This window comes from Trichogramma pretiosum, unplaced genomic scaffold, assembly GCF_000599845.2.
Source record: "Trichogramma pretiosum strain Unisexual culture from Peru unplaced genomic scaffold, Tpre_2.0 scaffold56, whole genome shotgun sequence".
NCBI lineage: Eukaryota > Metazoa > Arthropoda > Insecta > Hymenoptera > Trichogrammatidae > Trichogramma > Trichogramma pretiosum.
The window spans coordinates 265,288-336,828 of NW_019641680.1; the positions used below are offsets into that span (position 1 = coordinate 265,288).

Genomic DNA, 71,541 nt, shown 5'->3' on the forward strand with positions numbered 1-71,541 from the left:
TTAGCAAATACGTTATTCGAGATCGGCGACGATATCGATCAGCCGTTGCGGGTCAACGTTCGAGACAAGTTGGGCAGCACGCCGTCGCACTCGCTGCTACAAAGCGAAGGCAACAACGCGCTCGGGATAGCTGAAGTACTAGTGAGAAGAAACGCGGATCCAAATCTAGCCGACGCCGAGGGATAGACTGCTCTGCATCTGATTTGCAAAATGCGCATACGATGTTCGCGAATATGGAATCATTCTTAGAGATCTGCGAGAAAAAAAATCAGCCGGTGCGGATCGATACCTTGGACCAATTGGGTCGGACGCCGTTGCAATGGGTGGTAGCGCTTCTTGACCCGGATAACGTCGATTTGTTCTTGGATCGTGGCGCCGATCTGTCCAGCTTCGTTTTTCCCTCCGGGAGTCACTTTACCGAGGCACGGAACATTTATCGTCGATGTAATTTTCCATTGAGACTAGTTATTTGCTGTCTGGATATCATCGAGTGTTTGGCGAAAAGAGGATACGAATTGGAACAAAGCGACGCCTTGACGATCATGAAAACATTCCACGAGTGCGAATCGTTCATAAAGTCGGCGGATTACGACGAATTTCGGTATGACGACAAGGAGTTCGCGAGCAGAGCGAAATTGATAATCATACGCCCGGGCCTGTCGTTTTACGATCTGATTCGGTCGCGACCCAAAGAAGTTGAAAAATCATTCACATATACAGACTATTTGAAATTCGCGGACGCGAATCAAGATCGGGACCTTCCTCAGCGGGAAGCTTGTCAATTGTATCTGTGCGAAAAGCTGACAAGAGGATTTTTCCGGCGATGGGCACCCGATCCTTTCATGATGTTGACGCATTATCGGCTGCCAATTCTTTGCTGTGAAATGATTATCGAGAACATGGGGAACAAAGACTTGTATAATATTTGCTTGGCCGCTGCAAGCTAAAGTTCGTGATAACGATGTTCATAATTGCTGTATTTTTAATTTCTGGTATTATTAAACGTTGTAGCTTTTCCATATCGTTCAAATGAATATATTTAAAAAAAAACTTCTCAAGGTCAAAATTATTAATGTACACACATCAAAAATTTATATATTACAATAAAACATTTATACTGTACCACAATTTAGTTACCCGTAACGTACCGTTATAAGAACTTGAATTAATTATTTTTGATGTGAAAAAATTAGCCAAAAATTGAATTCGTCGTGTGAACTTAATTAATTATTATTTCGCCCAACTAATTATCAGCTTACATAAGTAAAAGATAAATTAATTTTCGAGCTAAATTAAAAATAGTAAACTTTAGTTATTAGCTTTCGTAACGAGTATCACAGGCGCGATTGAAAACGCAGCCAGAAGAGCTTCATTGCAATAATATGCGGTGCATTCATAAAAGCTCATTTCCAGAGCAAAGAAAAAGTCGTGTCCGAGTCGGTTTTGTGGATGTAGTACGCGGGCATCGCAAGCCCATAAGCCGAAGGTAAAGACAAAAATAAGACTCGTTCGCTTATTTCTCTCTACGTATGGATTGTCTTGGTGTGTGTCTGTTATAGGCACTGTATATGTCGTGTAGATATATATACAGAGACCCGACACATCTTCTCTTCAACCGATGCTATATAGGCGGATTTAAAGACGTGTTTTATCTCACGCGCTTTTGCTAACCATCGGGGACTCTTCGGGTGACGGGGGCATGCGTTGTTTTCTTATGGCCAAAATTCTAACTTTTGTATTTTGATTGGTCGTGAGCTTATTTTGCACTGGCTAGCTCTGTTGAGATCATACCAGAGAGAGAGAGAATGGTGACGATATATTAATATAGAATTCTTAAAATACACATTCTCTTGGGCATACTCGGGATTTATTTTAACTTATGTGTCTCTTGTAAAATATACAAATTGTTTCATCTATGCATAATTGAAACGTCAAAAATCTATAAACTATCCTCATTTGAGGATTTGTTAAAGGTACAGACGAGTTTGGACAAAAATAATGAATTAGTCTCTATTATCTGATCCAGTTACCGTGATTTCTTCCTAATTAGCAAAAATATTTGATATCTTCAGAACTGGAAACATGTATAATAGGACATCAGGTCAAACGATTTGTAAAGCTCAATTATTTTTGTGTTAAAGATCAATCGTACACCTGAAATATAAGCTGAACTAATCTAATAAAATTTAACTATTAACATTGAAATATTTTTAGTTACGAAAAAGTCGAAACAACGCGTAAAAATAGTTTAGCTACGGCATTATTGAAGAGCAATAAATTGCCCTCGTTAAAGCAACTGTAAGCAATCGTGCAATTGAAAGACGCATCCAAGCTTTTTATTTACTTTTTCGCGTGGAAAACAATAGTTCATCCTATTGCTCTTTACTTTTTTATAGAACACGTAACTTCAGCAAATGATTATTTCATAGTTCGAAACAATATCAAGATCTAGTTCTCCAGTTACAAAAGCCGACGATATCTAAAACTTTCGGATTGCCGAAATATAGATCATTTAAAAGGAATGTGACCTACTCCGTGGGCGATCGCACGGTTGAGAAATAAAAATAAAACGTAGTTCAAATACGTTCGAAACGAAAAGCTTTTCTCAAATTTTCCTCGTGGCGCAGCGCGATTTTACTCGACGCAATTTCAAAAGCCGGCGTGAGTTCGGAAAAATTGCAGAAACATACGAGCTTTCCGAAAAAGGCTTTTACAACGGAGATAAAGTTTAAACGATCCAATTGCCGCGACAGTGGCGAGAGCACATGAAAATACTTCGCAATAGGCCCGTCCGTTAAAATTAGAAGCCATCGGAAATACTAGAAATATAGAAAAACGACGCTGCCTGCCGCGTGTTTTGTAAACAGACGCGCGCGCAGTTTTATTTTAAAGCCACGCACGGGGATTCGCTCGACGCGTCGATCGCGAACGTCAGCGCGGATCAATCACATGATGATTTTTCCCCCCTCGTTTTCGTGCATAATGCGGCCCAATTGCGTCAAATTTTTTTTTGAACAGAATTATCAGCCCCGGAGAGAAGCAGAAGATAGCGCGCGAGCACGCGTACACGAGAGAGCAGCTTTGTGCAAACATTCTACCGAGGCGAGAAAGCAGCCCAGGGCGTCGCGCTATTTCGGGGGCAGCGCAAACTAAATATGGTCTCGGAGCTTGCGGGCCGCCCCGGCTTTCTCGCGGCATTACAGTACGCTATATACGCGCCTCGTCGGCCCGTTCTTTCCCCCTTAAGAGCTTCGTATAGAGACTTTGGTGAGGCCGTCCGTTGTTTCGGCGGCTCGCGCATTGTGCTATATACGCAATTGTCGTCGCCCTACCCTCGATTAGAATAATACAATATCTATATCCCACCCTCGCCCAAGCCAGACGTACTACACACGTACGAGAGAGTGAGACGGAGAGAGAATAAGTAGTGGGGACTAGGCTCGCCGAAAGCTTACTTAGTCAAGTTCACAGCTATCTTTCGGGCAGTTGGTTCTCAGTAACCATCTCGAGAGTGTTTAAATACGAGGCCTCCTCTAATCCGAGAGTGTTTTAGTGTGTCTTTTTTCCTCACAACACCCAGCAAAAATGGTAAGTCCTATTAAAGCACTATGGTTTTTACCTCGACAACAACTACGGCAGCCAGTGATTGCGTTACGAGCAGAACGTTAATCTCTCTTTGCTCTCTCTATCTTTCTCTATATCTTTGTGCTCGCAAGCTGCGAAAGTGTAGCAAAAAGAAAAAAAAAAAAAAGAAAACAGTGATAATAACAGTGCAGAAAAATTCGGTCAGTGATAACGACTTGCGTGACGACTTGTCCGATCGTCGCGAGCGAAAAGCTTGCGGCAAACAGGCGAGGATGATGAAGTGTGCACAATGTTTTATCGCGCGACGCCTCGGCGATTTTCGCTTTGGCGTGACGACGGGAGGCCGCGTGCAATTTTCCATGATCGCGATCGCGACGCCAAATCCGTGACCAAGTGTGACCGCGGCGCACGATGCATAATAATCTGCATTTAATAAACGCGCTCGCCGCCATGGGGGAGAGCTGCTTCGGTTCGCCTAATGATATGTGCTCTCGCAGCCGCGCGCGTTCTTAATGAAGGATTTAGACTTAATTATAAATACACGAGAAAATTTGACTCCAATTAAAATGTCGCCTGTCGAGACTAATTGGCCAGCATCTTGTTCAAGAGGTAAACTTCTTGTCTAGATTATGCTTGCTTGTTACATCGAAAGACGAAAGTTATCTACATTTTTTTTAGCTTTTTTTTTTTAAATTTGTGTGAATGATTTCATCACGAGCTTTTCGTTAAAAAGTTTGAAAAAAAGTATCGATTTTTAAAAAATTGCCTAAATTTTAACGACGAAAGCTCGCGATATGTCCAACTTCATTTTGTTCAATTTTAATTTTTTTATTCGCGTGAAATATTGCAAGTCAAAGTACATATCAACGGATATTATTTAACCCAAATTATTTATAATTAGATACCGAATTGTAAGAAAATATTACAATTTTAATTTCTTTTCGAAGCAATTCAGTAATTAATTAAACAAAATTTGTCATTTAAAGTAATAGTACAAGCATTTAAACGTGACAATTTAAATTTTAAAGCGCACTTCCAGTAAAGATGCTTAAAAATAACGTTAAAGAGATTCGAGCTTGCAAATTATTACGAATACAACATTCCTTTAAATGTAGCATTCGATACGCCTCCGCTACGAAAATAGCAAAGCGTTGCGAGCGTAAACACTCTTAGAATGTCTTCATCGAGTCCGTAATAATCTATGCCTAATTTTTGCAAAGAAGCAAACAAAAACTGTCGGCTTCCTCAGACACGTAATACAACATCGCGGAGTTTAAAAATAAGAAAAGGTGGCGCAATAGCGAAAAATGCGAAACGAAAATACACTCGAAAAGTCGGCTCGGCGCAAAAATGGGCAGCTTTAAAGCTCCCCCGTGTCATACGTATGTGTGTGTGTGTGTGTGTGTGTGTGTGTGTGTGTGTGTGTGTGTGTGTGTGTGGGATATATTACGTAAGAAGAAAATTTTGCACCAGCAGCGGCACGGCGACGCGAGCGAGAGACCTGCTCTCTCTTCCTATACGCGTATTGTGTATATACACATCTACATATATAAATATAGGCTTTCGTGCGCAAAATATATAGGCGGGTCGGGGGCAAACGCGTAACTAATAATAGCCCGAGAGAGCTCGGAAGCTTGCGCACATACACAGAGGCGACGTTTTCATTTCCTCTCGTTCTCGTTCGTTCGTTGCTTTGAGCTTTTTCTCGTCCCCTTTTCTTTTTTCGGCCCGTCTATATACATATACGGCACACGCACACGTATATAAACATACCCATACGTACACATATATATAAGCAGCCGAATGCCGCGCGCTATATAGAGCTTGATCGGTGCCCGCGCAGTCGTAAGCTCCGCTGCTCATTCGAATCGTGGAAGCTGCTTCGGAACGTTCCCTATATATCGTCTAGTTAATTTTCAAATAAAATAAAACATGGTTAGTCGTTTGCACTTTTTCTCATCGATTTAATTTATTTAAATATTATTGATTCGTATACGAGTTGTAGTGAGTGATTTTTTTTTTAATTCATAACGTTTGAAAGGTCTTTAAAAAATAAAAGCACGCAATCGTCTTCGGAGCTTGCGAGTGACTATTGAAAAACGATATGTGCATTGATAAAAAGTTTCGATTGTGCTCGTGGTACTTTTTACGCGTAACAAACGATTATTTCATAACGATTGGAAAGCATATTACGAAATGCTGAAAGTGCCGATATACGCTCACGCCGCATCTTTTCGAGCTGATTCTATTTTTGGCTCGTTATTATTGCGGTGCATCGGATGGCCGGGGGCTGCTGTTTACGCGTCGGGAGTATTTCGCGAATTCGAACAATTTCGCGCAAAATAATAACGAAACCGGGGGAATGGAATTAATTTTTTTTTTTTTTTTTATATCCACTCGAATCGCAAACTCAAGGGTTTTTTTTTCTGAATTTGAATCACTTAGGCGGATAAAGAAAAGAAGAAGAAGACCACCAAAAAGAAGGACGATGGCAAGAAGGAGGAGGCGACCCCCGACGCGGAGCCAACCCCGGAGAAGCAGCCAACGCCGCCCAAGTCGGAGACGCCCAAGTCCCCTTCGGGCTCGTCCAGGGCCAGCCGCGGCAGCCGCAAGGCCAAGCGCACCGGCTCCAGCGTCTTCTCCATGTTCACCCAGAAACAGGTCGCCGAGTTCAAGGAGGCCTTCCAGCTGATGGACCACGACAAAGACGGCATCCTCGGCCGGGAGGATCTGCGCTTCATCTTCGACCAGGTCGGCCGTCTCGTCACCGACAAAGAGCTCGACGAGATGCTCGGCGAGGCGCCCGGACCCATCAACTTCACCCAGCTGCTGCAGCTCTTCGCCTCGCGCATGCAGGGAGGAGGTCAGTATACAGTGGCGGTTGCGCAATGCCGTGCAAAAAATTCCCCCGCGTTACGTCAGTTTACTTGATCTTTTATTTTTTTTCGTGCCACTACAACAGGCGCTGACGACGACGACGTCGTGGCCAAGGCCTTCAACACCTTCGACAACGGACAGGGCAAGATCGACGGCGAGAGACTGAGGCACGCGCTCATGACCTGGTGCGAGAAATTCACCGCGAGAGAGGTCAACGACGCGTACGATCACTTCTACATCGACGACAAAGGCATGATCGACATCGAGTCGCTCATCAACATGTTGACCGGCAAGGGCGACGACGAAGACGATTAGATCAACAACTCGCCGCGATTCAAACAAACACACACAAAAAAACACACACAGCCGTCACCGTATATCATAAATAAATAAATAAATTTTATTATTATATAATATAAAGAGAAAAAAAAAAGCCAAAAATATACAAAAATGACGTACAGTGCGCGCGCGCGTGCCACCACCATCGCCAGCATGTATATCTATATATATATATACCACCGCCGTCGACGCGTATATGTGGCAAAGAGAAACGGAATATATAAAAAGCAGAAGAAGAACCGATTCGCGTGATTGTTTTATAATGCGCGACGCGCGTCTTACAACTGCCGCGTAGAATGCATAAAAAATGTTTATATAAGTTTATATAAGTATATTAAAAAAAAAGAAAAGAATCATTGTAACATCGTAATGTCCAACGAACAATAATTAATAAGCAAGCAATAACAGCTCATGAAAACAGAAAAAAAAGTAAAACAAGCAATAATAAAGGAAAATAAAAAGGAATGAACAGCACCAAGGAAAGTGAAAAAGAACACACACTCTGTCTCGCTCTCTCTCTCTCTCTCACACTCTCTCTTCATCCTTGGATCGTCGTTACACAGTGGCAGACCCGTCGCTATTCCGTGCATCTTAATTAATTAATTAATTTTTTTTTTTAATAACTGTTTCCTTATTACAAATCGCATCGCACATTGCACATTGTTTTATTATTAATTTCGTCCGTTTAGTTGTGTCTCATTCGTTCCATACATATGTATCAGAAAGCAGCGTCGCTCGATCTCACTCTTGTTGTCAGGGGGCGGGGGAGGCAAGGAGAAAAATAAGCAAAGCACCTGACACGATTGTCGGAAAATGAACAGAGTATGAGAGCTTTTTTCTTTGAGTGTACCAATTCGTAGAGCTATTTATAAACGATGTCGACAAAAATGTAAGCGTCGTGAACTTTTTTAGCTCGAGCTTTGTGTTACATTACTTTTTTGTTTCTCGTTTATGTAACTCGTGTCTTTGTTACTTTTCATGGGAGAAATAATATATTGTGAGGATCGAAATCGACGGGTCTGCCGAGGTGGGCGAGGATTGCTCTCCTCGACTCCATATGATATATTACTATGATAATTTATTGTTCATATTATAATAAAGATATTTTGAAAAAATTCAAAGCAATCATGTTCATTTCGCAATTGCCTCGCAGCTCGTAGCACCACGGCGCGCGTTCCGCTCTATTTTCGGGTGGATTCTCGTGCGTACGTAAATATTTGACACGGCGAAACCGCGATCAAAAGGCTAAATATAAGGCCGGTCTAGAGCTTCGGTACAATTTCAAAAATACCCCGCACCAACACACAACGGGGAAGAGGAAAAAATGAAATTTGTCACGTGGCAAATGGAGCCTACCTTGCGGCGAATTTATGTGTCCCCTCGATTATTTCGCCCCGAGGTGAAACGAGGCCTTCGCGCGCTTAGAATATACACCGCGAATACACGGCTTTCGAGAAAGAGAGATGCACGTAGGTATCTTGATTTAAAATTGGACCCGAGCCAATTTTTCATTCGCTCGGATATGACGTATCGCCCGTTGCATAATCCAAATAAAGCTTACGAAATAAAATAAACGTTCGCTATAGAACACGCCGACGCGTCTAAATATTGGCTGCTCTCTACGGAGCAGATGCGAGCACACGCGCCTTCGTGAATTTTCCATTTGCTGTTTACAGCCAGCTATTTTGGCAACAATTTAACCCGCGCACGAATTATGCGTCGAAAAAAATGTATGAGAAACAAAAGTGTGTCATCGTTTTATCGAGTATTTCACATTTACTGCAAATAAGCATAATTGTTTAAATTTGAACTTTGATTCGACTTCAAAGAAACTTGAGATCCAATTCTCTTCGTAAATTCGGTAAATCAAGAGAATTCTAATTCTATATCAACAACAAACAGTTGAACATTCCATATAGTAAGCTAATGAATAAGGATAATTTTTAAAAATAAAAAAAAACTAAGGACGTTAGTGAAGTTAACGTAATTCTACATTCGTTGAGAAATATGCATTTCTCTTAATATTTGATGCACGTTAAGGATATCCAATAATTAAAATTGATTTATTCTACAAAAAATTAATGGTTTTAAGTAAGTTCGAAGCCTTCATCTCTAAAGTCAAGAGTCAAGAAAATACAATACCGTGCAGGTATTCGGAAAACAAAGCGTTGACCTACCGTCGTTAATGAAGAGTCGACGATCGCTCACGAAATCGGTTTCGTACCGCAACTGCCTCAAATCGAGATCTCGTATTTTTACGAATGAAATTAGACGCTTTCGCTTAGATTTAATCAATGGGCAGACCAGATGTAGGTGCACACGGTGTGTATATTAATTTATACCCTGTGACACGAACTCGAGCAAATGAAGGCAGCCTCGGAAGCCAAGTAAGTATCCGCGAGGCGCGGAGCGGAAATTAACGGCATGACCGAATAACTTGGACTTCTTCGCGCTGTGCTCTCTTCGCTTTTTGGAGTTATTTACATATTTAATTTGCTGTGCTAAGGAAGTTAAGACCGACTTATCTTGCCCTAATAGCACCTGTTCTTATTAATGGAGAGATTTGCTTGGGGGAGGCTGCGTATACGCCGGTGTATACCGATCCTATATAAAATCAAACGGCCCAGCTACGTTTTCCGCCAGTCCAGTTCGGCTTTCATCGCTGATACTTACTTCACGTTTGCCTTTTACAAAAGTTCGAATTTCTTTCTCGATTTTCGAGCGATGTCGACTTCCGAAGAGTCCGGTAACAAAAGTGACAGTAAAAAAGATCGAGTAAGCGTGATAAAAAAAATGAAAAATAAGTGTTAACGTTTACGATTCTAGCAGATAATTACATTTTTGATAATTCAATTGAAAAATACACAAACACAAATTTATTCAATTTCGAAGGTAAAAGAATCGTCGGAACAAAAATCTGCCAGCAATGGAAAAACAGATCCGAGCAATTTGCCCAGAAAAAGCATAGCGGAAATCAGTTCGGGACGATCGAGTAAAAAGCGAGCATCGATCAAGGACAAAAACAAGCCGCCAGCCGATAGTGACGAATATCTGTCCTTCGCCGAAATACTCAAGCGGAAACTATTTCAACAATTTTTAACTCAAGTGCAGAAAAAATCCGAGGAGCACAGAGCGAAGCTCGTTTCTCAACTGAGCGAGGTGATTAATTAAAATAAAAGTTTTATGGATGTGCGCGATCGGTGAAAAGTTTTTCAAATTAAATTTTGATCATTTTTGTTAAAATTTATGCAAAAGGTCCCATTTCGGTCAATAAAAAAAAGTTAATAAAATGGGAATCACGCTAAATATTTAAAAAAATATTTCATGGGTATTTCGAAACTATGTTCAAAAATATTTTTACTCACCTTGGCTATGGCAGATTTAAAACATTAAAAGATTAAACTATCAGTAGTTGTACCAATTAGTTTTGGATTTTACTTTTTTTTCTTTGCTTACAACAACTAGACACGACTTTGCAGGTTTTCAAAATCTTTGACATTAATCGTGATGGAATTATTGATGAATCTGATTTGAAGTTCACCTTTACATCACTGGGGGAAATGAACGTTTCTGAAGATAAAATAAAAAAAATGATTTCAGAAAGTCCAAAGCCAATTGATTTTGATGCATTTGTCAGCTTATTTGAGTAAGCAATATTTACCTGTAACATCATTCCGATAATAAATTAAGAATTACAACTCTTATTCATTTTCCAATTTTTAGAGATAAAGAAATGGAGTTTGATTCTGAAATGGACTTGATAAAAGCTTTTTCTAAATGGGATAAAAAAAATAGTGGCTTTTTGGATGAAGAAGAGTAAGTCTAATATTATAAGTATATAATATATGAATATGATAATAAAGGCTAGTTATTATTATTGTCGATAGGCTTAGAACAGATATTACATCATACGGTGATAGATTCACAGAAAAAGATACTGATCGGGCTTTGGAAGAAGCACCGGTATGTGATCAGAATGGAAAACCAACTATTGATTACATAGAGTTCTGTTCTAATTTATGTGGATTACAAAATATCACAAAAACTGATGTGTTTCATGAAAGATGTACAAGAGACTCCAGAAAACAATAAATAAGTAATAACAAAAATATATTATTGAAAATACAAATTCAATGTTTACAATATAAAAATAATATTTACAGCTTGAATGTAACTCATGTAGTTTTGAAATAAAATTCAATAAATAAATACAATTTTTGATCAACAGATATATATCTGTTGTTATACTTTACATTACTTCTTTGGTCTTTCGCCAAAAATTGCAGTTCCAACTCGAACATATGAGCTGCCAAGTTCAATCTAAAACAGAACATGAAAATTAAATAATCAGAAGTTCAAAGTGAAACAAACAGTTAAATAACTTACTGCATGTTCAAAGTCTGTAGACATGCCCATAGACAATTCAACTTCCTTAATGTCCAAGTCAAGTTCTTTACAAACTTTTTCTTTGCATTCTTTCAATTTAACAAAATCTGGATTAGGTCCCCTTGACATATCATAACCATATTCCCCTATTGTCATTAGCCCTTTGAATTCTAAATTGGGGCATTGATCAAGAATATACTTTACCATTGTTGATGTATTTTCAAGTTCACATCCACTCTTAGCTATTAACATCATAAATGTTTTGCATTAAAATGGCCATATTTTGATATAGTTTGAAATAAGAAAACAAAATGTACCTTCTTCCCTACTCGTATTAACTTGTACCATTATTTTAAGTTTCGTATCGACATCACCTCTAAACTTTGGCCAGCTATTATTGAGAGCTGTTGCAATTTTTTCAGAATCAACAGTTTCTACCATATACAGATTTGGAATTTTCAAGAGTTTGTTTACTTTGTTTTGTTGTAAGTGTCCAATGAAGTGCCAGTGTATCTCTTTGCATTGTTCTAGTATTTCAGGATTATTTGCTTTTTCCTCGAGTTCATTGACATAATTTTCACCAAAATGCTTTTGTCCAGCTTCGTAAGCACGAATGATGCTCTGAGCAGGATGAATTTTACCAACAGCTACAAGGCAAGGTTCAAAGTGCTTGTATTCCTGTAAATAATTGAAACATCATGAAACTGAACAGTGACACAACTTGTCTCAATAATTAGCAATTGTTTATGCACAATCATTTATTATATAATATGGTGAAATATTATTTTACCGCAGCTCGTTTGACCGACGCGGCCGCAATTTTGTCCCGTATAACTTGGAGATTGCTTGCAATGTCTACCATTTTCATTTATTAAATGTTTAAATAAAAACAGAACAATAAAACAAATTCACGCTATACGATTTACGTAACGATGTACGTTAATTTCAATGTCAAAAAGAGTAATGCCGGTAATTGTGAATTGTCACTGTGACTGAACCATTATATATCATGGGGCAATGTTTTGCTTTTGATAACGCCGTCAGCAGACAGCCGACTTTTTTTCTGCTCGCGCATGCGTATTGCGTGGTGAACGCAAATGTTTACAAGTCAAATTCTTTTCTTTTCAGAGCAAATTAAGTACTTTGCTCATTATCTGGAGCGAAATCCTATGATCGCTTTTATTTATTTTGAAATTATTCGAACGATAAACCGATAACTACTTTCTTAAGTTGCTTTTAATTAATTTTATCCATTGTACTTATCAAAAATCAGCTCAATTGAATCGAGTTTTTTCAAGTACTACAAACGTAGCTCTTCATACACTCATTTTTTTTTCGACAGGATTTTCACTCGAGTGTTCAACAAAATTTTGCACGTCTTCTTTTATTTTACAATCTATCGTACCTTTTCACAATATTTATTTTTATATAATTAACATCAACAGACCAATAATCCTTTGAATCAACGAATGACAACATATTTCTATACAAATTTAAATTATCAAGAATTTTAAACGAACACGTTGATAAAATGTATCATCAAATTACTACATTGCACAATGCTACGTTTGATTTTTAATAAAATCTAAGGTGGAGGACACATCGGATGAACTCCAAGCCTGCAATAAAAACATATTACAATCTTAAAATTAATATCTAGAGTTGCACTCTTGAAATGTAAAAATATTATACCCTTCGAACATCTTCCTGAACGCGATCATCCTGCCGTCTTCGCCGCAATCGAGCTCGTCCAATCGCCTCAGCTCGTCCTCGTCGAGCTCGAAATCGTAGAGCTCGAAATTTTCCCTCACCCGCTCGGGCTTGACGCTCTTCGGCACGACCGCCACGCCCTCCTGGATCAGGTGGCGCAGCAGCACCTGGGCCGGCGTCTTGCGGTGGGCCTCGGCGATGCCCAGCACCACGGGATGCTCGAGCGGCGGGGCGGGTTGCGCGAGGAAGGCCTCGCGCTTGTAACGCGCGTCGAGGCCCGGCGAGCCGAGGCTGCCGTAAGCCGTCACGGCCACGTCATGCCTCGCGCACAGCTCGCGCAGCTCCCGCCGCTGCGTGTAGACGTGCGCCTCGATCTGCAATCACACGCGGAGGGAATATATCATCGATCGTCGCAAGTTGCGGGGGCTGCTTCGTCAATGAACTCGTATACTTGAAGGTTGCTCGGCTTGATGTCGGCCTCGTCGATCAGATTCTGCAGCAGTTCGGTGCTGAAATTGCTCACTCCGATCGATCTGACTCGACCCTCTCTGACTTCTTCTTCCATCACCTGTTCGACGCGCGTACAGCCGTAATTAATGAGGTTTAAATTATCTGGTATGTACATAATCTTTAAAATTTACCTTCCAAGTAGCCAAGTGATCGGTATCGCAGTCGATGACCGGCATCCCGCTCTCATCCATGGCGATTTCGTAATCGTCGTTCCTGCCGATCGTGAACGGCGTGTGGATCAAGTACATGTCGACGTAATCCAGTGCCAAATTCTCCAACGACTGGCTGAGAAACAGCTTCACGTCCGATGCGCGATTCGCTTGAGGTGGCAACTTTTTCCAGAAAAATTCGAACGAAAGAAAAGTAATAATATTTTGTGTGTAATATTTGTACCTTCGTCGTGATGAAGAGGTCTTCTCGTTTGCCACCGGCGTCGAACCATTTCTTCAAACTGCCGCCGATTTCTTTTTCGTTGTAATAGAGCCAAGCGCAGTCGATGTGCCTGTAGCCACATTCCAGGGCCGCGGTGACTGCCTCTTCGACTTCACCGGGTCGGGACTGTAACAGTGATAACGAAGCGTAATTAATCGCCGAGTCTGAAAGTGATAAGCATAAAACTCATGCTAATTCGAGTCTATAATTACATTCCAAGTTCCCAAACCGACCATGGGCATTTCGTATCCCGTTGAGAGAGTGATTGTTTTCGCCATCAAGAGGCGGTGATGCAATTATTATCCTGTACTCCTAAAAACAATGTACTCGTTAATTAAATGCAATTGTATTGAAATATTTCAATGTGTAAAGACATGATTAATATTTTATTCATCACCCGAATCAATTTAAAAAAAGACATGATTGATCATACTTATGACCAAGGTTTGCAGTTTAGCTCGTAAAATGGCTTATAAGATAATGGCGTAGCTCTTTTTAGATTCGGCCTGCAAGCAGCATGAAAATACCTTTTACTATACCTGTGATCGATGATATGACAAGTGCTTGCGTGCCAATTATACTCATATGTATTGGTTTTTGGTAAATATTTTTACTATTTATCTCGATCAAAAGGTTGATTTTTCTTTCAACTTACTGATTTTATTAATTGAAGTATTCGATGAATTTATTTAATAAAATTTTTCTTTATAATTAAATTTCATTTAAGTTGATTCGAAAATTTTTTGTTAAAATCTTCATCTTATACAATTTTTTTACTTCGTCACTTGCAGATTTACACAGAAACGTACTCGTCACCTCGCGGTGGAAGTTTAACTTATCGTATTTAAAGCGGTCGAGATCTTAAAACATTGAAAGAGATTTTCACCAGAATTAGATACAATGATTTGCGAATCTATTGTCTTAAAGAAAAAAATTATACCATCGATGTACATTACCAATGAAAGTAAAAAAAATTGTTCTTTTTTACGACCGAAGTGCACGTCGCTTACGCCTACCAGCTGCAACTGCTCGTACTCGACTGGCGAAGCGTTATTTCAGGCGCACGTGTTTACGTATCAGATTCGAGGGGTCTCCAAGCAACAAAGTGACCAACATTCGTTTGAAGTTCATTTGGAACGACTCATAATTGGTCACTCCAGGTATCATCGCAAGGTCTCTTTGTCATTGTAATGGACAACATGAATTCAAATACAATAATATTCAGAATCTGTGCCGAAACAAATTTATCGAGGATCTTTTACGATCAACGATCGTATTAAATTGTTTGTGGTATAAAACCACATAATGCATCTATTCATTAGTGGGGTTCGCGCTCACGTGGATTGATGGTATACCGATCATGATTATAAGCGTATACACGCCACGCAAACGATTACACGCATTCGTTCATGCGTGCATATGTGTGTATGTGTGCAGCAATCTAGCAAATAGCCCAAAGTGCATTGCTAAGGAGAGAAGCGATCGGGACGAGAGAGAGAGTGAATGAGTGCAGAGGAGAGCGAGAGAAAAGGAGCAGAGCTCGAGCCGTTTGCAATTAAAATAAAGTGCTGGCAAGAATGTATGAAGTGCACATATATATAGGGGATGCTCGCGCGCGAACTGTGCCAGGCTATGCAACGCTCGCAGTATAGATACACGTGTATGTATACATAGGAAGAAATCGCGAGTGGCCAGGCTCGACGCTCTACGGCTTGAGTTTTTGTGCCTTTGGCTCGAGAGAGAGAGAGCTGCTATAATCGAGTTGCGCGCACGTCCAAGAGAGAGAGAGATAGAGAGGAGAAACCCCTCATCATCACCATCATCATTATCCATCTCGACGTATATATGGCGTGTTTGCTCTGCGTATATCTGTATACACATCCCAACCAGACGGATTCACGCTCTTTTCTGCGTCGTTTGTTTTTTCCTCTTTGCCGTCTTGGTTTTTTTTTTCACCGATGCTTTTTACGAACAAACAAAATGTGTGTGCGAGAGAGAGAGAGAGAGTCGGAACGGAGCCCATCATTACGCCGGGTTATTACCTAAGTATCGGCCCGGAGCAATGGCGAACTGCAGCAGCGGCGGCGGCGGGGCGGACGCGACGACGAGGCCCCAGTGCAGCACAGATATCGGCGCTGGATAAAAAATTCATTCCTCGCTCTCGCGCGCGCGCAGTACACGAGGAAAGCCTCTTCATTATCTCTTCACTTGCAGTTCGCTGCTCCCGCAGCGACTCCCTTTCTCCCGATCTTTGTGTGTGTGCGTGTATACATAACTGCACAACGCAAAGTGCCAACGATCCGCCGCAGTGTTAGTTGTTCGGATGCATCTCCGAGCTAATGTGCACGCCAAGTCCTCCACCGATTCAAGAAAGAGAGAGAGAGAGAGAGAAAATCGAAGGGAAGGGAGTAATTGGTGCTGAAAGGCATTATAAGCGCGGGCTTGTTTTCTCTCGTTTAATTCTCATAGTCGCTGGCACCGAATTTAATGATGATGTACGGCAGTACGTAATCTGTGTATGCACCGTGTGGCTCGTGCGTATTAAATTTTTGCCGAATTTCGCCAGCTCGCTGTATTTTATACGAGAGGAGAGCTTACCAGCCCTTTCAAAGTTTAGTAAATTTTTGCTTTCGTTAATAACTTATGTCGAATAACACATGCGATTGTTAACTTATATAATTATTTTTATACCTTATCACTTGCAGATTTACAGATGAAGGTATTCGCCATCTAGTGGCGAAAAATTTATAATTTCTCATTTTTAGGTAATTTAAAAATATTTGTATCACAATTCACTCTTCGCAGCAGAAAATTTACCAAAAAGAAGTCAAGCAGTACTCATACATTATAAAACATTTCAAATGGTTAGTTTTTGGTAATAAGGCCGCTAATAATATTGAGTATTTCTACCGGGGATACATGGCAAGTTCCGTCATCTGTAAGCATATGCGTGAAGATTTCAAGATAATAATAATGAAAAAAAAAAAATTAAAATCTTAACTAGATTCTTTAATTCGCTATAAATCATCCTAATTGATTTCATGTTGATACTAATATCCACTTGAGCGAAGAAGTATCGATTTTTGAAACGAAACCATTTAGCTAAAAAAAAAAAAAAAAACAAATTGAACGAGCGAGCTTAGTCGACGCCGGAGTGCAGAAACGAACTAATACGGATACAAAAAGATGAAAGAAAAAAGAAAGAAAGGCACGGCTCCCCATTAAGGCCTGCGAAAAACGCATGTGCATAGGTAAGAATAGACAGATACGAACTGGGCGAGAGAAAAGAGAAGGCGCGAGCGAGCGAGCGAATTAGTGCAGTTAATGTGAAATATTGGCCCAGCGCAGGCTCGAGCTTTTTTTCATCTATTTCGCTCCTCCACGACCGAAAACGAAACAACGCGCGGGCTTTGGGCGAGCGAGCGAGCGAGTAACGCCCAGCGCGCTTCTAAACTGTCGGCGCAATAGCGTGCGGCACACAGCACAATGTGTGTATGCAAAATAGCGGTTTGTTTAGACGATACATATATAGCTGATTTACGTATTATATATATGCTATACGCTCGGATGGATCGAGGCACACATCTAATGTATCGCTCGGCGCAACCCGCAACCTGTAATTACCACGTCGAAACACACACACGGGGAGGGCAGTTATACATGCCCTCCGTCGCTTAGGAATGGATATTTGCCCGAGCCGAGGAGATAAAGCCGGCGAGAGGAGAATTTATATTTATTTCATTCGTTTTGCTCACGACAGGTATTATACGTGTGCACTGTGCACACGGGATGTAGGTTGCACAGAGAGAGACGAAAATCGGCCGATACGTCTCGGATGCAACACACATCTACCGGGCGACCGGCGAATTTTTATTTACATATACGTAATAAAATATATCCTCGTCGATATTTTCTGCCCGCGCGAGTGTGCACTTTGTTGGACTGTAAAACAAACAAACGAACGAAGCGAGAGAGAGAGAAAAACCCGGGGGGAGGCCGCGCGTGAAATTCCTCGTCTCGAGTCGCGAGACTCAGCTCCGAAACGGTACGTGTTGCATTAAACACGCTGCAGGAATTGCAGTGGCGCGGCCGCGGCAAAAAACCCCGCGTATATTATAACGCGCAGAGAGTGGTCGTGGACGTATGTGTCCGTGTAGGTATATACACTCTGTGTATGTATATACCTGAGATTCTCGCGTGATAATCGCCGTAACAAATGACATCGTCGAACTGGCACGTCTTGTCCGCTCGCGCGAAAACAGAGAGAGAGAGAGAGCCCACGATATGTGCTATTCTCGCGACTCGCGCAGCTGGTAATATCTCTCAATCTCGAGTGTGCACTGCCTTGTACTGCCTATACATATATATAATATGTGTGTCTGTGTATGCAAGTGTCCGTTGCCGCGGCACACAACAACACCTCGAGCGCCCGAGAGACATCGTAAAACAAACGGTCTATACTCGCCTCGGATCTAGTGGCGCGAGTGCAGTCACAGCAGCAGCAGCAGAGAAGGGTTGCGCGGCTGAGCACTTCCTCGAGGCACTAAAAGCCGTCTTATATGTATATACGCGCGATCGCGAGGAAGAGGAGGTGTGGAGAAGGACGAGAGGGTGCAAGAACTCGGAAGGTGCACCAGATCCGCGCATCAAGATGTCTACGATATAATTGGATGAGCCTCGAGCACACGAGAGCGTATATAGCGCTATACGGGGCTCGGACGTGTGTCGGTTAACACCTCGTGTGCCGTTGCCACTGCTGTCGCCCCCCAAACTTTAACCGGCCCCGGCATTTCGAGCCGCTTAAGTCTAATGCGCTTTCGTGTATACGATACCTGAATAATAAAACGCTGGGACGTTTAGAGGGCTTCCTCGGACTCGACTAGCTTTTCATAGCTTGTAAAACGCGCGAGCGCCTCTTTAACCGGTTTTTCCCCCTGGTGCGCGCGCGCATGGTACACTACGTACTCTGCCTGCAAAGTACAGTCCTGCGCGCACTCATTGAAAGGATGAATGCGAGCGTGCGCAGTTGTATAGATATAATTTTCGAGATAAAGTATTTTTAGTCATTTTTTGAGAAAAATTACTGGAAAACTGGAATGGTTGTAACTAGAGTTGTTTACGTACGCTCAACGCGTCGACTGAAAAATCTAATAATATAACGATTCGACTGCAGTCAGCTTATGATCCATTTTATATCTGCTGCAGTGGCGATTGTGGAGCACACCGTGGCGTGGGGCAGCATATTTTGGAACGATTTCAAATTTTTTTATTATAAATTTGCAGAAGGGCTTATGTTAAAGATGTTTTTTTTTGCAAACTCGATGTTTTATGTCGGGAGTTAATTTGGGAGTGTTTAGTTTTAAACGCACGAAAAATTCCTCGAAGGAATCGTTGTCAAGTTAAAATTTCTAAGATGTTTTGAATATTGTGAGAACAATTTATACACAGATAAATCGGTAACTTAATTGTAAACAATATGATAATCAACGATTTTGACATAATTCCTTAATACACTGATCATGTTTAGAGAGAAAATAAATTAGTTTGAATGTTGTCGTTTCCGATTAAACAAGTCGTAATACCGAATATAAATTTTACTCATTTAATTTCCGTGATATCAAATTAGACGAGGACATAAAGCACATAAAACGGCCAAATTTCCGATTTTTTGAACAGTATTTTCAAGTACAAGGGCGGTTAAATGACTTCATTGAGGACCCGTAGCTATGGGGTTTTTCATTTTTAGGCCAAAACTAACTTTTAAAGCATGCATTAAGATTTCGCATGCGACAAGATCAGATTCATTGATTCACCAAACAACACTCCATGAAGGTCGCAAAGACTATTAATGCGACAAGTGCGAACAAAAATTTGAAAAACTAATCAATTTGACAAGACACCAAAAAAGTGTCCATGAAAGTCGCAAAGATTTTGCATGCAAAAATTTCGAGCAGAAATTTGGAGAAAAATCGACATTGATCAAACACCAAAGAATAATACACGAATGTCACAAAGATTTTGCGTGCGTCAATTGCGAGAAAAAATTTGGATACAAATGGATTATGATTCGGCACCAAAAGATTCGAGAAAAAGAAAGAAAGCAATCGTTTACGTTATAGTTGACATAATAACGATTTCTGTTAAAAAATTTCCATGTCCTGAGAACAAAAATCTTTATACTTTAATTTTCGATACTTTAAGTATTATACATTTTTTAATTTTAATTTTAGCGATGAAAATCTTTCACAGAATACAGACAAATAATTTCTATTTCTTTTACATTACTTGACGATAAATGATAATTTTTAAATAAACATTTCTTTCACGTTTAAAAGTCTTGTTTGATATATGGTTGTCGAATATGGGATTTATGACTTTTTATTAGAATCAACAAATAAAAGGAAGAAAAAGCTTATGTTGAAAGGAAGCCTTTTGGTCAGAAATTAGCCGCATTTTTTTCTTTCTCGTGATGTAATATAATATTAAAAAATAACTATTTACTTGGTACATTTTTTTCTAATTTTTCAAGTATTTGACAACTTTATCAAGTCATTATTTAAAACTTTTGTAGACATTATATGAAAAGATAAAATTAACTCACAAGAAACTTAATATTAAGATAAGTTCATTTATTTGAATAACATGGAAAATCTAGAAAATTTAATACACCAAACATAAAAATTATGATAAATATAATTAACACTATTACATGCTTTGGCTTATAGTCGCCAAGACAATAAGCAAAAAATCATCATCTTTTTTGCTTCTTTTATGAATTTCATAACAAGAATAAAAGCAAACCTTCATAATCTTATCGTTTTTATTTCTAGTCATTGCAGAGCATTTCTAGCCTCTACAGGTCTTTTGTCTTTTTGTATTACTTATTTTCGCATTTTTTTCTGTAATTTTCTTAATTTTGTTTTCAAGACTTTGTGCCGCCAAGCAAATATTATATAAGTCTTTGTTCCCAAGGTTCTCGATGATCATATCACAGCAAAGAATTGGCAGCCTATAATGCGTCAACTCCAAGAAAGGATCCAGTGCCCATCGCCGAAAAAATTTTCTCGATAGTTTTTCGCACAAATGCAAACTACAAGCCTCTTTATGCATTTCGAGGAGACTATCCATTTTTTCCGAGCACGCAAACTCGTAGTAGTTTTTTAATGTCAGCTGTTTCGCTGCTTGTCTTGGTTGCAACAGAACCAGGTCGTAGAGCGACAGACTCGGATTTACCTCAATCTCTTTCGCTGTGCTCGTGAACTTTTCGTCATCGTACCAATATTTTTCTGAATGCAAAGTTTGATCAAGACTCGCTGATTTTTCGAGCAATTCGTGATCAGCAAAAAATTTCATGATCCTTAGGGCGTCGCTTCGGTTCAAATTGTATCCTCTGCTCTCCAGACTTTCAGCGATGACCAAAATGCTAGACGGGAGTATCTTTTTATAATGATATGATGTTTCATCAAAAAGAATATATCTAAAAAGTGTACCAAAAGGAGAAACCAAATTGGACAGATCAGAACCACGATCCAAGAATTTGTCGACCGCATCAGGAAAAAGACGGTCCACCGCCAATTGAAGAGGTGTTCGTCCCTTATTGTCCACGGCGTTGACTTGCACCGTCCGCTGGAACTTGTCGTTGATCTCGAAGAATAGCTTCAGCAAGGAAACATCGTCGTTTAAGAAGCAAAAAGTGTGTAGAGGTGTATATCCATAATTATCGACCGTATTTGGATCGGCGCCATTTTTCAGCAGCAGTTCGATCGCCTTCTTGTTTTTGCTGAACAGAGCAATGTGAAATGGCGTCCAACCATCCTTGTTCGTGGCATTGACCCGCACCGGTCGATATTTGTCTTGGCAGAACTCGAAAATCATCTTCACCATGTGTTTCCCCGTACGTTGAGTAGGAATTCGCCTGCTTATATGGTGCAGGGGTGTCATTCCGACTGCATTGGCTATATTTGGATTTGCGCCATTTTCCAACAGAGATTGAAGTATGTCTTTGTTGTTCCAATCGTAAAACGTCCACTGGCCTAGAGCCAAGTCCAGAGGCGAATAACCTTTTTCTCGCCAGATAAAATTGGGATCCTGGCCGAACTCGAGAAATTTCTCGACGACTGACTCACAGCCAGCCAAGCAGGCCACATGAAAATGCGACAGGCCACGTTCGTCGATGTAATTCAAATTAAATTTGTTATATATTGAGAAAAGTCTATTGATCACCATATCCGACTGATCGTCTTGGTTATCCATTCTGCTATCGATTCTGCGTCGAGCTGCCACGTGCACTGCAGTGGTGCGATGCAACAGTGGCTTTCCTTCTTCATCAACTATAGGCTCGTCCTCGAAGCCGGTGCGAATAACAAACGCGATGAATGCTATTAATCTATTATCAGATTCGTCTTTACCCCAATAATTTATGGAATCCGTGAGAAGCCGATGGATTTCTGGTCGTCGAAAAATGTCTAGGAAATTTGCATAGTGATCCTCCCAATTTTCAATGAAGGGATAAAGTCGATCGAGAAGTTCATGTCGTTCTTTTTCGATCTCCCAATCTACCTTTTTCCGTAATCTCTTTAATCTTCTTATTTTTAGTTGGTTAAGATGATCCACGTCCTCGTTATCGATCTGCATCTTTCTGTGCACTCACTAACAAACACAACACAGTATAGTTTATTATTTAAGAATACTATTGAATTTTTTAACGAAAATCACTAGCTGAAAACGATTCGATATTTTCAGCTGTTCACACGGCGGCGTCTTCTCGTGTACTGACTATGCACTGCACACTATGATATATTAAATGGAAAGTAAAAAACACATGTCTAAAGCCATAGCCTACACAAGATAGAAGCATACGAATGAGCAGTCAAATCGTACTACACTTTCAAACCGGCGCTACAGCGTCGAGCGACACAGCGAGAGTAAGTGGGAGAAGCGGAGAAGCACCCAAACTTGGGGGCACAGTCACTCCATATGTACAACTACGGTCCCCTTAATAAGGAAATTGTACACTTTCTAATCTTTACCATACATAATTCGAGCTACTTTTCTCTTTCGTAGCAGCATCCCCGTGTTTTTTACTTTCTATGTATAGAATATGGATCGTAGTGTATGTGAATATAGTCAGTACACATGACGATCCTGCTTCGTGAGCGGCTAAAAATATTGCATCGCGAGAACGAAATAGTATATTTTGCACCTATAGGGAGTGAAAAACTGGAAAGTCTCAGAGCACGTGTAATTTATCATCCGAGGGGAAGCTGATCGGCTGATAATCACGTGCTCTGAGACGACTTTCTTTTTTCGCTACATAGGTGCAAATACAATTTTTTGTGAATCCCCCAGCGTAAAGTAACATTTTAGTTTTGCTCAGCGGGAATAAAATGTTACTTTAGGTTGGGCAGCACAAAAATGTTTATTTTTTCATATTTCGAAAATTCAATTATAGATTTTTACAACGATTTAGTGATTTTTGTAATATATGAGTAATGATGTTAAAATTTATCAATTTTAACAAAAATGGTCATACCACCGCTCACTTAATTTGTTAAATTTATGAATTTTGAGCTTAAAATCAATGACTCTGCTTGGCTCGAGTTATTACTAGGGCTGTGCGAGTACTCGAAAAAACTCGACTCGTCGAGTTCGAGTTTTTTCCTCGAATTCGAGTCGAGTACTCGATTTTTTGAGTACTCGATTTTTCCCGACTCTACTCGAACTCGTCTCGAACTCGGCGAGCCCTAGATTATAATAAGTTTTTTACCCAAAAAGCCCAAAAGAAAACCATTTAATAATTTAATGTAAACCAAATAATATTGTTTCCCTAAATTTCTTCAAAATTAGTAAAAGCTCTAATAATGACTTTTTTCTTTTCTTAGTACTTTCATCAACCCCAAATCTTATATCAATACTTTTCGAATTGCGTAAATAAATAGAGGTAGCACTTTTTCTAATGCGCCACATGATGTGTGCGTGTGAGGTGAGATGCTCGCCGCCACCGCATCAGAGCCTCTCCGTAGGGGCTTTTTCGATTTTGGCCTCGTTCATTACGTCGATACGTATAATAATCGTCGATGCGGCGGCAGCGTCGGCGGCGAGCAGAATTATGTTTATTTTTCTCATCTCTGCAGCAGCATCAGCAGCAGCAGCAGTTCTGCTCGTGTTCTCGCTTGCACTTTTAATGCTCCGCGCGCAGCATGATATGTATTGGGTTGCTCGCGCGCGCCACTACCGCACATTGCAGAGCAAGAGCAAGAGAGAGAGAGAGAGGCTCGAACGCGGTAATGAGCCATAATGATAGCCCTCGAGTCATATCCGATCGCAGCTGATAAAAGCCCCGAGAGCTGCTCCGCGGCATATATATATATAAAACCGCAAATCAATGTTACAATGTGCTTACGACCGTATTTTATGTGTACACCGCGATCCAGCCCTTGTATGCACGTATTCTCTTACGGCACGCTGGGAACTGGCTGTTTTTTTTCGGCCTATTACTTATTAAGTGTAACCTTTTTTTTTCACGTGCGCTTCGTCCAGCCTTTATCGTCCTGGTTCTTTTTTTTTTGTTCGACATCGTGGCGTGTACAGCAGTTTCGACGTTGCTAATAAGCCTTTAATAATATCGCTGTGTTTGCTTTTCTTCGGATAAACCATAATGCAATTTATAAAATAATGCTCGAATATTATATGGTGACGATCAAGTTTGCACCGAATGAATTTAAAGGGTACCGAGCAAATTCGTTTAAAAATACGATATAATGTCATTATATGAAATGTGTGATATTTTTATTAATGTAAAAATATAAAATATAAAATTAAGGTATTTTAAAATAGTCGAAAATATTTTTTCAGAATTAAAATTGTTCAAACAAAAAATTATAAATTTCATACCTTCTGATCAATGAATTGTATCATGGACATCTTTTAAAGTTCTAGTCTTCGGTGCTAGATGGCATTGGTTGTATGTCTATTCGGTGTTTTAGCAAGGAGATAGTTTTGTACCAAAGCTAAACCTATACAAGAAATTGGAAGTTATTTATTACATCATTTCATCCGAACTTTACAATCTATTATGTATTTTTCATATAAATAAATAAATTATTCTATTACATAAAAACATATAAAGTAAATTTACCAAGTGTTGAAAAATTAAATCTATATTATTTAAAAAAAACTCCAAGTTGTCCGTTACAATTTTTTTTGTATTTTTATCAAGGGGTTGTACGAAAGATACGTCTTAACAAAAGTATAACGTTTTCTTGGCCAACCGTCGCCGAAGACAAGAATACAAATCTATACAACCGATATAGATTAGACATTTTTCGAGTTGCGTTCGAGAATAATACGTGGCACGAGTTTCATTTTTCTCGACAAAATAAAGGATTCACAGGACTTTTTATTCGCAGTTCAAAATAGTTTTGCAGCTCTCTTTCAAATCGGAGTTTTATCCTTTTCAATGCTCGTGTGCGGCTGTTTGAAAAGAAGAAATCCGCGTATGGATTTCGTGTATCATTGCGTCCAATGCGCGCGCGAGACCGCTTTATTCCGCGTTGAATGCGGTAAAAAAAAAAAGGTTCAAAAGAACTTTTCGAGTCGCGAAACGCGATACGGTATCTTCGAGTCCTTTTGTCGTTTCTATGCGGCACGCGAAAAATTCGTTATTGACTTTCATTGATAAATCACGCATTAATTGCGAAGTTATTGTTCAGCAATTATAGATAAATTCGTATCGGATTGAATAAATCGAAGTCGAATAGTTATCGAAGTATTTAACGACATCAGAAATTAGCAATCGCGTATTTCGGTATTTTTTACGTACGGATATTGTCCTAAAAAAGAATCCCAACAATGCCTGAAAGAATTTCAATTACAATATCTCGCACCGATACCCCATTGTGCAGCTACGTTCTTTTTTTTGCAGGCTCTACAAATATCGGTCCAATTACATACGCGTCTGGTACATGATTTTTTCCGTTTGCAATTTTTTTTTTCTTTCGTACGTTACAACCGGCTTTTTCCATTACACCGAGTTGATTTTTTTCCCAGTTTCCGTTGGTTTATTAAAAAAAAAAAAAAAAAAAAAACATTAAAAAAAACTACATTGCTACAGTACCAAAAATAAATTGGAAACAAAGGACGAATCGCCACGGTATTTATCCGGGATTAAAACGTTCGCACCCATGGTCTTTTGGCGGACACGCGGTTAATTTTGATTTTCCTTCCGTCGTAACAAGCGCCTCGACTCGTGCGGTTGAAGAATAAAAAAAAAACAAAAAAAAAGGAGCGTTTCGCTCTTATCGCTCATTCGCCATCTGTTGTTGTGTATTATGGGCGCGCTCGGGCAATATAACACATCCGCGGCCGAGACTCAACGGTAGCGCATATAGTACCATATAGCACAAAGTCGAGTCTCGCGCGTTATGCTGTACAAACGAGAACGTCTCGACTCCTTTGGGCTTTCAGCGCCCACGCGTCTATAAGAGAGAAGAGAGAGAGAAGTAATAGCGCGTCTGCCGCGAGCTCTTTTTCTCTCTCTCTCTCTATAAACTCCGATTCGTATATGTATAAAGTCGACGTGCGATTTTGTTTGTGCAATGAGAGACGGCCTCTGGCGCTTTTAAATATACGTGCCAGCCATATAATATAACGTGCCTATATACACGTACTTGGGTTGTGTGTGTGTGCTACATAATTCGTTAAGAGCTGCAAATTGTAATATCGAGATAGATCGCGCGCCGAGATCGTGTGTGCACTTGACGCGTTGCAGTACATTAAATCTCGAGACTCGAGAAGCTCTTATTTTTCCCCGAGTCTGATGAAATTTGCCTATGATAATTTAACGCGCATGGTATTATGTTTCACGCGTTAGAGATAAGAAGATAAATATATAATTTTTCGTTTATAACTCGAGTCGCAATTATAATCTGATTATTTGATAAAATTGTTAACAAAGAAGAGATAATCAACATTCAAATGCTTCGCGTCTTAATTACAAAGCGATGTTTCCGGCAATCTTCATTAAACCCAAACACTCAAACACGTACGATACGATGATAAATCTAATAAATCGACACAGAAAACAAATTGAAGCCATTATCAATATATCCATTATCATTACGATCTCACGCTTCATTTGTTTCTCCGTGTATACGTCGGATTACGTAAAACAAGCTCGTACTCAGCGAAATGAGATTTTACTCGACCGAAAAATAAAAAAGTCTTATATATTTATTTGCATTATTCGCCTTTATCGCGTTGGCTCAATTAAGTGCTAAAAGCAGGATATAGCTAACTGAATTAACTCTCATCGCGCAGAGTCCCGAGTATATAGCCTGTGTGTGTGTGTGTGTGTACACACTCAATTTACTTTGGCACATTTGTAAGTGTATATATACATATATACAGCGTGTCTGCGCGCCCTTAAGTGCCCGTCGTCGTCGAACCACGCGAAATTGCGCGCTGTCTTATTATAACGCAGCGCCGAGTTAGCCTGTGTATATCGTGTGTGTGCGCGCGCGAGGTAATTATATGGGGTGTGCTGCACGAGGAGCTGCAGCAGCAGCAGCATCGACGAAGAATCTCTCGCGCAAACTGCGCTGCGCTGCGCACAACGAGTGAAAAGACGATATTTTATGTACACACACGTACACACGGAGAGAGATCACACGCTACAATAAACAGTAATGATCTCGATCGCCTCCTCGTAACGAGTGCAGCTCAATTTCTCGAGTTATTTATGCCCGATATGCTCTGTATTATGAACGCTGCACGTGTATAGCATTACACGTATATTAATTCTGCCATACACGATCCTTGCATGCGCGCGAACACGCGTGAATTCACTGAATAAATCGTCGCGCGGAAAACTCCTATACGATTAGGAAAATATCGTAATAATTTCTGTCCGGGTGTTTGATGTGTATAAAAATCGAATTATGTATATCGATACCGCTGGTGGTAAATTACATCGGTAATTAATTGACACCTGACAAAGCACCAATCGGAGATTATAAGACACTGTACAGTTAATTATAAATGTTCCACCGCGCGATTTCCGGTAAATCGAATCATTTTTAATTTCCAAGCAAATATATATCCAGTAATCGATCTGGATAATAATATTTTTATAGGTAAATGATTGAGAGCTGCGTTCGGCGTTTTTTTCACGCTAATTCTGTCTTATTTTTTTTCGAGATTCTCAACACCTTGTGCGATCAATTAAAAATAATAAATCTTTCGTTTATACGCTTTTTATATACACTTTTCGACGTGTATACATATCTCCCTACCTATATATGATGGACGTTTTTGACTTTCTACCGTAATACAAATATTTGCGCCTCGATTATTAGATACGCATATACACACGAAGAGTCCATCGATTTTTATGAATGAGTCGTGGGCGATCCTCGACCTCTCCGCAGCTGTGAAAACTCGCGCGCGTGCCCGCAGTGCCATTGAAACTAAGAACGGTTATAAGGAATAATAATCCGTACACAAAAGGTCAGGTATATGGATGAAAAGACTCAGAAAACATCATCGCGATGATGCTCACAATGGGAAAGAATGGTTTTCCCTCGAGACGATCCTGCGGTCGGAAGTACGTATCAATTTGAAGACAAAAAAAGAAGAAGCGTGCCGATGGTAGAGAGAGAGAGATCCGAAATGAGGAAAACAAAGCAAATATAAAACTCACACTCGCACACACGAGTATCGTGTAAGAAAGCGTTTCATGGCTGGTTTGTCTTGGCTCCGCAGCACACAAGTAGCCATAATAGATATGACTCTAATGCTCGCTCATTTAGCTGTATGGCTGCTCCATTCGATATCGCTCCGGCAGCAGCTCAGAGAGGAAAACCCAAGTGCGTGCAAATTTGTCTCGTCCACCCCCACTCTGATCCCTCCTCGTTTGGGTGTGTGTTGTGTATATAATTCATGTGCCTCGCTGCACAAACACACACACGCACACTCGGCTTTGATATACTTTTCGCACTCCGCACTATGAGGCTGCTGCTGCAGCGAGGAGGTGTGTACTATACGACTCGTCTCGACTGGACCAATGGCGATGCAGCCGTGGACACGCCCCCGAATCACACCTCGCTCCGTGGGCCCCACCCCCATCGAGGCCTCGCGCCGGCTCCGCCCACTAATGGCTCTCGTCGCGGCGTCTGCGGATGTTTTACCGCGGAGACCGACCGGTGTCTCCCTCGCGCGTTCGAGCACGCGAACGAGGCAAATTGGTTTAGTCCAACTCTGTGCTGTGAACCGACGAAGGAGAGTGGGGGAGCTTTCCCCTTCTCCCGCACTTCGAATGCCATGCTCACCGTGGCTGGCTCGAACGGCGGCCGAACAGTTTAACCGGCTAATTCCTATACGGCAGCCTCAATCAAGAGCAAGCCTCTGTGGAAGTAACGTCACACGCAACACGCGCGCGCAACGCGGACAGAGAGAATACGAGAGAGAGTCGTGTTGTCGTCGTGCGCGGTTCGAAATATTCGCGTCTGCTTTTGCCATTCGCTGCTCGTTGTTATTATATATTTACGTGTAAAACTGACGGGCGACCTTTCCAAGTCGTTCGCGTTTCTTTTACAGCAGAAAAAAATAAAGTATCAGTGAGTGTGTCGATGGTGGTGTGGTGGTGATTGCGCAATCGACTCGAAAAGTGTTTGTACGAAAAAAAAAGTTCACAGTGGGTCGGAATCAGACAGAGAACGGAGCAACCACCAAGGACATGATCCTGCGAAGTAACGATTTTACCTCGATCCTCGTTAGTGCCACCGATCACTCGACTCATTGGTATTCGTAAAAAAACAAAGAGTAAAAAATCGGTATAACAACGAAAGCAGAAAAAAAAAGTTGGAAAAAGTGTTGCGAAAAAAGTTGTGCTAAAATAGAGAGAGAGAGATAGTCGTCGAAGTTTTTGCGATCAAACTATCCGTGTGTCACGAAACGTGTACGAAAAAGTTGGTGCGAATTTGTTGCGCGGTGGTGCGAGAGAGAGAGAGAAGAATAGTATTTTCTCCCCGCGAAAGTCTCGGGAAAAGCCGTCAAAGTGACGCTGAAAATTCCCATCGCGTCGCCGGGCGTAGTGTCGCCGCGTACAATGATGCCGCTCGCACCGACGCCCATCGTCCAGGTACCCTCGAAGCCCAAGATCGGCTTCAGCATCGACTCGATCGTCGGCGGTGGACAGCAGCGCGAATCGGCGGCGGCTCGCTCCACCAGCAGCGACGACGAGCAATCGTCCCAGCTTCAACAGCAATCCCAGCTGCAGCATCAACGCGATCTGCTGCATCGTCACTCGTCCTTCCACGAGCAGCAGCAGCAGCTGAGTCCAGGTAGTCATCATCTTCCTCATCATCATGGTCATCATAATGTGTCGGGCGCGACGAGACTGTCGCTGGATCGCGACTCGCCGACGGCCGGCCACAACAACAATCAGTCGTCGCGCTCGCGCTCGCCCGGGGCCCACTCGGACGGCAGCGACGGCCGACCCCTGTCCAGGGGCTCCAGCGTCGAGTCGTACTCGGCGCAGAGTCGGCGCAGCGGCTCGCAGCAGCAGATGCTCGCCGTAACGCCGATGCACAATCATCATCAGCAGCAGCGGCATCACAATCGCCAGCAGCAGCAACATCGTCTCGACTACAGTGCCAAATCGCTGCTGCTGAGCGACCGACGAACGACGACCAACAGCCACAGCGGCGGCTCGACGCCCAACGGCTCGCCGAGTCCTCCGCCGCCGCCGACACAGACGACGACGAGCAGCTCGCCGCAGTCGCGAACGACGCCCCAATCTCAGCAGCCCCAGCCACCACCGGGTGTGGTGAGGCCGAGCCCCAACTATCTGGGCGCACCGCCGGGCTCGTCGCCGGCCGCCACCGTAGCGGCCGTCGAGCAGCTCAAGAGCCTGTACGGCCTGCCCGGGGCAGTGCACGGGGGCGCGGCCGCGGGCGGCCCGGGCAGCGCCGGCGAGTACCACCACTCGCAGCACCTGGCCCAGCAGCTGGCGGCGAATCTCGCCGCTGCCCAGCACTTCCAGGCGGCCAACATCGCCGCGGCGCTGCAGGCGCATCACGCTGCGGCGGCACCCCCGCACGGCGCCTTCCCGCCGACGCCCGGGGCCCCGCACCACCCCGCGGCGCCCCATCCGCACCAGCAGCCGCTCTACCCGTGGCTGCTGTCCAGGCACGGGCGCATCTTTCACCAGAGATATCCAGGAGGTGAGTGTCGACGTTATACCAACTGTACGATGTAATGATTATCAATTAGGCGATTAGCCTCGCGTCGTTTAACGATCCGCGTTCGCACAATGTAGTATGTACACTTGCGATCGTTATTAATATAATAATAAAAAATCGCGCGCGCGCGCGATGGCATAAAAAAGTGCAATAGTGGCGTGGACCATTACGCGATAGTTTAACGCGCGCCGTGTGTCGCTAATGTGTGGGTATTTAGTTGCGGCCCGTGACTGCTGCTCGCTCGGCGCGATTTGCATAATTATATTAATTTGCCGTTTGTTTTTACGATCATCGCGCGCAGACGATCGGTATAATCGATGAACGGTTGGTTGCGTCATTTCTCTCTCGCGCGCGCGTGTGTTCGTGTCACATTATAGAGATAGGCACGGTGTATAGTCAAGCCCATATAAAATACGCGTGTGCGTGTCGCGCCTGCTTGTAATATTTATATTTATTACAAATGTAAAACGCAGCGGCGGATTTATTGTGCCTCGAATTCGAATCGAGTGTGGGAAAAAATCGCTAATTTATCCATCGCGAGTTTTCCTCTCAGATCTCACTGCAAAGCTCGCGGCGAGCTTTATTAGCATCGTTTGTCTATATAATAATCTTATCAAGGCTGTGGAAGTGCACTGCATTAATAAAGTCCGAGAGTCGAGCGACGCTGAGATTCGCGCGGTGGACATGCGATATTCTAAATATAAACATTGCATACAATGTATTAAGACCGATTATCAACGCGAGTGTTCGCGTGTGTGTGCGGAACGTCGGTAATGCAAACCTTGCAACTCGAAAAAGAGCAAAATCTTGTTTTTAGTTGGACCCTTGTTGAAATGGAAAAGTTAATCATTTTTCTGCCGATAGCTACTATTTCATCTTCTCTTTCTGATTAAATTTTTATCTAATTTTCTCTTTGTTAAATAATTGAGTGCGTGTAATACTTCTAAGCTCGTTGTTTCGTCAATCAGGCCGTTCGATATCAAACAAAAGAAGCTGTTAAATTTGAGAAAAGAAGATTAGATGTGCGTCCAAAAGCTCAGGCACACAATCCACCAGTTTACAAGTGTTAACGGAATTTTCACGCATTACATGAATATACGCGACGTTCGTGCGATACTGCAGCACGAATCTCATCACATGTAAACACACGCACACGATCTGCCTCGCTTATAAACTCTCGGGCTTCAATCAATGAACTTGACGCTGGGGCGCGCGAGCGATAAATAAAATAACGTTACATATATCGCTGCGCGCTGATTGCTCGTAATTGAATGACGCGCGTACGCAGTGGCTGCTGCTGCTGCGAGAGAGATTACGATTATAATAACCGCCGCGCTCGCGATCGGCATCGTTTATGAACGTAATTATGTATAACATCGCGCGTGTATATGTACACCGAGCGGCAGATGTCTATGTGCCGGAATGGCATACATGTAATAATATCGTGTATGAATCCCGAGTACTTGTGCGCAATATCGCTCGAGTGATAATTTCGAGAAAAATCGAGTACAGCATCGCAGTGACGTCTGCTGACGCGTGCAGAAAAGATGATCGACTCGAGACGCGGAGTTTGCCGAGTATATAATAATGTGTATAAAATTCGCGCACGCGGGCCACATGTCGCCCCGCGTACTTCGTTATAATTGGCTCGAAATTCGCTAAGTGAATTAACGCCGTAAATATAATAAAGTAGAGTCTCGGCTCGAGGTCGATAAATCACTCGCGCCAAAAGCGATATCGCGTGCGTCTCTGTGTGTGTGTATAATAAGGGTCGGTTAAGGTGCACACACACACACACACACACACACACACACACACATCGTGACTCTCGGTTAATATTTCGATAAGAAACGTCCGCGCGAGTGTTTTAATAACGCGCCATGAGATCGACACGCAGCGATGGTCGTCTCGTTGCGGTCGTCCGCGAGATGACAATTTTATAACCGATTATTATTTTTACACAATGAGTGCGGAATCGCGACTATTTACGCGCTAAATCTAACGAGCCTATAATATCGCGCGTTCACCACCTCGGGGCCTTTTAAATTCCCGCGAGCCACGTCGAGCTTGGCTTTTGTGCGCGTACCTATATATAAAACGATTGATCGACGCGCGCTGTCGATCCTTCCATAATACAGCACGAGTTCTTGGCACGCAGCTAGCTCTCAATAAAGCTATTTTTCCCTCCAAATGCGTGTGTATAAATACACCCATCACCTATATATATAATAATATAAAAATATAATCTCGAGGATATTGGTCTCTTGTAATTGCCTTCGACATTTCTCTCTCTCTCTCTCTCTCTCTTTAGATCAATCCGCAATTCTCTCGTCTAGTTGGCTGCCGTTTCTCTCTCTCTCTCTCTCTCTCTCTCTCTCTCTCTCTCTCTCTCTCTTTTTATAACTCAATTTTCGCAATTTTATATCACGTACCTGTATCTATATACAACTCGATGACGCTCGACGCGCATTTATACAGTATTATACACACAGCAACGCTGAGGCCTCGTAATAGCCCCGATACGATGTGGACGGTTACATAGTCGGCTCGTCGTCCCCGGCGCAGCAACTCCTAGGAGGTCAATCGTATCTCTCTTTACATATCTTCTTCTTCTTCGTTCTCGCGTACACTTCACAGACACACACACGTGCGTACTTAAACTGCACACGCGGCCAATAACACAATCGCCGTAAATCGCTGCTGCTGCTGAATGTGACTCGGCCTGTTGTACCGAGAACCATATTGACTTTTTCCTTTACGTTACGCACACGCACATACACACACTCGGTATAAACGCATTCGAAATTCACGACGAGCCCTCCTTTTTTTATAGTTTCCTACATACGTACACACGATAGCTTCTCTATAAGCGTAATCGCTTTGATTTTCCCACGTCAGCGTGCGCTGGATACATCGCGCTCCTTTACCTCGATCACGTATAGTATCGCTTCTATACTCGGCATTTATACACTCGAAAAATCGATTGAAAATATTCATCGAGTAATTAGCGGATAAAGCTCACCCTTGTACGCATGAATTTTAATATTTTTTTTTATTATCATTGAGCTCGAGCACTATATAGGCGCAGCGCACTTATACTCGCGAAATGATTAAGTTGTTAGAGGCAACGATGTGCGGTTACACGCGCATATACAGCTGCGATTCGCGGAGCGTAAAATTAGCCCCCCGGCAAATCACTTACTTACTACGCGAAACAATTGCAAATATAAATAGTCGCTTTGCTCATATCAAAGGAAATACGTATACACACGATGTATAGTTGCGGTTGCGCGCTTGGGTGTATACATCTGCGATTCGCACGTTATTATAACGAATCAAAACGTTTATCTCTTTTTTTAGAGCCGAGATACATGCATACATACGTTCACATACATTAATGAAAAAAAACAGCGTTGCTCCTTCTGCCGCCGCTGCTGCATACATAGGCTCGTTGACGATGGTGGTAGTAGTGTGTGTGTGCGCGCATATACACACGCAATATCGCCGATCGACAACGATTTAACTCGTTGTAAACACACCTGCGTGCTGTGGGGCTCCGCACGCGATCCCGTCGCGTATATAGTCATCGTCGTCTTAGTATATAGTCGTTGTTATATCGCTTTGATACACACACATTCTGCAGCGCGCGTGTGTGTGTGTGTGTGTGTACGCGAGAACTCGCGGGGGAATTGGAAAAGGCCGAGTTAAAAGTGTGACAGGCGCAGGAGAGCGAGAGAGAGCGAGTGAAAAAATACGTATATAATCGCACGAGTGCGCATATAAAGAACCTACTTTGGCTCGGAAAATAGCCAAGCTCTATAGCGATCGAAAGTCACACATTCACCAGTCCCATGACAAAAGTCCCACAGGTATAGTTTAGTTTATTATACACACCTCGCGCGCTTGGCTGGCCAGTCTCTCACTCTCTCTACGTATGATCCTCCCTTAAGCCGCAATATAATTGTTAACAGCTATCGAATTTCATACACTCGAATCTTTTGCTCTCCTTTTTTCTCACTCTCGAGTGGATCCTTTCATTCGTATATAATATTATTTGAAAAGTCACATTTTTCGAGCATTTAATCGGCCATTATTAAAGTGCCATTTATATATAGTGCTCGACGCGGGACGCCCGGGCCTCAAAGCCTCTCTCTCTCTCTCTCTCTCTCAAAAGGGCCTCTTTTTCGCGTTGCTGCACTTACTCTCTCTCCAAACTTGGATGCGTGGTACGTGTGTGTGTGCCCACTGCTGCTCTCCGCGTGCATTGTCGTGGGGCAAAAAAAAAAGGATCGCGTGAAAGTCGACTCGTTGACGAGCTCGAGTGTATGTATACGCCGTATATAATATACAGCGCACCGCATTGTGTACGTATTTGCTCTTTTCATTGGATTTCTCGCCTCGGGGCATAATGGGAGAGCTCCCAAAGCCTCTCTTCTCTCTCTCTCTCCTCCGCCTCGTCCGCTGCTTCTCATTCTCATTCTCTTTTTCACTAAATACATGTGGGCTCTAGCGGCACACACAACAGCATCACGCCTTACACTCCAGAGAGACTCTCGAGAGCCGTATACGTATATATGTACTTAACTTCTCTCGAGTTAAACCTATATAGCTGTTTTCGAGCTAGCGCCTATAAAATCGGCCCCCGTCGCAGCTCGCCAAATGCCATCCCCTGTATATGTATATAGGCGATACGGATCTCGCGATCTCGTCTCTCTCGTCCCGTCCTTGATTAATGAAGTATCGACAAAATCAATTTTTCTATTGAGATATTATCCGAGCCGAGGATCGCCTATATACCATACATCCTGAACTTTTATTTATTGGGCCTTTTTATTATTATATATATATCTGTATTGTGAACGCGCACGGGTCGAACGATTAAAATGCCAATATAGCTGTCGGTGCGCCGAGGATCCTCTCTATACATGATACGCTGTATTATAATAATGTGGGCCGCGGCTCGCGTCTGTCGCGCGCGCGCGAACGACATAGCTAATGAACCGTTCAGCGGTCCGATCGCGAAGATCATCGATTATGTTTCGTTCTGTCTTTCTTTTCTTGCGAGGCAGCGGCGTCGGCGGCGGCCAAATGAATGATTAGGGATCGACGTGCACGATCGATTACTCATATTCGTACTTCATTTTTCACAAATTCCAGAGCAGAAACGATAATAATATGCGATCAGGGGGGGCGCCTCGGAGCCGAATCAAAATAAAAAAACAAAAACGATCCGAACGCGCGGGCCAATTCTCTCTCGATTCGTATCGCAGCGCGCCTCGCTAAGATTTTCCTCGCGACGACCTCTTCGTCGTCGTCGTCGAGCATGAGAGTGTGATTTTTACTCGTACGAATAAATCTGCGGAGGCCGCCCATAAATAAGCGGGCAACAATTTGTTTGTGCCGCTCTCTTATATAAATACTGCGCGCGTGCATGCGCATTCGTGCATGCGCCAAATGTATATAATGTGTGTGTGTGTGTGTGTGTGTGTAGAAGTGACGCGAAAAAAAAAACGAAGTAATATATATGCCATATAGCGTATAGCGCGCGTGTAATACAAACGAGCGAATTTCGTTGAAGCTCCGCAGAGAGAGAGAGAGACAGACCCGTGCGGACTGCAAGGGATTTCGAGCTCGTAAGTTATTCCGCTCGTGCTCGCGCGCGCGCGCGCGACGATGATCATCGCTCGCGAGAGCTTATATTATACGCATACGTTATGTATGTATATATACGCGCGCACACCGCGACTCGAGCACGCAGTTCGAGAAATTCCAAAGTGCACCCCGCAAGAGCGAGAGAGAGAATGTCCTCGTGCGCGCTGCAACTAGTATAATTTTCGTGCGCGCTTACGGGACGATTGTTGTTTTTTATAACTTTTTATTTTCCAACGCTCGTTAGTTCGAATTATATAAAGAAATAATACAAGTCGAAACGAGTGCATTGGCGGCCCACCCGCGAGCAATTATTCACTTAGGCTAGTTTTCGCGTGTATGCGATACTTGTTATGCCGTAAACGCTACGCGATCGCGCAACTACTATATACACATTTGGCTCGCGCGCGTACCTACTCGCTCTATCGGACAACATTTGTATGTAAAAATTTTTTTTTTTATTTACCATTCCGCGGAATACGTTCGTGGTGCACTGCAGTACGACGCGATAGGTAATAGATGCACGCGACGAGGCGAGCAGAGAGAGAGAGAGAGACAAATTATGCATTTACAGTCGAAGCGCGTCCATTACACGGCTCCTTTTTTTTTCTGCGGCCGAACCGAACGCATCGACAGTACACGGTGCAACACACACATACACAAGCATCGTTGCATTTGTTTTTTCCCTAAAGACTCCGGCCTGTGCGCCGAGCGCGCCTATATAAGCGTTTCGAGGTTAATGGATTTACGAACGACTGACGAATGGTTAAACGCTCGCCCGACTGCCTGCCTGCCTGCGTTCGAGAGAAATTTGTGAATTCTCTTTTCTTTTCTTCTCTCGGTTTTTTTTTCTTCGCGTACGGATACGCACGTATACTCTCTCTCTCTCTCTATAGATATATCGGTAGCCTGCAATTAGGCGATTTGCGCTCGCGCCGAGCGAGTGCAAGAATTTTTTTTACGATTTTTAAACAGTTTCGCTCGAGATATAGTCATAAAACATCATGGCTGCAGCAGTCTCGGGACTTGGCAGCTACTACTACTACTACTGCCTTGGCAGCGTCTAGCGAAAGAGTAAAAAAAAAAAAAAAAAAAGAGTTCGGGAACGAGCACACGGCTTTTTACACCTCGACTAATATCGGGGCTCTCCCAACGACTTCCGTTCCGGACTAATCGGCAGGCGGCAATGCCGTCGAAAGGCTTATGCCAATTACTTTATATAACGAAAAAATTTCAATCGCGCCTCTCGACTCGACCCCAACCGAGTGTCGTATACCTTTGTCCAATTCGTCGTAACGATGATTGAAATTATAGCCTCTTAATCGTCACAAATTATCGGTTTGCAATTAAAAAGTTTGTGCCTTCGATTCGGTGCCGATCGATCGCACCCGCAAGACTTTATTTATATATACCCACGAAGCGCGAGGTTGGAAATTTTCTCTCGTTCCGATAATTTGATCGTCAACGCACACACGTCGCATATTACAGTTGGTGCATACAGTGGTGGCAGCTTATTAAGCTGCTGCTGCAGCCGAGCCCGAGCATTACATATGCGCAACGAGTGAGACATCATTGCTCATATATATATACTGTACTTGTGGCCATTTGGTATTCCGGTGGCGTTGTGACGCCACATCGCGGACGGACTGCATCGGTATTATATGCACTGCGTCGTCGTCGTCGCGCTGCGTTAATACGTTACGTACTGTACGATACATAATATATATCGCGTGTGTGCAGTGCATGCAGTGCCAATGACGTTGTTGTTTTATTTTTTGTTTGCTCTTCGTACCACCACACAGCCTCTGTGTGTAGTGTCGGAGCGATAAACTTTATACCACGTACGAAATCGTCGTTCATCAATTAATACAAGGATCGTTTAGAAATCTGTCGACGAATCGATCTTAATATATCGCAACTTTCTTCCCACCCAGGCTGTACTTGTATTATATTATCGAGCACCTAAGCTCTCCGTGTGTGGCTCGTGCGGAATCACGGCATTAAATTATAATTAATAATAAAATTAGCGAATCGATATACGCGTATAATAAATTACGCGTATACATATTCGACGTATTCTCAAAAGTACTCATTGATTTATATATAGTTGTACGATGTTTAACCTTGCGCCTCTGTTGTGTGTCCCCCCTCCCGTCTATACAGGTCCAGAGATTCCGGGCTACCTGCTGCAGCCATTCCGCAAACCAAAGAGAATAAGGACGGCCTTCAGTCCGTCGCAACTGCTGAAGCTCGAGCACGCCTTCGAGAAGAACCACTACGTAATTGGGGCCGAGAGGAAACAGTTGGCGCAGGCGTTGACGCTGTCGGAAACACAGGTGAGAGACAATTCGGACGCAATTCTGCATTTTATTTATATATTATACGCGCATACAAGCGCAGAGACACATTTTATAAATATTGTAAAATATATGGGTACGCTGGTACAAAAATGTGTACATTATCGTTTCGCGGATCGACCGACGGCTGCTGATACTTTTTTCTCTTTCGATGTATGTATGCGTGTGGCGCGTTTCATATACGTGTCGAGTACCGTTTTTCGTAAATAAATTGGATCGAAAGCTCATCGATCACATTTTAAAACGCACACACACAAACTTATACACGGATCACGCAGCAAAGATCGAAAAGATTATTACTTTATATACATAATTTACGCGCTCGCTCGCGCATAATACGCTGTACATAAAATACGAGAGCAGCGCGTTGGGATTTTCGCGTGCGCGCGAATCGAATGATTTTGAGTTTGACGCTCGATTAGAGTCGAGCTTATACGTCGTAATAGGTCGAGCAGCGAATTTTCGATAATTATCTCGAATCGGCTCGCGAGCGTTATTGGTTTGATTCGACTCGGACACAAAAGAAGACCGTGCACATGCATGCATGCATGCGCGCGCGTGCAGGTATATTACGCGGAGAGGGAGAGGCCGAGGCAGATATATTTAATCGAGTGACGGGAAAATTGTGTATTCCAGCATACACACACACGAGTCTGACATTGGCTACGAGATCGCACTCTAATTTGAAGTGTATATATCTCGAGCAGCCGAGAAAACGGATAAGGTAAATCGATTGAAAGTCCACTGATCCGAGGCAAGTGTGTGAGTCTTGTATATAGACACACTGTATACGTATAAGCTGAGAAAGGCGTCACCGTATCCACACACACACACACAGACAGAAACTCGGCATTAGCGAAAAAGTCGTATATATATATACTGTATACATGTACGAGACTCGAGCGTGTGCAGTATTTGTCGCTCTTGGCGCTCTTTAATTGGCTATCGAGCGTAATTGCGCCAAAGCCGAGAGAGCCTATACACTCGACCGATCGCGTGTGTGCACTTCTACTGCTGCTGCTGCCTTATATTGGACGCTAACGTGCGCGCGCCTGTGTGCATGTGCAGCGTTATTTCACGTATATAAAGCAGCATCGGATCGCGAGCTCTGTAAACGTACAAGTGTGTGTGTGTGTATAGTGGATATTTAGCTGCGCTCGCGCGCGGTAGACACATGCGCGGTATCGCGACTATTCGCTCCGCATCGAGCGACTCGCCGATTTTTACATACGGGCGAATTCGTGTGTACGTATATTGTCGTAGCAAAGATTGAGTCGATCGAGTTGATCACGTTTTACACAGGGATATCTACAAAATTCCTAACTCGAGCTTTACTTATGCAACTAATTTCACTTTGTGGCTAATTGTGATTCAAGCATTGAGTGAAAGTATATTTATTGGCGTTCATATTATACATTGCCACGAGTTTGCCACTTGTAGATTTACGGATCAAAGTACTTGCCATCTAGCGGTAGAAGCTTGAATCATCGTCTTTGAAGTGAACGAAAACTGCTTGACATTTTTAATATTTCTCATATAGATGCGTATCAGGAAAATCGCCAAAAACAATTCAATCAATCTAATTTCAAACATTTTAAATGATCATGCAATTAAAGTTTCAAGTAAAAATACTTCAAATAAAATACTTTAATTTCAATGTCCGATTTAACGCTAAATCTGCACTCGATTAAAGGTTTCTCTGACAATGTACAGACTTAAACAGCCTATACCGAGCTCTGTAGCGCAGCTTCGATGCTGCGCTTTATAGAATCGTCTTAGAAGACGCGAGAAGAGTGCGAGGCAGTTCGAGACGCCGCGATGAGGTTTCGCAATTGCACACATCTATGTATGTACGTAGGCTTTGACACCGAATGGGTTTCGCGAGCCATTATGCGACTCCGTGTACGACTCCGGGTACACTATGTAATTACCCGCTTCGCGCGCGCGCCGCAACGTGTATATGTATGCATATTAGCGCAGTTCACGGAATACAGCTTAACTCACGCACGCACACACACACACACACACACATACACGCGTAATAGTTACACGCGTTCTCGTTCTCTATATATCATATTACGAGTGTACTATTCGATATAAATAACGCGCGGCAAAGTTTGTATATATATTATATATTATGCACTCGGCGCGCGGCCTTTTTGCGCCGCGCGTTTGCCATTATTATATTACGATCTCCGCCAGAGCCGATCGAGGCAGTATAGTATATAGTCGCAGCTATATAGACGAGGAGAGAGAGAGAAACTATTAAAACGCGCTAAAGTACTTGTTAACAAGGACCACTAGCGTAATTTTGCACACACACATACACACTCGCGCATCGTAATTACGATACACACGTTATATATACTCGAGCTCGTTATTTGATAAATAGCGTCGTGTAACGCGCGCGCGCGTATAACTCGCGCTGTAATAATAATTTTATGCATCGATATTATTCTCTAGCTGCTGCGTGGTAGTGGTGGTGGTGACGGCGGAAAGAGCGACAGCGCACTAAAAATAAAAAAAATAAAATAAAGGAGAGAGAGAGAGAGAGATGACTTTTAAAACGGCACGCGCACGCACGATATAACCTTATCAATCATTGTTTCTCTCTCTTGAGCTATTTTTGCCCCGAAACCGGGGGGCTCGTGCTATAGTAGCACAGGATCTCTCGCTCTAATCATCGCTCTCTGCGATCGCGTAATTTCTCATTACGAGCCGAGCACGTGCGGGGTGCGCTTGGCTATTTCGTGCCCACACACACACACACACACACACACATACGTTAAAGAGTTGTGGTCGTCCATATGAGAGAGCTGCTGCTGCTGCTGAGCTGTTTGGCGAGTCACTCACGAGCAGCGCGAGCTCCACGTTGTAATTACGCCGAGGCAGGCTAATCGCTCGGTAATTAGCCCGGTAATATACACGCGCTCCAAGGGACACACGTATTCTCTCTCTCTCTCGTGACATGTTGGTATACGCGCGCGCGCACCAAGGCATTAACGACCCTTTGTCCGGGCGACCTGTAGCTGCTGCTCGAATGCACTAGCTGTGTGCACCAAGCGAGCTCTTAAGTATGACTTTGCATGTGTGTGTGTGTGTGTGTGTGCACACGTTATAATGGTCTTTTAATAATAATTGCCTCTCGCGGATCTCGAATCTCTTTTTTTTTGTTCGGACTGAGTGTGTGCATTACATGTATATATACGACGACGACGAGATGATGATCGAACGTGACGGAAAATCCACACGAGTCGAGTATGTACAGAGATAAACGCGTACAGTAGTATTATGTACTCGCGATTCGGAGTTCAATATTGATAAACAAATGTATATACGTTGCGTGCGTTACGCGTTATGCATCGTCACACGTACACATCGTATGTGTAGCTCCGAAATCATCGTAAGAGCCCAAGTATTCCAACGCACAATTATGTCCAGCGGCTGTGTCGACTCTTGCGCAAATCCGTGTTGTGTACGCGCGCGCCGATAAGATAAGAGCCGCGCGCGCGATGGACCGGGTGCCGCGTGTATACGAGAGCTTGAACGGCATATTATACATGTGCTAATGTAACGTAAGATAATATTAATATACGCATCGGCGTAAATCAATTTTCTCTGCCGCCGCTGCTGAAACGTCGTTGTTCTTTGCGAACAATCTTTCTCTGCATATATGCGTGCACAACATGGTACATAACATTTGCAACAACGACAAAAAACAAAAGCATCGCGGCGCGCACAGCTCGGCAGCTTCGTTTTTACGATTGTTCAACGACTACTACTACTACTCGACGCCTCGCGGTCAGCTCACTCATGCGTTCGCGTTTTGCCTAGAGGCGATAAATTTTTCCCCGCTAGAGAGAGAGAGAGAGAGAGCCCCGAGATATTGACCGTGTATGAATGTAATGTACTTAGTTGCAGCTAGATACAGCGTCGATGATACGTGCTCGCGATAAACGCGGAGCGAAGGCGAGTTCATTAATTTATGATTGCCTTCTTACGTTTAGCCGATGGATTTTTCATCCCGCGCGCCAATTCGCGAGAACGTATATATAGGTTACGCGCGTAGTAGCATTAGCAGTTTATAGCCGAGATGTACCTACTCTAGAGAAAGAGACGTAGTCAAAGTTACGATAAAAATAAAGTAAAAAGATGGATCGCCGAGAGAATTATAAAACAACGTATAATATAGACGAGTAGTGTATTAGCCGGCGGCTATGCGCGGCCTAAGTATATAATAATGCGCGTGTATACACAACATTGCAGCTCTATATATGTATGCGTATATGTGTGTGTGCAGATCACACAAGTGTCGCTGTAATAAATTCTATATACGAGTTGGCGCGCGATGCAACTCGCGATCCCTGAGCGGCCGCAGTTTTATCTATACGCGTGTATCCTCCCTTTTTCGCTCGCACCCGATAATTAAATTGGCTAATTTATTTACCTTTCCTTATTGGACGTGTGCAGCGCACACCACTGCCGCTGCATGCGCGTGTTTATAATATACGCACGGCAAAGTACAGGCGAGTACTTGTTATATAGGGACAAATTTACGACGCGATAATTATTATATCGCAGCGAGGGAGCCCCTCGTTGCTCGCGACTATTATATTAAATTCGCATTCAATCGTATCGATAGCGTTAAAAATTGTAGCTCGTATGGCGTAGAGATCATCTTCGCGACTCGTCGTGTCCCCCAATAAAGCTCCGAATTCTGTACAGGGCAACTTATCCCCGGCTCCAGACGCGCGAGAGAGTATTTCGGCGCTCGTTAATAAATCAAGCAAGTGCACACACACACACACACACACTCCATGCAGCAGCAGAGAGGATAATCCGAGTCTCGAAATCGTTATTGTCCGTGCGCGAGTACTATATTATAATAAGGCAGCAGCAGCAGCTCTTGTACTGGTGCGCGCGCGCGCCTCGAAATCGCAATGAATTAAGGTTAATGCGCTCGTCCGCGCCCGCTGCGCACTGCACACAGCATATAGAGGACTATGTGCCGCGCCGCGAAGTCATAAACGCCCGAGTGTATATCGCGATAGTTTTTTACGATAAGGAGCGAGAGTCGGTCGAGCTTTCCTCCCCCCTCCCCGACAGCCGCGCCAATAAACGCGATCGCCCTTCTTTTATAAACAGCTCTTACTCGACGCGCATAAACGATCATTGTGTATATATAAGCTGGAGAAAAGTCCTGCAGAGGGAGAGCGAGAGCCGCGAAAAATAAAACAATTGCGTTTACGTACACGCATACAGCGTATAGTACAGAGAACGTCGTCGTCGTCGTCGTCTCGTGGTGTGCAGGCTCACACCTCGTTATGCATAATGTCGATCGCAGTGTAGTAGTAGTAGTAGTGGTGCACAAACCAGCTCTGCATACACAAGTCTCCGTATAATGCGTATAACGATCCTCGCAGCCAAGCACGAGCTTTATGTACACTATACGTATATCCGATCGGTGGAGGCAATATTTATGCCTCGGGCCAAATAATCAATCGCTACTCTGCAGCAGCAGCAGCTCATGCTAATTTTGCATTTTCTTTATTTCCCTCTTCATTTCCCTCTCTCACTCACTCGCTCGCTGCTACTCCCACCCCCGTAGGGTCACGTGTGCGCGTTAATCGCCGTTTAATTGACAGATTTCGTTGCCCATCACGAGCCGCGCGTTGTTCTCCGTGCATACACACATATTTATAATAAAATGCGTACATAATATATACGACGATCGGCGGTGGGCATTGAAATGCAAAGGTAGACGCGCGGCGTCGATCGTCGTCGTCACGAGGCGCGACTGAAGCCCAGCCGGAAGTTCGTCTGGTTTTATATGAATTTTTTGACGTCACGCCCCAGTGTGTGTGTGTGACAGCTCAACTCGCAAATCCAACGCTACACAGATAGTTATATATATATATATCTCTCTCTCTCTCTCTCTATTCCAAATGTATCGGCCGTACTGCAATAATATTGATTTACGCATCCTATATGCGTCAGTCTCGTCGTCGTCTCTATACGTATATACATCGTCAACTCGGGATCATCCGAAAGGGCTAAATTCGATCGCTTTTCTTTCTATTTGATCGCGCATACGTACGCAGCGGGGCAGGAAAAAAATAATAAAGTTTGCGCGCGGGGGGCGTTTGTGTGAAATGGAAATGAAAAAAAAAAAAAAAGGAAGAGAAGGGTAGGATGATCGCAAGCGTGACCCGCGCGCGCGACCAGCGGATTATCGCGAGATATATATATGTAATAATATTTGTCGCTCGGGTGCGTTGAAATAACGCCTCGATCTGTTTGCTCGAGTATAAATTTCACGGCATCTCGTCCGTGTTTTTTCAGGCCTCTGTAATATCGTCGTCGATGCGCTCGCAGCTCGTGATCCTCCTTGTATTATATATGTAGGAGCTCTCCAAGCTGCCGTGTAAATAGTCGACTAATTGTATTGTATATACACATACACATACATACACACACGCGAACGGTACGTGTCAGCGCGCGATTATATTACATATATGACAGCTACGATACGGCAGCGAACGAGAAAGCGCGACCTTATAAACCGTATCATAATTATAATCACTTTTTAATACGCTAACTCGCCTAATTCCTTATTTAAATTATTAAATTAGCTGGGAAAACTTTTTTTTCGAGTATCATAAATATACATATGAATATTATATTATGGCCTATACACGGACACTCGATATATAGGATAGGCAGTCTGTGCGCGAGGAAACGAGTTCGAGTCCATAAATTTCGCCTCTCGTGCGCGGCTGCATGTATAATGTGCGTGGTGGCGCGTATACAGATCGGATATATATTTATAATGAGGCCCGTATATGCTCGCGTATATGCGTGATTCGAAATCCTTGTAATCATTTGCATAAATCGATCGATTAGTATGTTACACTGAAAATATATTTAACGCGTATTAATATTATGCGACTGATTTGTTCACACGGTAGTTTTTTTTTTTTTTTTTTTAATTACGTCGACTGGTCTTGCTTTTTTTTTATCTTCTTTAATTAAACGATCGCTTCGACAAATCTTATTAACAAGCTGCGCGTGACATCTTTACGTCATCGGTTTATAATGATAAAATTGACGGTTGCAGCGTCGGATGGACAATTCGAGCTTTGCTCGCAGCAATTAGTTCGCTTGCGAATCTGAACAAAAAATTGGTGCGAAACGAGCTAAAGACTTTATTATTTTCCCTCGTATAGTCGCGATTCGCTATTACAAGATCGCTATCGCGACGATTGCTCTCTGCACACAGACACACAGACACACAGCTCGGCGAGTCGTATTTAATCGAGACTCGTACAGGCAGCAGCATTTTATATTATAATACGACGACGCGTCGCGCAGGCAAATTTAATCGAGCCTTAGGTGAGCGTCGCGCGAGTTGGCACGCCCGTGTAGGTTGGAAAACGACCGATTTTACGACGTCTCCGGCACTCGCTCTTTCTCCCTCTCTCTATTTCCCCCCGAGAGAGTTCGACTATACACTAATCGCAGCTATATAAGTCGCAGCTTGTTTCGCTTTGTCAAACACAATGCAACGACGCGTGTTTTAACTCGCGGAGCCCACTCGCGCCTTTCGATGTAGTTTGCGCCTTTTTTTATTCAACGTTCGTGTAAAAAAAAAAGAAAAGTAACAAGCGGAAGGAAAAAAAAGTAAAGATAGAGAGAGAGAGAGAGAGAGAGAGAAGGCCAATGCAATAAAGACGGTGAAAGGCGGTGCAATTGGTGCAGCGACGAGGTCTGATTAGTCCCTGGGAATATCATCGCGCGCGGGCAAAGCTCGGGCTCCAAATGGACGTTATTACATTTACTCTCGACTGCAGTGTAGATTTTTACTCGGCGAGTATACAGTATAGTGGTAGTGGCAGTGGTAGTAGTAGTAGTATGCCAAGAGCCATTCAATTACGTCCAATGACGACGTCGACGAGAATGATTATGATGATGATGATGATGATGATAGCTTTTATACGCATCGAATCTGTATTGCCGTTGCGGTTTTGTTAAACTTTTTTAACTGGTTTATATAGTACAGAGGTGGGTATACAGAGATCCGTTGGGTACCGAGCGTCGACGTGGGCTATATACGCAGCAGCATTGTTACGACGTCTCGATCCGCTGTGCTTTACGCGCCAGCCTCCGCTCTGTGTGTATATAATGATAATAATAATAAAAAAACGTCCTCTCGTTTTTTTTTCTGGCAGAGAGAAGAAGTTACACGTGTTACGCCAAGTTGTTCGTTGTAATTAGCATAATAGCTCATTATAATTAATACAGCGCTCCTCCGCTCGCTTGTAAACACAAACACAGGCACGCAGCAGCACGAGAGAAAGAGAGACTATATGGCCGTGCGAATCGTTTTTTGTACTCACACATAAGAGAGAGAGAGAGAGAGAGAGACTCGAAATATATATCGAGACGAGTGTGTTAGTGTATATAGATGAAGAAGCAGCCAGAAAAAAAAGAAGGTACGCGCGAGAGAGACACGGCTAAGGAATACGAGCTGCAAGTTTTACGGGGGACGCGTTTACGGGGCATCGTTTATCCGGGCAATTATGTGCGTGTATCTCGGAGCCGAGATAGCTCCGGCGAAAATGCGCGTCCGTTACTAAATACGTTGTTTATAATGTATATAATATAATAAATTTAGGAGCTGCATGCAAATTAAGTCTTTATCGAGTGAATATCCGTCTGTGTTATTTGCTCGCGACAAGCTCGTATAACGCATTCGTCATGGTCGCGCTGCTCTCTCTACGTATAACCCCGCACAGTCTTACATTTTATAAAAAGAAGAGAGAGAGAGAGAGAGAGAGAGTAGTTGGCAAATCGTCGCTATGTATACGCGCGTTACAAATATATCTACAAGCCCCTTGGGGTGTGTCAAAAGAGTAAGAGAGAGGCTGCGCTTGTGCACATTATACACATATAGGGTAACACTCGGGTTAGGTGTATGTGTGTGTGTGTGTATATATACGCGCCCCGCGCGCAGAATCCACCAATCTGCGGACTCTCGGCGGGGTTGGTTGGTATATATAAAGTGCGTGGCAGCATCCCCCCGGTTGCTAAGGGCAACCCGCCGAGGCGAGATTCCCCCCCCCCTCACTCTCTCTCTCTCTCTCTCGATGCAGAGGGGCGCAAGCAATTCTTCAACCTCCCCCTTGGGAATACGATTACCAAATGGGCCAAAGCTATATAGCAGCGGCAGCAGCAGCAGTGTGTAAACTCGATTAAACGAGCCGGAGAGAATGTGTATTTTAGTCGCTGGGGTGTATCGTCGTCGGGGTATATAATACCGGCATAGCAGCAGCAGTAGTTTATATAATAATAACCAGCGTAGTATAGTAGATAGATGATGGAAGCCTCGACGCTTCTATTTGTTCGACTAATCGCTCGCTAAGTGCCTGGCTCGTTATAACGTTATATGTACAGTACTCGTGCCTGCTGCTGCTGCTGGTGCTGCACACGATGTGCTCTGATTGGCTCTATCCCCCTCTCTCTATCTCTCCATCTATCTCTATCTCTTATACAAAAGGGGGATGCTGCTGCTACCGCTGCTGCGAGGATTGCCTGCCATGATACGATAATATTTGTCAGCGATTTAATATTCGTTATAAGCGGCGGCGACCGAGACGAGCCGAACCACACCGTGACCGACGCACACCGACCCTGGGGTTGGATTTATACCACTACTACTACTACTACTAGACCGGGGGGTTATCGCACGTATATATAGGCCCTTTCCTCTTCGCGTATTATTATATTATTATGTACGCTTGAAACGCGGATCGATCATGCGAATTTATAACGCGCGTATAAACGCGCGCAGAGGCACGATCGAGAGACGTGTGTGTGTAAGCGTTATATATTCCTCGTGCTATATAATGCGATTATGCTAATTAGCCCTGGTACAAAAAAAAGACTGCCCCGTATGGTACATATAAGATGGACGTCTCTCTGGCAGCTCAGCTGCTGCTGCTGTTGCATTTTATACGTGCGTCCATTCTGTTCTGTTTCTTTTTTTTTCGTTATTATGTATACGTGAAATTTATATCGTGTACGTACTCGGGGGCTCGGTTTCGGATGGATACGTCCTTCTTGTCGCGTCTATATATTGCTCCTTGTCATCGTCTTGGCGTTTTCGACTTTTCGCCTGCCAAAAAAAAGAGGAAGAAATTATTTTTATAATATATATTATAACATAGGCTTACGATAATTCACACTTGTATATTATACTCGAGTTTCGTCAGCCGGCAGCATATCGCAGCACTACTCAACGACAAAGTCATTGTCGCGCAATTCAGATTCGTCCAACAATGCGCTTCGTGCTTACATTATATTATTATTATTATTATTATTATAATGGTATATGGATCCGAGGCCGGCTTAGAGTCCGATGAAATCGAGATATGCTCTCCACCGCAGAGAGCTTTGGTCTTTTTGCATTCCCACTTATTTTATATACCGTATATATAACATTGCGCGCACAGTTTGGCTCGCTTTTAGCTCTTTCTCTCCTTCCGATCGTTTCGACGGCGGCGGCGAAATAAAACTCCGAGCGAATGACTAAGACTCCCTATGCGCGATATAAAGAGCACGAGGCAAAATAGTATATAAGGGACAGACGACACGTTTCCGCCATGCGGCATGGTATATATATATCGAGTAGCTAGTTGCCACTTAATTTGCTCTCGAGGCTCTCTCTCTCTCTATCGCGGTGAGAGTACAATATAACTTGCAGCAGGAGGGGGAGGGGGGCGAGCTTTTAATACTGCGCTACTGCTACATAGGAAACCGGAGAGAGAAAGAGAAGACGACGGGAAATTGCGGTGGCGGCGCGTGCGTGCACGATCCGAGGGTTCTTCTCTCTCTCTCTCTGCTCGGCTTTGGCTTAGCTTAGTTTATACTTATATATACATAAAGCACAGTCAATCGATCGAGCTCCTTTTCTCGTCTCTCTCATCTCGGCGAAACCGTTAGCCGCTAAGGCCGACGCTGCCGCTGTTATATATCTGCAATTATCATAGCGCGACCGACTTTGATTTAATAACGATTAATTACACGCTATACACTTCCAACGTAACGTATATACTAAACATCCTCCGTGTATTTGTCTCCTGTTCCAGGTCAAAGTATGGTTCCAAAATCGGCGCACGAAGCACAAGCGACTGCAGCAGGAGGAGGAGGCCAAGACCCAGTCGAGCGGCGGCGGTGGCAACGGTAGCGGTGGCAGCGGCGGCGGTCCCGGCGGCAACAACAACGCCACCAAGAACACGCATCACGTGAGCAAGTGGCAAAAGGAGACGAGCGATTATCACGAGGACGACGACGACGACGACATGCCCATCGACCCGGAGGCCGACGACTGCACCAGCGACGAGGAAGCGTAACTGGACGTTCTCGGCCTCGATTAAAAGGGCCTACCTACACGTTAAAAAACAAAAAAGAAAACTACGACGTTCTCGTCTCGGAGAGCGTGCAGCAGAGCGGCGGCGGAGTGTCTGGAAAACACTGACGCCGATTAAATGCAGTGTCTCGTCCTCGAAAGGAAAAAAAAAAAGAAAGGACAGCAGGACACGACGACGATTGTACTTATCGCGAGTTGCGCCCCGAATTCACGCACGCGCGTAATAATAAACAAACGACGACGACGATGATTTTTTTTTCTCGTCTCGTAGTTGTCAATCGATTGTAAATATATAGAGTCGCGAATGCGAATTACGCGTCGTGGTACATACGTAGCGCGCAGTGTGCGTAGTCCTATATATAGCGAAGAGTATACGTATAGCTATTACGTATACCGGAGCGAGTGCCAAACTTCAAACCCCCTTCTCATCCCCCTATACGATACATATAGCGGGGAACGAGTTTTTTCCGTCGTTGGATTTATGAATCTTCGGCGGGAATCGGTCTCTCCCCCCTACCCTTCTTCCCGCATCTCTTTCACCTCCCAGTTTCCCCACCCCACCACCCCCTTTCTCAAGCTAATCGTTATACGCGTACAGCATTAAGCATTATTCTCATATGTAATATGATACAAATACGATAATAAAATTGTATGTATAAACGTATACAGGAAGAAACGAAACTTACTTTTTTCGAATGGAGAAAAAAGGACAAAGTTAAGGCAACAGTATTTTTACTTTTAAAGCGAAAAATCGAACGCGCGCACACACACGTTCGACGCGATGGCGGAGCGAGAGAGAGAGAGAGAAAAATGTTACTTAAGTGTGTAATGTATATCTTTGTATAGTATGCTTATTATTATATTGATTACAAAATCGACGTGTATTTTGCCTCCGACTGATTAACGATGTATATGTTCCGATACATTAATTTAGAAATATCCGAGTGGACGACCGTGCGAGCCTCCGCGAGTGTATTACGCGAGTGAATGTGTCGAGTGAAGTGAGTTTGTTTGTTTGTTTGTCTGTGCGTGAACTCGGTAACTACTATATACGTAATTCCCGACGACGAGTGACTCCAAAAACGTCTGTCCTGATATTCGCTCGATCATGCCCTACTTTCATTCATCTTTGCATTCATTTTTATAGAGGATCAAAGCTCAATATCAGTATTTAAATGATAGAATGATAATTTTCAATCGAACCATTTTTTCTATCAACAATTAAACTGTCGATATTAATTATCGAGCGAAAATCAGGTCGGACCCCTTTAAATCACTTGGTACGTTATTTATTATTCGTTAGCCGCGACGATGATAGAAAACATTGCTCGCGAGCGCGATCGGATCGCCGCGTGTGTATACGTACGTTCAACTTATAATGTATTTTTGTTCCTCGTCGTCGAGAACGAAAGAGTCGAAATAAGTCACCTAGACGCATAATACGTGCATAATCGTAAACGCGCGATGTATGCCCGTGGCGAGTGTGTTGTGTGTATCAAAGTATGTGTTTGCGCGTGTATGTGTGTGACACGCCGACGGCGGCGAGACTGCGCCGCTCGCGACGCTGTCAAAGGAGCCCACGATCTTGTGTATAAAAAGAAAAAAGGAAAAAATTTTTAGACGTTTCAAGACCGTAGATACTACTAAAATTATCGATGTAAATAATTTTTATTATTATTATTATTACGAAAAAATGTGATTTCACTCGAAGTTATTCGACATAAAATATACTATCGAGGCTTAGTCGTTTAAGGCCCGGTCGACGACGAAAAAAAAAAAACGTTTTAGCGACAATTATAATTCTAGTAAAAATAAAATATCTTATCTCAAATACGAAAAATTCAAGCCTTGTCTTTGTGCATCCTATTGTTACCCATATCATACATTCTTACAACAATTATCATTATTTTTCATCAGCTGGACCATGGCGGTCTCGAGACTCAACGATCCGATCTCCACAGCTATGCTACGAGCAAAAATTTTCCAAAGCCGCGGAATCACACACACACACACAGGCAATACATCGGAACGTCGGCCGCGTATTTATCCACGACGAAACGTATACTTTGCGCAATTTGTAGCATGTATAGCGAGCGAGAGAAAAAAAGGCACACTTTTAAAAATGACGTAAACGTGTCATTTTTCTCTCTCTCTCTCTGTCTATGCCGCAGCGTTTTAATACCTATAACACGAGGCATATAATATAAATCGTTGCACAGTTCTTTGCTCTATACATTCGCGCGCTATATACTTAACCGAGGAAACTAATTAATAGAGCGATCTTAAATTGTCAATTAACCAGGCACGCAATAATAAACCTGCACGGCGGCTATTAATTATATCGATTAAATAAGTCTCGCGCTTATTATATATGTATGTACGCGAGCCGAGACTTGGCATATAGCGCGGATCGCGCATGTGTAATACGCAAGCCGCCACCGCAGCAGCCAGCCAGCGTTATCGTGAATTTGCTGAAATTAAGTCGTAAACGATCGATCTCGTATATGGTATATAATGTACGCTGCGATTGAATAAAATGCAAGCGTCGTGTCGACTAGCCTATATACAAGCGATAAAATTCAGATTTTCTCGCATAGCCGCGCGAAATATAGGTTTTCGTCGTCGTTATATACGTATCCTGCGCGCGCGAGATTCGCTGTATAGAACTAAAACTTATAACGACGAATTTATGCATTATTCAATTATTATTATGACTTATATATTACTCGTTCAGCCGACGACGACGACGACGACTCGATCGCTCTACACGATTATTAATTACGTCGCGGCGAGATATCATACTCGACGAGTACATTAGTTGGCGCGAGCGTTATATTTTATTATTATAGTATATATACGTATATAACGTCGTCGAGCTGTATAATATGTATATATAGCTGCGCGAAAAGAGACGCCGCGACGCGGGGCGTGCCCGGGACAGTTGCACTCACGCAGACTTTGTGTACATGTGTGTGCAGAGCAGTGCAGCTCGCTTATAGACGTCGCGCGAATTCAGGCCACGCAGCCGCATATATACACATTATATAGCAGCCGGAGAGGTGTACTGCGCAAGAGCAGAGCTCGACGCACGCGGCGATCGGAGCGTGTCATTAATCAATTCTTTACCCGCTAACGACCTTATCGAGATGCTCGATACCGTGTATATAATACGTACAATATATATAATAATACGCGAACGCGATCGACGATCTTCGTTCCGAATGAATTGATTAGCTGAAATATAAGGAGCGCATGAGTCACTTCTGCTCTGCTCTCGAGCGAGCGACGATCGGAGAGATCTGGGGGATATGCACGACCGATTAGCCAAAGAGTCGTGGCCACGAAATTCCCCCGACCGTACGGATCCGCGAATTATGACTGCAACTTCCAGCTCATATATAGCTGTATTATATTATATGCTTTTGGTATTATTATTATTATTACCGTGATATACACGTGCAAAGATTTGTGGAATTTCGGAAATAGAGCTTAAATACGTTTGTGCCTCGTTAACTCGTAACTACTATTATGTCGAAAGATGTGTATAGAGGTCGTTTATCGTTTTACTCTCGCGTTGACAAGTGTATTTGAAAGAAAACATAGCTAAACACATACAAGAAAAGGCGCCGAGAGTCTTCAAATGTACAACTAATCGAGGGGCCCTTTAAAAATGATCGATTCGCTCCTCTTCTCTGCTGCTGCTGTTGCCGCTGATGTGGCTTTAATAGGCGAGAAGTTCACCCACGAGGTAAACTTGCGGTTCGCATTCTTAGCGTATTAAACACGCGTTATAGCGACTGTGACTAATTCAATTATATTCGCTGAACATATACTGTAGGGTGACGCGCAGCTGCTTTTTTAGCCGACCCGAAAAATTGAGCATTATATCGGGAGAGGCCGCGAGGAAAAATTGAATTATCAAAGAGGTGACGGTTTTTTTCTTGCTGGTCGCCCAGCGCCGCTCGATTAACTGCATACACACACACACATACACTGCACTCGCACACAGGCGCATGGGAGTATATAATACGTATGCGCGCGGATGAATTCCGCAGTGTGTGTATGCCCGAGCTCCTTAAACATGCAGTTTTCTCTTCGTCTCTCTCTCATTTTTTTTTGTTGTACTCTTTAGCTATACGAAGAATAGTGTGCAGAATGAAGGCAAACTCAAAGGGTAATTTGCTACACCAGCAATTTACATAATTAGCAGTTCTCAACTCTGGAGAGGAGAGCATATAAGAGAGAGAGAGAAAGAGGAGAAAGAGAGTCCGAGGTTGGCTGTGCATGGCGCAAGGCAGCGAGCGATCGGCGGCGGCGGCCCCCTAGCTACGTCGAGGAGTCTTTTCTTTCTTTTCTTTTCTTTTCTCTCACTTTGTCTTTCCTCGGCTCGGCTCTATACTACGATATATATACATATGCAAGCGTCGGCGGCGGCAACTTTTTTCTTGCATTCGTGAGCTATGTGTACAGGGACTTTCTTTTTTTTTTTTTTTTATCTTCCCTTCCTTCCACAACCGAGCGCATACACACGAGCACAAACGAGGATCTCCTTTGTTGCACCCACCGTTTACAATTTATATGAAACTGTTTATTATAGTACTTAGAGGGTTCTAAGCTAGAGAGAGAGAGAGAGAGCTTTTTCGTCCTGTCCACTTGAGAGCTGGAATTTTAGGCGCTTTTATATTATTATCTTTCTAGCTTTTTCCTGCACTTTCGGGCGAGTTCCTTTAGCTCGAGCGCGCGGCTACTGATTAAGAGGGGCGCATTTTATTTCTTGCCTTTGGATCGCCCACTCGGCTCTCCTTTTAATGTACAATGAGCATTGCGAGCAATATTATACGTTTCGTATCTCTTTCTGCTGATTCACGCCCGATCGTTTATCGTATGTGAAACATTTTTAACGAATTTGACATGCAGAAATCTTTGAAATCTTGATTTTTTTGGCAGAATGAAAATAGCTGGCAAGTGTATTTTTTTCGAGTGAAACTTCTTGGGGTAGTTCGCGTTACCATTTCGACCTATATGCAGTAGATACTAGATTATCAATTTAACAGGCACTTTTTAAATAAAATTTCGTTTTTCCAGACTTTTTTGCATTACTGCACTTTTAATTTTTTTAAATTGAATTTGATAATATGTTCACGTTTAAATTTTTTGTTGAATGTTTTCAAAGTTCCACTTTTTAGTTTTGAAATTAAACAGGCACTTATTGAGTTTTAAAATACGTGTTAAATAGAATTTTGAGTATTTTGTATTCGAATAAAAATTTGTTCACTTTAGTTTGCTCATTTATCAAAATTGTAATTGCTTCAATGAAAATTAGTGTATTCTGATTTATTTGAATGAAAGCTTAGAGCCATTAGATACTAGAGGGCGATCGGTTACTAGCAGATCTACCCAAACATTAGTTGTGGTTTTTCCAGATTAAGTATTTTACCTCGTGAAGCAATATACAGGATTCAACCTGGTCGTGTTTCAATCTTTGCAGAATGTTAAATTGCTCTTTTCAAACAGTTTTGAAGCACTTGAAATACGATAATATTACTCTGAGCCTGCACCACTAGATGGCGAATACCATTATCTGTAAAACTGCAAGTGTCAAAGTAAAACTAATTGTATAAATCAAAGTTGCTAAAAGTCAAAAAGTTATCGAGATTGTTAAAAGCTGCCAAGTTATGTCTAAGAAACTTTTTCGTTGGCCAAAATATAATTACAAAATGTTGAGAATTTTTACCAGGGTCTTTCATGGTTGTTTTTCGTACGATCCCTTAAACTTCTGGCCTGATACGTATACTTTTCTCGCAATTCATCGTCTTTTATTATTCAATTACGACTGCGAAATATTTTCGTATTCATTCAAAAATTGGTATACTCTGATTTAATCGAGAGATAACTTTGGACGATCGGTTACTAGAAGGTATATTCAAAATTAAGTTTATTTTTCGTGGCTATTTATACTTACCTACATTTAGGTCGATGAATGAAATTTCAATTCTATTGAAACGTTGTGAAAATTGTTTAAATTTTTTGTTGAATGTTTTCAAAGTTCCACCTTTTGGTTTTGAAATTAAACAGGCACTTATTGATTTTTAAAATACATTTTAAGTAGAATTTTGAGTATTTTGTATTCGAATAAAAAAATTTTCACTTTAGTTTGCTAATTTATCAAAATTATAATTGTTTCAATGAAAATTAGCGTATTCTGATTTATTTGAATGAAAGCTTAGTGCCATTAGATACTAGAGGGCCATCGGTTACTAGCAAATCTACCCAAACATCAGCTGTCGTTTTTCTAGATTAAATATGTTACCTCGTGAAGGATTCCCACAATAAGTGCTTATAAACACTTACGTGCAGTCGGCCCGGCTATTTACGCGGGTGCTCGCGGCCGTATCCGACTGCTGTTGCGCGCTACATATATATTAATAATAATATATCGTACAAATTATCGCTTTTACATAGCCGTATTATTATCCAATCATCGCCTTGAATTTATATGAATTTCCCCACCATATTCAAGTTACCTTACGTACGTATGTATAAATTCATTTCGAATTTATTTCAATTACATTTATACATACCAACCCCTCCGAGTCACCCGTGCGACGTACAACATAATATGTTTTATCGCTTTTTCGCGCGCGCGCGTGTACGCGCCATATCCTATCGCACACACGCGGGGCACTTATTTTTATTTTCCTCCTTTATTTTTTTGTATTTCAGTTCGAGCTCTATAATACGCGTCGTTTGTTCCGCAATGTTTACCAACACCCGCGTTCGTTCGTTCGTCCGTCCGTGTGTCTCATGCTTAGTATTATATAGGCGCACCGCGCGATATATATCTATATATATACAGACGCATGTGTATGCAGCTTTCTTTCCTGCATTCATTGATTTTATGTCTGCACAGCTTAGAGCCAAAGAGAGAGAGAGAGAGAGAGAACCCACGGAGGCGTGACGAAGCGCACTCCATTATTCTAATTTCTATATACGTACAGCACCAAATTAGCGCGAGAAAGAGAGAGAGAGAGAGAGAAAGAGACTAAGCTGCAGCGCCAGACTTATATACTATGTATATATACCCGTATAATAACTATGTTGATGAGCGACCTCGAAAAAAAGAGAAGAAAAAGAAAAAACATTTTTTACTCTTTAACTTCGTTTTTTTCTCTCTCTCTCCGCTCTCACATCTCCGAATGACCGATTGTTTATTTATACCGAGGTATATTTCACGTGGCATAATAACTCCAGTTCCAAATTAGCGGAACGAATAATTCATCGACGCGTATATTATATTATGCATATTGTGTATATAGTTTTCGCGAAAAGCCATATAATCTCGCTCGATTTATTCGATGAAAAATGTCAGCCGATTTAAATGGACAGAAAAGTGTTGCCCATCGCGAACACAGGCAGCAGCTTCACTTTGTATACACACGTACATCATTGTACTTTTACTTTTAGAAAGTAATGTAATAACGAATTGCCCCGTACATAATAATATTGGCAGCGACAGCGAGGGAGAAGTAGTTATATACTTGTCGATACTTGCGGTAAATAATCGCTGATTTTTATCTGTTAATTACTCTCTCTCTCCGTCTGTCTCTCCCCCCCCCCCCCCCCCCCCNCCCCCCCCCCCCCCCCTCGCGAGTCTTATCCGCGAGTAGATTTTTCGAGCGAAGCTCTCAATTAGCGGCAAGGCGCAGCGCAATTGTGCGATCGATCGCCCAAAAATATCGAGGAATATATTTTTTACGATGCGATCGCGCCAAGACCGCATAATACGCTGGAATAATAAAATACTCGAGTTTTGTGTGCGCTCGCGCGTATAAATATCCATTCTGCGATGATAAGCCGATTACGATCCGTGTAGCGACGCGCAGCGCGATCATATATATAATAATATAAATGCGCTGCAGTCCGGTCCGCGCGATACCTCGCGTACATATATACACGTATAAGCTTCGATGTATATAATGCGTTAATTGAACGAGAAAGAAGTGTCAACGTCAGTTTTTTTCTGGCGTTAACAACGTGTATAATGTGTATCAGGATCTGAAAGGCAGCAGGAGCAGCAGCAACAGAAACAGCACTGCGAGGGGATGTGCTATGGGTAAAAAAAAAACAAAACTGTAGCAAAGAAAACGAAGAAGAAGAAGACGAGCGAAGCAAGCCAAGAAGAAGAAGGACGAGAGAAGACGAAGTAAAGGCGAGAAAGGGCCGCTATACACGTTTGTATGTATATATAGGCGGCCAGATCATTACAAAACGAGTCCGGCGCGCAGGCATCATTTTCAATAAGGCGTCAGCGCAGCCAGCATCAGCAGCGGACGGATACATGTATATACGGTATGTGTGTGTGTACGAGCTGCAAAGTCAGGGAATCGTTATATATATTTGTAGCGGCAGCAGCGGCCAGGAATACACCTAATATCGGCTGAATCGTATTTCAAGCCCTCTGAAAGATGAGAAAAAATTCCTTCGACCGCTAAAAGAAAGAACCTATATACGTGTATGTGTGTGTGTGTGTGTGTTTATGGCAGAGCAAAAAATCCTTATAATGAGAGGGAGGGAGGAAGCCATTAGTCGCTTTTTCGACCATTGTTTTTCGCGATATTCCGCTGCTGCTGGCTGGCTGACTGCCTGCCTGCCTGACCGATGATGAAACATGCTCCGAATATGCGAGGCTGTCTCTCTCTCTCTCTCTCTCTCTCGTTCTCTCTCGATTTTTCAAACTGCCCGAACTTGGAACAATGCCTCGGACATTTTTTTGCCGCGAATCGGACGAATATGTTTTTTCATCTGCTCCGCTGCACACAGACACACGCGTAACACACACAGAGAGATCGATAAGTTCGAGGCTCTGGCTGCCAGCAATGACGTTTAAATGTCAAAGCTATTTGTGTATCGTGGCTGCCAGCTATACAGCTTCTGCTTTTCATCTCGTCCATTCTGCTGGTAATTTACCATTTTCTAATTGATGTTTGCTATATATACGTTTGATGACGCATTCCACACGATCGGTTGGTTTTTTTTGTCGTCGATCGCGCCGTGCGTCTATTTAATAAATCTCAGCTACAGAGACACTTTCCTATTCCGCATTTACATTTGTATACACTTCAAAAAATCTTAATAATCTCACCAGCTAATAACGGATCATCCCGTGTCTATAGTTTATACGATGAACGGATGCTATGAATGCCGTTTAATTTTCCAAAATACATCCTCTTTGACTTTTCACATTATCGTGCACCGATTCGAGATCGGGTTGAATACAACACATATACACTAGTAGTCGAGTCTCGTTACTGCCGGCTGAATATTGAAATGTAAAATCGAAGCGTATAATCTACTCATTACATCTCTCTCTGCCTCTCTCTCGGAGGCACAAAGTACCCAGAACCAATTTAGTTGGGACCTCGTTCCGCCGACGCTGCTACCGCCGTTGAGTAATAAAAGTGAGAAGCTAAATGAACTTGGCAGGCTCTCGCGCGCCAGCAGCAGCAGCAGCAAACTGCCTCCAATATTGCTCTTATGAAATTATCAACCCATTTTGCTCTCTCTCTCAGGCGCGTCCGAGCGAGCGAGCTCGTTCGTTTTTAAAGCCGCTTGATGAGAAACAAACATGTATGCATATAATATACAGCACCGATGAGTGGCACGACCGACTGCGACGACGACGACGACGACGACGACGAGGCAGGCAGGCAGGCAGGCACAGGCCGAATATACGTATAAAGCTCGACGCGAAGTGAGCGAGAGAGAGAGGAAAAAATTACAATTTATTGGCTACACACGATAAGCTTTTTTTTCTCTCTCTTTTACTTTTTCGATTCGATACGGTGCTTTAATTCCCTTTCCGCACCCTATATACACACGCGCGCGCGCCTGGCGCTGCTTTTTTCATTTCTCGCCTCGCCGTTGTTTCGCTCGTTTGTGCGTTACACACACACACACACACACACGCACACGAAAACGCATACACACATACATGGGTCCAAATTGTAATTAGAAATCGTATCAGGTTTCCAATTGATTTCAATCTCTCTCTCGCTCACTCTGTATTTGTCGCATATGTCGCTTTATCGTGCAGCGGAACACACTGGATTTTATTTCACCGGCACAGAGGAACATGGCAGTGGATTTTTTTTTTATTTATTTTTACCTGTTTTTTTTCTTCGCTGTTTTGTCGTCCAACAACCTGTAGCCCGTGTGCGTGTGTATGCATGTGTGTGTATACGCGCGTGGAGGGATGTCTTCTTTTTTCAATTTGTTTATGTACATTGAAAAGTCGTTGTCCCATGACGCGTCGTCGTCGTCGTCGTCGTCGATGTTTCATTTTGGGCAAGCGTTACTTTTCCTTCGGGCCATTCGATTCGTGCTCTTTTTTTTCTTTCTCTTCTTTACCGCACATTTTAACAAATCACATTTGGCCTCTCGACGCGCAATTCAGTTTAGCGCGCAAAAATCAGCGATTCAGCGCGCGTCCAGTAGTTTCTTTGTAATAAGGCCCCGAACTCGTGTGTACGCGCGCGCGCGCTGCAAGTTCGAGGACGTGAATTTATATACCGAGTCTCATTATGCTAACAGATGATGTCTGAAAATAAGCGAGCGCCTGTCCCTTTCTTTTTTCCTGGAATCAGGAAGTACACGCATTTCGCGCGGCTAAACTTTCATTCAAGTTGAATTATTATGTGCTTTAATATAGCGATACGTATACCGGAACTTTGTAGCCGCTGCTGCTGCTGCAGGGGACGACTCGTGTCTTCACAGAAACAAAGCGATGCCAAATACGTGCGCGAAATAATTCACGGTGTGTGCATTCGATCGCTTAATTTACCTCGGTCCTTATTTTCTTCAACGGCGATGATTTGCACGATGCTTGCGCCGATCGAGTCTGTGAGAGTTGCGAGACATTTTTACTTTCCTCAATTATACAAAATAATTTAATAAAACGTCGGTTCGAGTCCGGGGTATAGAAGTGCTGATTACGTTATGACTAGTTTTTAGTCACGAAAAAGTTAATTGGATATTAAACAATTATAGAAAACAACCACTTATGGATAAAATGGTTCAATATGACTTATCTTATGCTATTATTTTTACTATTCCACTTGCAGATTTACGGATATCGGTACTTGACATCTGGCGGTGGAAACTGAAAGTGGTATTGTCGTATCTAAAGTTCCTGAAAACTGATCTTAATATTTGTAACAAGTGTATATTAAAAACTAACAGCAAAAAGATAGTCTGAATGAAAATATCAATCGAACGGTACTCACTAAGCAGAGGGAAAAAAGGTGCGCGAGAACCTTTTTCAATGTCTCTCGCGACCAGCCAGGGGGTTCGTCCTCAGTACTGCCTCGTGCAGACACACAAACACGTAATCGCGTCGGTGTAAACGCGCGCGCGCGCGAGTTTCGGCCGAGCTTGGGGGTATCGGGTTTCCCGGGTCTCTCTCTCTCTCTCTCTCTCTCTCTCTCTCTCTCTCTCTCTCTCTCTTTCGTGTGTGTGTATGCGTGAAATATACCGGTACCATTTTGTTTTACAATATAAGCCCAGGCAGTGTCTTGATTTCTTGACTGCGTGTCCTTCGCTGCGATCCTCGAGTGAAATCGGCCGTTCCACGCGCTTGTATATAGCAGCAGCAGCGAGCTGCCCCGGCCCAGAGAGAGCCGAGCGAGAAAAAGGATTAATGCGTGCAGATTCGGAATCGCTGCAACGATTTAACGCCGACAACACGAGAGGCGCGTGTATTTTGACGCTATAGTACGGAACACGTTCGTATAGGCCGGGTCGCAAGCCAGAAACGGAGCGAGAGAGAGAGAGAGAGAAAGAGATAGCGTATTATAATTTGCATTCGTGCTTGGGTGTCGCTCGATCCCCTCTTGCACTATGCCGTGGCCAAACTGTGTATGTATATGTGTGTGTGTGTGTGCTATGATACACACGGCCAAGCGAGCAGACGTGTATCGCTGATCTCGACGGACAATTAGACTTGTTTGCAAATTGTTTTAATTAAATTACTTTGAAAAAGACCCTTAAACGCGCCAAGTCGCACGTCGCGCATTGCGAGCAGAATTATATACGTTTCGTGTCTCTTTCTGCAGATTCACGCCCGATCGTTTATAAACATATTATAATTCTGGCACTCGTGATTGTATGTGAAACATTTTTCACAAAACTGACTTCCAGGAATCTTTGAAATTTTAATTTTTTTGGCAGAATGAAAATAGCTGGCAAGTGCATTTTTTTTCGAGTGAAACTTCTTCTGGTGGTCCACATTAACCATTTCGAGCTATATGCAGTAGATACTAGATTATCAATTTAAAAGACATTAAACCTAGGTGCTTTTTTCTTTTAAATGAAATTCCGTTTTTTTGAGACTTTTTTGCATTACAGCACTTTTAATGTTTAAACTTTTTGTTGAATGTTTTTAAAGTTTTATTTCTTAGATTTGAAAGTAAACAGACACTTATTGAGTTTTTAAAATATTTTAAATTTTAAATAGAATTGTTTTCGAATTAAAAAATTTGTCACTTTAGTTTGCTAATTTTTTAAAATTATAATTGCTTCAATAAAAATTAGTGTATTCTGATTTATTTGGATGGAAGCTTAGTGCCATTAGATACTAGAGGGCGATCGGTTACTAGCAGATCTACCCAAACATTAGTTGTCGTTTTTCTAGATTAAGTATTTTTGTGAAGCAACATACACGCGGAGGTTTATAATTTTCTGTAAAAATTATTTTACAAATATTGATAGTGTTTTAAATGATATGAAAATAGCAATTTAACGTTTTGAAAAGTTTAAATCAGTTTTTAAACACTTAAATACGATAATACTACTTTGAGCCTGCGCCAGTAGATGGCGAATACCATTATCTGTAAAACTACAAGTGTCAAAGTAAAACTAATTGTATAAATTAAAGTTGCTAAAAGTCAAACAGTTATCCGCTTTTAATCATAAAGACTTTAATATACAATTTTTAAGAATCGTTACGCTTTTTGTTAGTATTCCTCAAGTTCTAATGGCCCGTTTATGTCTAAGAAACTTTTTCGTTGGCCAAAATTTAGTTACAAAATGTTGAGAATTTTTACCAGGGTCTTTCATGATTGTTTTTCGTACGATCCCTTAAACTTCTGGCCTGATACGTATACTTTTCTCGCATTTCATCGTCTTTTATTATTCTATTACGACTGCGAAATAGTTTCGTATTCATTCAAAAATTGTTCCACTCTTATTTCATCACGAGATAACTTTGGACGATTGGTCACTAGAAGGTATACCCAAAAGTAAGTTTGTCTTTTATACTTACCTGTATATAATTCAATGAATGAAATTTCAATTCTACTGAAATGTAGTGACAATTGTCGTATTGTAAATAACTTTCTCGAACAAAACACTTACCTCAATTTTTTGCCCTTGCATGTCTTATGTGGCATTTTATTGTTAGCTCTCTTGTATTCCATACAGTCCATCGCGTTTAGTTATTAAACGATGACTGAAATCCGTTCGAATAAAAGCTTAGCATGATCAGATACTAGATGGCGATCGGTAACTAGCAGGTCTACCTAAACATAAGTTTGTATTTCTGGGCCATACACGAAATATACATTTCTGGTCTTGAATTCTAATGAACTAACATCTTCTAATAAAAGCTTCGTGTAGTTGAACACTAGGGGGCGATTGGTTACTAGCCGGTCTACCCAAACGTAAGTTTGTCTTTCGTGACTATGTTTACCGCACAAGTTGATCATACATTTATTAAAAGTTTTTTTATTGTGTTTTCCATTTCTTTGCTCTCTGATGCTTTTTATGGAAGTGTCTTGTAAGTACTCTTATATTTCTCGCCTCGTACGTACATTTCTCGCAATCCATCGGATTTTCTTGGCATGTCTCTTGATAGGTCAATCGCGTTCGATGCCATTTTTTTTCTCTTTCATCCCTTCGTTCGTGGATACAATTACAAATTGGATTCTGGCTTCGCTGCAAATTGCTTGAAAATTTCAGGCGTGAAGCTAACCATAATAGCGTCGAAGTTATACGGCTAATCACTGGTAATCCGTGTCATCTTCGCAACGAGGTAATGTCCGACGATTCGTGCGACGCTGAAATCATTCATTTTGCTCGTTGAAACGTTTGCACGTATCCTGCTCGAGTGACACGCATACGCGCAGTACCAGCAAAGAAAAAAAATATGGCTCCCATCGAAGCATACGTGCAGCAGATCAAAGAATGACTCTATTTGAGAATCGGCCAACATCCGGCGGCAGTCAGAAATTTTTGGCTGCTCTCCCCACCCCCCAAAAAATTAAGAAAAGAAAGCGATCATTATCGCGATCGCGTCCTTGAATTTCAAATAAAATTATAGATTATAGCGGAATGAAGTTTTGTAAAGAAACGCGCGATACTTCAGCGAGACTCTGAGTGTGTGTCTCTTCCTTCGAGCTCCTCTCCGGGGCCCGGGATATATACCTCTGTATAAGATGCGCGCAAGTAGTGCTTTCCGGTCACGCGAGTGTATTCGCAAAAAAAAACTTCCAACGCGCTATATTACATATAAGCGATATATACAAAATTTACTTCAAAATTTCTCAAACGGGCAATTTTAGGGCCCGGGCGTGCGGTTATGCTGGTTAATGCTACCTCGTCGTTGTTTCTTTTTTAGGTATAGGCAGGAGGGAAGAAGCTTCGAAACTGCGCGCAAAACTTCTTTTCATAATATATAACGAGAGAGAGAGAGAGAGCCCGACATTTGCCACTTAGCGAATGTGATTAATTTGCACAACAATGAGCACACCTTGGCACACGTAATGGGGGCCCGGGCATTTACGTTATACACAGAGTGCGTTTTAACCGCGGGAGACTTTTTTTGGCGCGGTCGAACCTGCCCCGATATATAATCGCTCAATTATGCTCGGCCAACCAGATATATATATTATGCATTATACATTTGGTCGCGTACTTGCTCTCTCTCTCCGCACACAGACGTTACGATATTATTATTATCATTGTGTATAGTTTCACGGATTCTCGAATGTTATTTCGCGTGTCCGCGCGCGTGTTCGTCGAAATTGAGGATCTTTTTTCACCATGCGAGCTGTGCGCGCAAAACCACGACGGAGAGAGCTACGAGCTTGTAAAATATCCCATCGTGCGCTCCTGTACGTATATATATGTACGCGGTGTATCGTTATATCGCTATTGTACACGTTTTATAAGTACATATTTGCACAAGTCGACGAAGAGCTGCTGCCTACTATATGATCCCAACTGCAGCTGGGGGTTTCCGGGCATGCAAATGTAGCCATACTTCATTATATATGCACATTGTCGGGATTCAAGCACGCGGCCGATGGGCAAAAATCGCGCTTCCTCTTCTCTCTCTTTCTCTCTCTCTCTCTCTTCATTGGACTATTGAACCGCGAAGCAGCCCGAGTAAACATGTGTTTAGAAAAGTCATACTCACGTTTTTTTACAGCGGCCTACTGTTGCTGCTGCTGCTGCTGCTGGCGATCGGAGTAAATCGCGCCTCTTTTTCTTCTTTCATACTTTGCGTGGCTCGGCGGCATTAGCAACAAGCCACAATAACAACAACATCTACAAAACAAAAGCAGAAGAAGCAGCAGCAGCAGCGAGTCTATCGCTCGGGATATGGATATGGGATATGCAGGTATAGATATATCCGCGCGACTATGTACTCGTGCTTTAACCCGGCGATCGGCAAGTACACAGCTTACGATGATTACTGCATACACGTATACGCAAGTTGGCGATTATGCCCAGTTTTCTACCTCGTTTCGTCAGGCAGTGAAAAGGAGCTGCTCCTCGATATTATCGGATCGATCCGCATCAATTTCACAGTTTCAAATAAATATAGCAATGATTTCCTGCTATCAAAATGGCAAGTCGACTCTAAAATCATTCTAGCCGAAATAATTCAATAGGGCTAAGCCATAGTTAGCGTGATGATAAAAAAAAAAAAGTTGAAAAAATTATGTACTTCTGAAAAGTACATTTAAAAATGAAAATCCTGAAAATTTGAGCCCTCTAGGTCCAATCCACGTGGGTCTACAGGGCTTTAAAGTTGAATTTTCTTTTTTTGTTGTTATTAGAAAATTTCCACGGCAAGGGCGAAGACGATTTTTATAAAAAAAAAAAAAAAAATTAGAGAGTTTGAAGAGCTTACGTGAAAATATCAATTGGAAGGTTAGAAAAGAGCGTTTCAAACTACGCAAGTAGTTTTATCCTTTAATCTGTGATTGGACCCTTGATCTGTCCACTTCGTTTTTCCCATCGAGAATTATTTTGCTGAGAAATTAGTACCAAACAAACGTGAAAGAACGCCTAATTTTAAATTGATAATTGCGTCTCGTGCTATGGCCGTTGTCGAGTGTCTCGAGAACAGACGATACGAGCTGGACGGAAGGAACGTCCCGACGGGCATGAAAGTTTTCGCAGACTATGATTGTTCGAGAAGTCAGGGAATTTTTGAAAAATGTCGGTATGGACGCGACGGCGAAAAATTGGTGAAAAAAGCGAGAAAAACGAAGAAAATATAGCTATCGACACAGGATCTGTCGCTCTACGACCTAATACGGTTACAACCCGAAGAGCTTGCAAAAGGAGACATACTGAGGGACTTGAGCTACTTTGTAAGCTCCCCAAAAAGCTTAGTGAGGCTTGCGTTTCGTATCTGTGCGAGATGATGTCGAGAATGTTTTTTTCGTAGTTGAAGAAAAACGAGAATTTTCATCGCATTTGTTTGGCGGATGCTCTACAATAAGCATATTTGCAGTCTTTGAAGTAATTTAATGTTGTATATTTTCCATCGTCAATCATTCAAATAAATAAATTTAAAAAATGAATTTCGATTTTTTGTTCGTAAGCACACGATCATTCCATGAAAATAAATCTGGAATTTGCTGGAACAAGTTACAAACGAATGCAGCTGTTTTGTTACCGTATTTTGAATTTCAATATAAACGATTTAACAAATTTGAGTACTTGAAAATACTTGAAGTAACACGCAGATTTAAGGTAAAACAAATTCTTCAGTTTCATCATTTTCCCTCACCCAAATATTTATCATTGATAAAGTTATTTTGAAAATGGTCAAGTTTTACGTTTTTCCTAACGTGGCGGACTCTCATCGTCTACGATAGCGCACGGGTTTCTCCTCTAAACGCGCCTCGAACAATTTCTGCCCGAGCAGAGCTCCTCGATATTATCGATCGATCCGCATCCATTCGAGAGCCGCGCGTCGATTATACACGGCAACGATCGACGCTACTTACTTTAACATGTGCTTTTGTGGCCTTTCTCGCGATGATCGTGCGGGTGGCATAATCCTCTCTCGAGATTCTCGGTTATAATGTGTATGTGTGTATGTGTGTGTGTGTAAATCCAACTGTCGATTAACTGAAATCATGATCGTTTCACTCGGCGAGCTCTTCGCTATGCGATCGCTCTCGATCGTGGCGCGGTGGTTTCATCCTCTCTATTATACACTCCGCACTTGTGCGGATTTTAACACACACAGCTTCCATGCGTATAACTAGAGCGAGGAATTAAACTCTCGTGTAGGTAAAAGAAAAAAAAAATTAGCGTATCGATTATTCATTTGTGAATTTTTCATTGATGGATTTCTCTCTCTCGGTGAATATTATCCACGGGTGGTCACGCACACAAGTATAAGTTTACACACAAAAAAAATCCGCTTACGCAGCGTATAAGCGCGTGTACGTACACGATGTATAGCCAATAATACGCGCCTTATAACGAGCGTATAATAAATTTGATCGAAATCAATAGGCTCGTTAATGTATGTATGTATGTCCAATAATACAACGTGTAAGTGGATGAAGAAGAAGAAGAAAAAAAAGAAGATATGTGTTATATCGCCATTGAGAAAACGTGAAATCGATTTATTACGTAAATTATCGCGAGGCTTTAACGACGTGTTTATTTTCCTACTTTATTCTTGAGAGACAGAGAGAGAGAGAGCTAATACGATTGGCGTGTCGGCATTAAATAGACAACAATTAATGTCTATGATTTTCTCATTAAGGCGACTAGCCGCCAGCCGCCGCGATGATCTGCGTGTGGCCTCAGATACCGGAGCGGATTTGGTTACGCGGGTACATAATATCGCTCTCGCGTAAAGCACTGATTTTTTTCCTAATCGATCGTTGTGACGTATGTGTATAGACTCCAATATAGGCGCAGGTGCATCGAAAATCTCACAACTCGCTCGTTTTTCTCGAATACGCGCGAGATCTGCGCAGCAATGGCATTGAGAGCGCGCGCATGAGGTCGATCGTCAAGTGCAGCGAGAGTAAGAGAGACGCGCGTGAGTCGTAACTCACCGTATACAGACACACTGTTGTCTGCCTATTGTTATCGTCATTTGCCCTGGCTTTGTTTGTACGAACGCGTTGTTATACATATATCGAGTATATGCGCGCGCGAGTATCATCATTTCGCTGCCGCCGCGTGCGCGCGCGCGAAGAAACAATAACAATTGCCACGAGCTGCTCTCTCGCAAGTCGTTGGCGCGTTTTACGCTCTCGGAAGCGCCACTTATACGCGATCGCAGCTGCTGCTGCTGCTGACGCTTTCGCACGGCAATGAATTTTGTGGCGCGTTTGCGCGAGGCATGAAAAGCCTTCGATGCCCCGCGCGTGAGTGCAGTTCGAGATTTCGAAAGCGACTAAAATTGGACTCTGTACGAGCAACTCTTCTCTCTCTCTCTCTCTCTCTGAGGCATTTATATGTTTGCCTGCCGCCGATGATTTCCGTTGCGCAGACGTGTCTATATATCTGCATACGCGCATATATATACTCGACAATACGCGCGAAAATGCACTGTGCGCGCAGGGAAAATAGCCGCACGAATAGCAGCAAACGCTTACAAAATATTGAGGAAAAAAAAGCGAAAAGAAAGGATCGCTAGGGAGATTTTTTTCTCGCGATCGTAGCTGCAATTGTCGATTTACGCGTTATATATACAGACACACGTGCGCGCGCGCGCGTTTGGAGCCGCTGAATAGACGATGAGAACGCCTGCACTCGCGCACGGTGTATAATACGCGCAACATTGATTTTCTCGAAACTTTTACGATCCGCTCGGGTAAAAGAGAGAGAGAGAGAGGGAGAGAGTCGAAGAGCATATAGACGCGATGGAAATCGATGAATATAAATTCGCTGCGTGCAGCAGCGCATCGTTGCGTTATATATATAGACGTATATAGTCTCGACGTACTGCAGTGTGCAACATCGGTGCACTCGGTATGAACTGCAGCAGCAGCAGCAGCAGCAGCAGTGAAGCTTCGACACATACTATATAATAAGCTAATTAACTCATTAATCATGGCAGGCGATGCGCGTCGATCCCTGTCCCGTATATATACGTTATAAGCTATATAAGCTATATGTATAAACGAGAGAGCCGATAATAGCCGACGATCGCTTCTGTAGCGCTTGGGACTATATACTCGATGCACGATGTGTATACACGATTTTTCGCCAAGGTAAATCGCAGCAGCAGCAGCAGCAGCATCAGCAGCAGCAGCAGTTCTCAAGTTGCACGTACGTACATATATACGTATACGAAGCAATGCAGCAGCCGCGAATCAATCCGTCGAGAGCAGAGAGAGAGCTCCTTTATATATACGCGTACCTATATATACGGTGCACGGCCATCGCGCGGTGCAATTAGCTTCCTCCCATAGCCGTTTATTAAATACCATGCCATTACACCTCTCTCGTTGCAGCGGCAGCAGCAGCGATCCTCTCTCTCTCGATGTATTATTTATAAACTACTCAGTGTGTAGCGTACGTATACCGCAGGAATTGGCAGCGTGCCAATTGCTACTCTTTTTTTCTCCATTTCATTGAAAAATACCGTAGAACCTGCAACCGATGCTGCTGCTGCTGTTGTTGTTGTTGTTGTTGTCGTGACGATTGTTACATCGCGCGGGGGTACACCTCGATATCGGCTCTCGTCAATTGCGCGCTCTCGTTGACTTATCGATGGCAAATATTTTCCATCGCGCGCCTGCATGAAAATATATATCATTTGGAGCAATAATTCATTCTTTATATCGTGTAATAAGCGCCGAGAGCATGTCTGTGTGTCTGTGTCTGTGTGTGTATATAGGACGATGAGTAATATACTCGATGTCTCGAGTACATAAGTATATATAATATGCAAAAGTACGATAAGCGAGCGAGGCCTGCTATGTATGTATATAAGGGAAAAAAACGACGAGTCAACACCGTGGGCCAATACCTGTGTGTATGTATAGCAAGTATAACGTCGAGGCACGAAGAGTTTAAATATCGCTCATGCTCTCTACTCGCTGCCACTGCTGCTGCTGCTGCTGCTGCTGCTGAGAGAGTCAAGGAGGGAGGGGACCCGAGGAGGAGCGCGGGTAACTATATATAAGTCGCATTCTTCTCAACGGCAGCAGCAGCAGCAATGGCCAAAGCTGTAATCAAGTCATCAGCGGCATAAAAATTTATTAACTACATTTCAGCGACACACCTTTTGACGAGCTTTTTTTTCTTCGTTCTTTCCTTCTCTCTCTCTCTCGCTCTGGCCTGGCTTAATGAAGTTATTGGCTCACTCGTAACTGCGTCTCTGTGTGTGTGCGAGTGAGTGTGTACACCGGTGGTACACAAGTGTGCGAGATTCGTATACGTGTGCGTTAATGATCACGAGGCTCTCTCTCTCTCTCTCGAGGGCAAATACTTTGGTCGATTAAAAAAATGCAAAAACATTAAGCTCCGCAGTCGAAAAAGAAGGAGGTTGAGTACGTGTGTGTGTGTGTGTGTGTGTGTGTGTATGCACATATAATAGTCGCTCTCTCACGACAGAGAGAGAGAGAGAAGCCAACGGCAACGAAAACGAGCGAACAAGAGAAAAAGAGACAGAAAGAGAGAGAAAGAAAGGATAAGCATCGGTCGGGATAATTTTTTAACGGCGGCAGTGGCAGTAGTGGCTGGACTCTACGTATATATA

General features: G+C 42.7%; 5 protein-coding genes across 10 annotated transcripts; 3 read left to right on the top strand and 2 right to left on the bottom strand.

Annotated features, from left to right (window-relative positions):
• The first annotated feature begins 3,475 nt into the window (after positions 1–3,475).
• LOC106658139 (myosin regulatory light chain 2) lies at positions 3,476–6,875 on the top strand. Of its 2 annotated transcripts, none has more exons than XM_014379962.2 (3): positions 3,476–3,588; positions 6,031–6,448; positions 6,548–6,875. In XM_014379962.2, the coding sequence occupies exons 1-3, from the start codon at positions 3,586–3,588 to the stop codon at positions 6,775–6,777; spliced, it is 651 nt and encodes a 216-aa protein (XP_014235448.1). In that variant the 5' UTR covers positions 3,476–3,585; the 3' UTR covers positions 6,778–6,875. The 2 variants fall into 2 exon arrangements, with proteins under 2 accessions (XP_014235448.1, XP_014235449.1); XM_014379963.2 differs by lacking the exon at positions 3,476–3,588 and adding an exon at positions 5,417–5,520.
• Positions 6,876–9,244: 2,369 nt separating this feature from the next.
• LOC106658144 (calcium-dependent protein kinase 12-like) lies at positions 9,245–10,899 on the top strand. The gene is made up of 5 exons (XM_014379971.1): positions 9,245–9,576; positions 9,694–9,960; positions 10,281–10,447; positions 10,525–10,617; positions 10,689–10,899. Exons 1-5 carry the CDS (start codon positions 9,355–9,357, stop codon positions 10,891–10,893), a joined length of 954 nt encoding a protein of 317 aa, XP_014235457.1. The 5' UTR covers positions 9,245–9,354; the 3' UTR covers positions 10,894–10,899.
• On the bottom strand, positions 10,895–12,415 carry LOC106658145 (pyridoxal phosphate homeostasis protein). The gene is made up of 4 exons (XM_014379972.2): positions 11,978–12,415; positions 11,505–11,865; positions 11,188–11,429; positions 10,895–11,121 (listed from the first exon to the last, which is right to left on the bottom strand). The coding sequence occupies exons 1-4, from the start codon at positions 12,053–12,055 to the stop codon at positions 11,056–11,058; spliced, it is 747 nt and encodes a 248-aa protein (XP_014235458.1). The 5' UTR covers positions 12,056–12,415; the 3' UTR covers positions 10,895–11,055.
• Positions 12,416–12,557: 142 nt separating this feature from the next.
• Positions 12,558–24,815, bottom strand: LOC106658142 (1,5-anhydro-D-fructose reductase-like). Of its 5 annotated transcripts, none has more exons than XM_014379969.1 (7): positions 24,733–24,815; positions 14,052–14,151; positions 13,801–13,965; positions 13,539–13,739; positions 13,349–13,465; positions 12,880–13,271; positions 12,558–12,806 (listed from the first exon to the last, which is right to left on the bottom strand). In XM_014379969.1, the coding sequence occupies exons 2-7, from the start codon at positions 14,115–14,117 to the stop codon at positions 12,773–12,775; spliced, it is 975 nt and encodes a 324-aa protein (XP_014235455.1). In that variant the 5' UTR covers positions 14,118–14,151; positions 24,733–24,815; the 3' UTR covers positions 12,558–12,772. The 5 variants fall into 5 exon arrangements, with proteins under 5 accessions (XP_014235455.1, XP_014235452.1, XP_014235454.1 ...); XM_014379966.1 differs by lacking the exon at positions 24,733–24,815 and adding an exon at positions 14,796–14,864; XM_014379968.1 differs by lacking the exon at positions 24,733–24,815 and adding an exon at positions 14,796–14,861 and having other exon boundaries at positions 14,052–14,143.
• A 4,437-nt stretch (positions 24,816–29,252) lies between these two features.
• Positions 29,253–52,344, top strand: LOC106658148 (homeotic protein empty spiracles-like). Its single transcript, XM_014379977.2, has 3 exons — positions 29,253–31,061; positions 38,892–39,064; positions 50,233–52,344. The coding sequence occupies exons 1-3, from the start codon at positions 29,945–29,947 to the stop codon at positions 50,494–50,496; spliced, it is 1,554 nt and encodes a 517-aa protein (XP_014235463.1). The 5' UTR covers positions 29,253–29,944; the 3' UTR covers positions 50,497–52,344.
• Positions 52,345–71,541: the final 19,197 nt, after the last annotated feature.

Coding starts and splice junctions, on each gene's coding strand:
- LOC106658139 (XM_014379962.2), top strand. Junction 6,449..6,547: donor CTCGCGCATGCAGGGAGGAG/GTCAGTATACAG, acceptor CCACTACAACAG/GCGCTGACGACGACGACGTC.
- LOC106658144 (XM_014379971.1), top strand. CDS start 9,355: ATGGAGAGATTTGCTTGGGGGAGGCTGCGTATACGCCGGTGTATACCG. Junction 10,448..10,524: donor GCATTTGTCAGCTTATTTGA/GTAAGCAATATT, acceptor TCCAATTTTTAG/AGATAAAGAAATGGAGTTTG. Junction 10,618..10,688: donor GGCTTTTTGGATGAAGAAGA/GTAAGTCTAATA, acceptor TATTGTCGATAG/GCTTAGAACAGATATTACAT.
- LOC106658145 (XM_014379972.2), bottom strand. CDS start 12,055: ATGAAAATGGTAGACATTGCAAGCAATCTCCAAGTTATACGGGACAAA. Junction 11,430..11,504: donor TAATACGAGTAGGGAAGAAG/GTACATTTTGTT, acceptor TGATGTTAATAG/CTAAGAGTGGATGTGAACTT. Junction 11,122..11,187: donor CTACAGACTTTGAACATGCA/GTAAGTTATTTA, acceptor GTTCTGTTTTAG/ATTGAACTTGGCAGCTCATA.
- LOC106658142 (XM_014379969.1), bottom strand. CDS start 14,117: ATGGCGAAAACAATCACTCTCTCAACGGGATACGAAATGCCCATGGTC. Junction 13,740..13,800: donor ACCTCTTCATCACGACGAAG/GTACAAATATTA, acceptor TTCTGGAAAAAG/TTGCCACCTCAAGCGAATCG. Junction 13,466..13,538: donor ATCACTTGGCTACTTGGAAG/GTAAATTTTAAA, acceptor CGCGTCGAACAG/GTGATGGAAGAAGAAGTCAG.
- LOC106658148 (XM_014379977.2), top strand. CDS start 29,945: ATGATGCCGCTCGCACCGACGCCCATCGTCCAGGTACCCTCGAAGCCC. Junction 31,062..38,891: donor TCACCAGAGATATCCAGGAG/GTGAGTGTCGAC, acceptor CCGTCTATACAG/GTCCAGAGATTCCGGGCTAC. Junction 39,065..50,232: donor TGACGCTGTCGGAAACACAG/GTGAGAGACAAT, acceptor CTCCTGTTCCAG/GTCAAAGTATGGTTCCAAAA.